A 70,827-nucleotide genomic window follows, 5' to 3' on the forward strand; every position below is an offset into this window, starting at 1 on the left:
CTTAATTAGCTTACTCCCAAACTTAGACAAATGGCTTTGTTACGAAGCAAGCTGTTGGAGCTTGCCACAACGGTAATAAAATCTGATGGCCTAAAGCGTTTTCAGAACACTGTTGCACGTACTTTCTAGCTTAGAAATGCGTCTCTCCTTCATAATAAATTATCTGTATTATTCGCTTCTTTTTTTTTTAGATTTTTGTCGCCGCAGATATCGAAGGTATAGGAATCCTCAAGAAATAAAGCATTCGCACCTCAGTTTCTATACGTAGGGTGTATTGCTTCACAAAGACTCCTTAACGCGCATAACATGCATATGCGTATGGTCCAGAGAATTTGCTCGCCCTTCTAAAGCTAATTGAACACGGGAAAAACTTAACTGAACACGTAGCAAACTAAGCAGTAATCGGCATATGGTTTTTCGAGTGAACTTATTTCGCCACGGCACGAGCGATTGGCCCGCTCAAAAAAATTACCTTCTCTATTACGTTGTTCAAGTATGCGTCTATATATATTCACGCCCGACCGGAGAGTTGATAAATGCACGAAATCGGCTTCTAATTTTGATCAGAGACAACAAAGGCTGTGGTCCCTATCTTAATTTAAACGCAAATCACCTCGAGAGATTTGTCAAAAATCCGCGTGCTGACACATGATACCTCGCATGGCGTTTTGTATTGCTAAAACGTTGGGACGGAGTAAAAAAATAGAAAAGCGAAAAGCTGGAATGCACCTAGTTCTGGCACGCATCGTAGTGTCTTTTTCACAGTGGAGCGGGTAGCGCAACACTGTATCGGCATTTTACTTTTCAAACGAAGCGCAGCCGTTTCAACCCAACGCTGGGCAGCGGTTTCGTTTTCTGTACCGTACCAACATGGAGGACTTAGTTCTCGGAGCGCCGAGAGATGGCGATGCGCATTTCGCATATCGTCTATTAAGTTGTCTGTAATCGTACACACGTCTTGCTGGAATTCTTTGCCTAAATCTATCGAAAAGCTGAAACAGCTGATGAGCTGCGCTCAAATTTCGCATTAGGAAGTAACGCAATCGTACCCATTTTTTTTTTTTCATTTTCGCATAGTACCGCGTGTTCCGTATTTATCTGTCCCTGTTACGAAAAATTCCGCTGCGCAATCTACTGAACTATATGGGCTCAAAACGCCGACTACAAGGTACCTTATGATGGTCTTCGTCTTTCGATAAGTGATTTAACATCTAAACTTGCCTGCTTTTTCGGGAATCGGCGAAAAACTGCATTCAGCTGCGGCAGAACTTTTCGTCCAAGCGAGCAAAGAAGCCACTTTGACAGGTTGCGCCATCTGGCGAGCGGTGAGGCAACCGATGTCACGGCTTGGGGCTGGAATGCGCACCTCGCGCGGTTTCTTGGGATGTGCGTGTCGTCTGCTCCTTGAAATTAACACCGCTCGCCAGATGGCGCAGTCTGTCAGACTGGCTTCTTTGCTCGCCTGGACGAAAAGTTCTGCCGCAGCCGAATGCAGTTTTTCGCCGATTCCTGAAAATGTAGGCAAGTTTAGATGTTAAATTACATATCGAAAGACGAAGACTATCATAAGCTACCTTGTAGTCGGCGTTTCAGCCCATACAGTCCAGTAGTTTGCGCAGGAGAATTTTTTCTAACACGGACAGATAAATACGGAACAGGCGGTAGAACTACATTTTTTTTCTGTTTTGATAACACGTCGTTGAAGCTGGCTCAGAGGCTCGTGCGAGTCTACATACGTTTGCTTTCCTACATCAGACTGCGGACTGCGTCTGTGGGGTGTAACGGAGACTCGAATGTCCCCAAATGACAGAATTTTTGAAAGGCTAGGAACTTGAAGTTTATCACAGATCTCTAGGAGCAAGTCTCAGCTAGAATAAAGTTTTTTCTAAATAAAGCTTTTCTCTCTCTCTCTCTCCGCTAGCTAGTTTGGTCACCATGCAACTGGGGCCCAAGGCTTCTTTCAAGCATTTCGCAACTATGAATGGGGATATTTTCCTTGATGCTTTTTCTGGATCTTCACTGTGGACAACAGGGTATTTGGGATAGACATCTTTTATTTTTTGAAGAAATTGTTTCCTTACATCGGTCCGCCCTCTCTAGAAAGGGTGTTCATTTGATGAGAGAGGGTTAGCCACAGAATATGCATGCTTTTCGGCTACGGTGCCAGCCACCCACCCTGGAGCCCAACAAGGGGACGGGGCACGAACTTGCAAGCAAGCCCTGCCCAAACCAGCTGCACACCTCAATTAAAACCAAATATGATGCAACTCGGTGCACTTGGCCACACAAGGTTAACCCTCGCTGCCAGGAAAAAAGGAAAAGCCTCGAAGGGAGGAGGAGACAGGAGAGTTGTAAGAAAGAAGATAGGGAAGTGAAAGATGGAGGGGAGGACAGGAAAGGCGACTGCCGATTTCCCCGGTCGGATCAGGCTGAAGGTGCCGTCTACGGGAAGCTCGGGCCAAAGTGATGTGTTGCCTCCGCTGTTATAGTTGACGGTACCTCCGCCGAGGTGCCTTAAAGATCCAAATGCTCGGCACCGGCTCAACCACCAGGATACCTTTTTCCCAGGACACGGCGATGCCACGCACGGCTAAGCGCGGGTGCTCGGGTCCGTGGTGACGCACTGCTCACTATCATCTCCTTGCGGGGATGTCCCTGCGGATGCTCGGGTTAACCCCGTGGTATCGCAACTCACCAACTTCTGCACGCAGCAGATGCCCCTGCGGGGAGTTTAAACAGTGAATCTGAGTTACACTTAAGATCTTTCGCAGCTATAGTGGGCAACACAGCCATGTACACAACAGCCCCTCATTGCTTGATCCCACACAGCAGAAGCTCACGTCAGGCAAAGTGGCATTGCCCAATGGGTGAAACTGACCACTTTCGCCCTAGTTAAATTTTGCGTGTTTCAACTGTTCCGCGCCACATTTCTTTTCCCGATTAGAGACGCCTCGTTACGCGTTGCAGCCTTTTTTTTTCCAATACAGCCACCTCGGTGCATATCGTACCTTCAGCATAATGCTGTCAGAGGTAGGATGTTTTGTCCACCCGACGAGAAGCATATGAACCGATGACGTAGGCCGGGAGAGCTGTAATCGTCCCGCTATTGATCACTCCAAAGGGAGTCGAATGTGCAAACCTGCCTGGCCACATCATAATAATTTGCTGAGGGCTTTCTTCAGAACGTACCGACGGCAAAGACGTTTCCCAGAAAGGCAGCCACATTATTTAGGCGCTCTACAGGCAAGCGAGTATGGCTTGGTTTATGGGTTTAACGTCCCAAAGCGACGCAGGCTATGAGGGACGCGGTAGTGAAGGGCCCCGGAAATTTCGACCTCTTTAGCGTGCACCGACATCGCGCAGTACGGGCCTCTAGAATTTTACCTTCATCGGTTACATGAATGCGACAGAAGTTTACCCCAGTCAACTTTTAGAGGTTTTGAGAAGGAAAGGCATGGCACGTCCTCTACTCTCGTCTTCGACGTTTATGCACTTTCACTCAAGAAGTGGATTGCTTCTGTCGCATTCATCAGGGAAGCCATTGAGGAAATATGACCACCTGGTTTCAGCCGTGTCCTCAGCTGTCCACCCCAGAGCAATCTGGCGACGGATCGTTTGGAAGAGAGATTTGCCGTTATTACTGCGTGGAGTTCCCTCCTTACGGTGCAGTAATAAGACAAAAGGGGCCCCAGAGAATGTTTGAAAAGCGGGTGTTAACTTCGCAAAAATAGTTATATTTTGCAGGTCATTCTCGCGCTACTGCCATACCCGAAAAACTTGGGGCCTTGTGCACAGTCCTTACACTTGAACAACAAATGCAGCTTAATTTTACGAAATTACGCAACCCTGGTACCCTATAAATTATGACTACGCCGTCCTTTTTCAGTGCAGTTAGCGGGGGACCAGAACAGCCCATCATAACTTTTCGAATTCCGTGTAGCCCGAGCGACTGCACCGCGCATAACACGCACTAAAATTGCCAGAATATTATTGCCACGAGGGGAACAACTATGCACTGCGTATTTCTAGCTCAGTCGCATTTCATCCCCCACGTAACCGCGTACGAACCACGCCACACGCATAGAGCGCACCCCGCAGGGGCGTCTGCTACATGTTGGTGAGTTGCAACATCACGGGTTCCTGGGTATACGCAGAGACATCCCCGCAGGGGGATGATGGTGAGCAGTGCGCCACCACGGACCCGAGCACCCATGCTTAGCTGTGTGTGGCATCGCCGTGTTCGGGGAAAAGGGGATCCTGGTAGATGAGCCGATGTCGAGCGTTAGGACCCTTAAGGCCCCTTAAGGGGACCCTTAAGGCAACGCATCACTTTGGCCCCAGCTTCACATAGACGGGACCTCCATCCTGACCCAACAGGGGGAAATCGGCAGTCGCCTTTTCCTCTCCTCCCCTTCATCTTTCGCTTTCCTATTTTCCTTCTCGCAACTTTCCTGTCTTCTCTTTTCTTACTTTTCCTTTTTTCCAGGCTGCGAGGGTTAACCTTGCCTGACGAACTACCCTGAACTTCATCATATTTGGTTATAGCTGGGGTGTACAGCTGGGGTGAGCAGGACTTGCGAGTTCCTGTCCCGTCCCCTCGTTGGACTCCATGGTGGGCAGCTGGCACCGTGGCCGAACAATACTGCCACCTAGTATTGCCAGGTGGCGCATACGAAGTAGGGCGACGACGACGAAGTAGGGCTCGCGCCGTGTGGAGTCTGTCGCTGTTGTTGCCCCAGCTTGCCTGGCCTTCCCTTTCGTGCCTACTAATAAACCCCCCTTCGTCAGCAAGTACGTTACAGTCTGGTGGAGGCGCTGGGTAAGATCCCTGTATATGTCTAATACTCCTCCGCATACCCTGGGCTCCAGTCCTTCGCTGGTGGACACCCCTGTGCACCGTGCTAGCCGGAGAAACCAAGGCCTACCTCCCGAACACGGGCTTTTGGAGTCTGCAAGAGCACCCACCCATCGACCTGTTATGCCAGCTGCAGCCTACTATACCTTGCAGAATCCGCGACTGCCCAAACCATTCCATGGCAGTCAGCTCGAAGACGTCGAAGACTGGCTGGTCGAGTTTGAACGCGTGGCCTCGTTCAACCAGTGGGACGACGCAGCCAAGCTTCGAAACGTCTTCTTTAGCCTGGAGGATGGGGCACGTACGTGGTACGAGAACCGAGAAGATGCGCTAACATCATGGCATGAGTTCCGCCGACGCCTGCTGGAGACCTGCACCAGCACGGATCGGCGAGAACGGGCTGAACGGGCTTTGCAGTCTCGCATTCAAATGCCGAATGAGTCTGTAGCCATGTACGTGGAGGATATGACTCGGCTCTTCCGGCGAGCTGACCCGGCCATGCCCGAAGAGAAAAAGGTGCGCCAACTCATGCGCGGCGTCAAAGAACAGCTATTTGCAGGCCTCGTGCGCAGCCCACCATCGACCGTCGCTGCATTCCTTGCCGAGGCCGCGACGATGGAAAAGGTTCTTCAACAACGTTCTGCGACTTACAACCGGCCCGTGCATGCTGCTGCAGTCACCGAATCGTTTGCCACCGCCGGGAGCCACCCTGACGATTTGCGCGAACTGATTCGCACCATCGTGCGTGAAGAGGTCCTCAAGTTTTGCAGCCCTTCGCAGTCTGCACTTGGTTCGCTTTCCGCTCTTGTTCGCGAGGAGGTGCAACAGGCGTTCAGGGGTCCTACCGTCGAAACACCACCTCTGCCGGGAGACTACAGCCGCCCCACCTATGCCGAAGTTGCGAGACGCCCGGCTGCAGCTTCGCCACCGCCGATTCCAGTAACGCCTCCTGCACCGCTGTCCCCAGTTCCACCAGTCCCGTATTTCGACGACCGCCGAGTGCACTTGCGGAAGGCCGATGTCTGGCGCACACCTGACAACCGGCCACTCTGCTTTCACTGCGGGGAACCAGGCCATCTCTACCGCAATTGCTCTTATCGACGACTCGGTCTGCAGGGCTTTCGCGCCGATTCGCCCAGACCCCGGTTTGGCCACCGGCCTCCAGCCATTGAAGACTTCCTCGCGGAACAGCGACTTTCAGCCCGTGCGCCGCATCAGCCGCGCTCATCTTCTCCGCGGCGCTCTTCCCCGAACCCGCACAGCTCCCCGCGAGCAGTACAGGGTCGCTCGCCGAGCCCTCGCCGGGAAAACTGAGACCAGCGACCTTCGGGGGCGAGGTCGCTGGGAGTCGCTGCGCTGAAGACCTCCCGCCGCCGCCGCTACGCTCCGACCGTGAACAGATAGTACCGTCATCTGACCAAGACAGCTGCGTTTCCTTGGACATACCTGTTCTTCTCGACGGTCACAGAGTCAGTGCATTAGTGGACACCGGGGCCGACTATTCAATTATCAGTGATAAATTGGCGACTCTTCTAAAAAAAGTCCTTACGCCTTGTTCTGTAGTGCATCTCCGTACTGCCGGTGGTCATCTCGTTACTCCAAAGGGTATTTGCACGGCTCGCGTTCAGATTCAGGGATCTACGTTCGTCGTCAGTTGTGTAGTTCTATGCAATTGCTCCCGCGATCTCATTATCGGCATTGACTTTCTGCGGGAGTATGGTGCTGTCATCGACCTCCGCCGACGAATCATCACCTTTTCGACCGGTAAAGCGACCCACCTCGCCGAATCTTGCCATCGCAGTGCCGCCCTTCGTGTTTCTGCAGACAGTGTCACGTTGCCGCCACGGAGCAGTGTTTTGGTTGAAGTCACTTGCAACGACTTGCATGACGCAGAAGCAGTCGCCGAGGCTAACCGTTCACTCCTGCTTAGTCAAGGCATCTGCGCCGCTCGCAGTCTACTGACGCTTCGTGGTGGCCGGTCTGCGGTCCTGGTCACTAATTTTTCTAATGAGTACCGGCACCTTTTTGCAGGAACGGCTATCGCTTCTGCCGAACCTGTTACCGATATTCCCGTTTGTTTTGCGTCCGCGGCAGCCGGCACTGACGAACCTTCCCTTGAAAACGTCGACATAAACTGCCACCTGTCTCGGGAGCAACGCCTGGCTTTGGAACAGCTGCTGAAGGAATACAAGTCGTGCTTCGCTTCCTCCTCGAAGGTTCGTCAAACACCCATCACGCAGCACCGCCTCATCACCTATGACGACGCTCGCCCTATACGACAGCAGCCTTATCGTGTTTCTGCTAAAGAACGGGCGGTTATCCAAACTCAGGTTCAGGAAATGCTTGACGATGGCGTTGTTCAACCTTCCCAAAGCCCGTGGTCTTCACCTGTAGTCCTTGTTAAGAAGAAGGACGGCACTCTCCGGTTTTGTGTCGACTATCGCAAACTGAACAGTGTGACCAAAAAGGACGTCTACCCGTTGCCGCGCATTGACGACTCGCTGGATAGATTACGGCGCGCTAAGTACTTCTCATCCATTGACTTAAAGAGCGGCTATTGGCAAATTGAAGTAGACGAACGGGACCGCGAAAAAACCGCCTTTGTGACTCCAGATGGCCTCTATGAATTCAAAGTGCTTCCTTTCGGTTTGTGCTCCGCCCCGGCTACGTTCCAACGGATGATGGACACCGTCCTCACAGGCCTCAAGTGGCAAAGCTGTCTTGTTTACTTGGACGACGTCGTAGTTTTTTCGGAAACGTTTGACCAACATCTCCAGCGCCTGCGGGCTGTCCTCGAAGCCCTCCGCTCGGCAGACCTTACCCTGAAGCCCCAGAAGTGTCATTTCGGTTACGAAGAGCTGAAATTTCTGGGTCACGTTGTGAGTGCTGAGGGAGTGCGGCCGGACCCCGAAAAGACTGCCGCCGTCGCTACATTCGTTTTCCCGTTCCGACCGACAAGAAAGCTGTCCAGCGCTTCCTGGGTCTCTGTGCGTATTATCGGCGCTTTATTGCGGACTTTTCCACGATTGCTGAGCCGTTGACGCGCCTCACCAGGAATACCACCTCCTTTGTCTGGACCACTGAGCAACAGACCGCTTTCTCTACGCTCCGCCAGCGCCTTCAAACACCTCCCGTTCTTGCGCACTTCGACGAAGATGCCGATACCGAGGTCCACACCGACGCCAGTAACATCGGTCTTGGCGCGGTCCTTGTTCAACACCAAGACGGCCTTGAGAGAGTTATCGCCTATGCTAGCCGTACTCTCTCCCGCGCCGAGAGCAATTACTCCACGTCTGAAAAAGAATGTCTTGCGGTCGTGTGGGCCACCATGAAGTTTCGCCCTTATCTTTACGGCCGCCCATTCAAAGTGGTCACCGATCACCACTGCCTATGCTGGCTGGCAAATTTGCGAGACCCATCTGGACGCCTGGCACGCTGGAGCTTACGGCTCCAGGAATTTGACATTACTATTGTTTACAAGTCCGGCCGCAGACACGAAGACGCCGACACACTGTCGCGTGCACCAGTTGATCCTGCCGACGCAGCGCCCGATGACGACAGCGGCTTCCTTGGTACTCTCACCGCCTCCGACCTACTGACTCGGCAGAGGGCGGACTCGGACCTTCGCCCTCTCATTGACGCCCTTGCAGGTAGTGATACGGCTATACCTCGCCACTTCTCTCGACGTCTTGGCTCCTTCTGTTTGCGGCAAGGTCTCTTGTACAAGAAGAACTCGAGAGGCAACGATAGACCTTACCTTCTCGTCATTCCAGCCGACCTCCGATCTGACGTTCTTTTCGCCTGCCACGATGAGCCCACGTCTGGCCACTTGGGCTTTTCACGTACGCTCGCCAGAGTGCGGAACATGTATTACTGGCCTGGACTTTCTGCTGATGTCAAACGATACGTTAAAAGCTGCCGAGAATGCCAGCGCCGGAAAACGCCCCCACTTAAGCCGGCGGGTTTTCTCAAGCCCGTTACTGCCCCTCGCGCTCCGTTCGACCAGATCGGCATGGACCTCCTCGGCCCTTTCCCCTTGTCGCAGGGCGGCAATAAGTGGATCATAGTTGCTACCGACTATTTGACTCGCTACGCCGAGACCAAGGCGATCCCTCGTGGCACAGCTTCAGAAGTCGCAGAGTTTTTCATGCACAACATCGTCCTGCGACATGGCGCTCCTTCGCACGTGATTACAGACAGAGGGACGGCGTTTACAGCGCAACTAATCGACCACATCTTTCGGCTGAGCTGCACAACACACCGCAAGACCACGGCCTACCATCCGCAGAGCAATGGCTTGACCGAACGATTAAACAGGACCCTTGCGGACATGTTGTCCATGTACGTAGATGTTCAACACAAAGCTTGGGATGAGGTCCTGCCGTATGTCACCTTTGCCTACAACACCGCCCTGCAGGAAACTACGCGCTTCTCCCCGTTTCGCCTTGTGTACGGACGCGAAGTCCAGAGCATGCTTGATGCCATGCTCCCATGCCCAGAGGATGACCAACTCGCCCCAGACGCCCAACAGTTTGCCCAACGTGCTGAAGAAGCCCGTCAGCTGGCCCGCGTGCACATCGGGCAACAGCAGAGCTCGGATGCGCGCCGTTACAACCTTCGCCACCGACAGGTTGACTACAAACCCGGTGACCAAGTCTGGGTGTGGACTCCTGTTCGTCGCCAAGGCTTGTGTGAGAAACTGCTCTCCCGCTATTTTGGCCCTTACAGAGTGGTACGGCGTGTGAGTGAGGTTAACTATGAAGTGGTTCCGGACGGTGCTGCGCAACCGCGACGCCGACAGCCCGACTCTGACACTGTGCACGTTGTGCGGCTTAAGCCGTACTATACACGGTGACGCAACCGTGCTGATGTTTTCGCCCGCTTCAGTTGCGGCAGTTTGCTTGTTTTTTTTATTTTTTGTTTCACCCTTACGTCGACAGCGACAGCGCTCTTTTTTTTTTCTTCATAAGGGGGGAATAATGCCACCTAGTATTGCCAGGTGGCGCATACGAAGTAGGGCGACGACGACGAAGTAGGGCTCGCGCCGTGTGGAGTCTGTCGCTGTTGTTGCCCCAGCTTGCCTGGCCTTCCCTTTCGTGCCTACTAATAAACCCCCCTTCGTCAGCAAGTACGTTACAATACAAATATTTCATGGCTACCGCTTCCCAACAAAGTGATCGGCCTCAATAAAGAGTGCGGACCAATGTGACAGCCTAGTACCTCCATAAATCCAAAGAAACTTAGCCGAAATTCCACAGTCTCCAAGGCGAAGAGAGATAAACCTGCCCGAACATTATCCCCATTCATGGTAGCTTTTTAAAAGTCTGACCGATGCCTTGGACACAGGTTACAAGTTAAAAAATATGCCCAGTGGCGACCTCCTACTGGAACAATTTCGAATTTTCCAAGCTCTCCACCATATTGTCAATTGGGGAAACCCCAGTCTTAATCACTGCATACCGATCCTTAAATACTGTCTGTGGTGCGATTTCTGCAACAGACTTCATCCACCTCACTGAGGAGGAGATCCTTGAGGGTCTCAGTGACCAGAATGTCATAAATGTGCATCGCATTAAAATAAGAAAAGAGGACAAAGAAATATCTACAAAGCATCTAGTACTCACTTTCAACTTGAGCACACTCTCGGAATCCATAGAAGCAGGTTACTTGAAAATAAATGTCTGTCATTACATACCAAATCCTTCAAGGTGTTTGAATTGTCAAAAGTATGGTCATGGGTCGCAAAGCTGTCGCGGCTACAAAACTTGCACTAAATGCGCCTCAAAACAGCATGCTTCTGAAAACTGTGAAGGAGCAGCACTTCGCTGCGCAAACTGTGAAGGTGGTCGACCCGCATATTCAAGGTCATGTCCCCCATAGAAAAATGAGTAAGAGATCATCACAATGAAGACAATTAAGACTTTCAAGGAAGTGAGAAGGCTCTTCCACGCGAAGAACACTTTCACCTTCTCCGAAAAAACAAACTTTGCTGATGTGGTGCGCAGGGTCGGTGCACTCCGGCATCTGCCCAGGCCACCTTCACTGGCTGCACTCGTTTTTCAGTCCCGGACTGTCCGGGACTACTTGCGGACTCGAGTCCGCTATTTGTTTTTCTCGGGTAGCCCGAAAGCTCCGCCCACCTGCCTGCGTCGCCATAGCAACGCGTTCCTTTTTTGCCTATGGCAGTCCGCGGGCTACTTCGGGCTGCGGGGAAGGCAGCACTCCGTGTGCATTTTGCGTACTTTTCGCGTTCCTGGAGGACGTTATCATGCGTTAAACCTTCACGTGAGCTCCGTAGCTGCTCTCTGAGCCGTCGCAAGACTTTTCGTTCTTGCATCTTCGTTCTATTTTCTTGAAATCCACCGCACACGGACGCGCGTTCGGAGCTGCGAGCGCGTATTGCTTGCTCGTGGCGTAAGGAGCTTCTTGTTCGCCTGTTTCGCGACATGCTGTCTGCGCGCTGTTAGGAACGGGGCTCAAGCCCACCGCTGGAACCAGTGTTAAAGATGGGGCTTCTATCCCACCGCTGGAACCAAAGTTGAAGACGGAGGGGTCCTGGAGATGACTAACTTGTTTAGCCTCGCAGGTACCGCGCCTCCGAATGACGATGTCGGACTGCGTTATCGAGGGAACTGTACAGAAGGGTTTATTCTACATATTTACAGATGAGAATCGACTCGAATGCAATGCGAATGCTCCGATCACACAACAACATCCCGTTAAATACGGTTCGCGTTCCCCAGATCCCTGACTGGGGAACTTAGTTCCAATAACGTTGTCCAATCGGATGGGCCATTGATGACGCTGGCGGTACCACCCACGGCACGGGGCGGTGCTGAAGCTCTCTCGCTCTCTCACAGCTCGGGGGATGAGAAGGGGAAGACAGTCATCAAACACAGATGCGTCACCTTGACCACTGCCGCAAGTTTTCTGTGCGTTGCCTCCGTGGGAAAGCAGAATCCCGCAGTCTTCTCGCAGGTGGTTGAACCTTCTCGAACTCCCCCGCCGGATGGCCGAAGCACGAGACCCCTTCGACACAGCGTCTTTCAATTAGCAGCCTCGCTCAGCGTGACCCTGCGTAGCATCATACAGTCCGGTGACCCGAAGGTCGACTCGGCCAACGTATACCGGTGCTTCCGCCGTGCTGCTGCTGTCGCAAGCTCCTCGCCGCAGCTTTGCCTAACGACGACACTCGTCTGACAGTAATTTCTCCCAGGCCCGTGGGAGACAGCCTCCTTCGATCGGTTCGGAGGTTCGGTGATTTGGAGTGCAACAGCCCCGGCCGTCGTCGTCTATGCTTCTGCCGCCGGCGCCAGGCCTCGTCATATCCCTGGCTTTGCGATGAGTCACACCCGGCTCCCAAGACCACGTTGTCCACTCTTAACAGCTCGTCCGCGGCCCGAAAAATCTCGAATGGCCAGCGTTCACGACCGCTGGGCAGGAAGAGATGAGGCCGGAGTCGGGTGGAAGGGCTGGTTTCCAGAAATGGCATCCAAGCTCGAACATTCAACAAAGAATGGCATCAGTGGACTGTTCCACGAGACAGGGCACTGACCCACAAGCAAGCGCTCGGAATTTGCCAAAGACCCACCAGGCTTCCCACAATGACAACAAATGTTTACTAAAACATGATTGGATTTTGGCGTAATTTTGGTGCCGAGAACGCGCAAAATATCCCGATTGAAATCGCCAAAGACGGACTGCTTGGACCAAGGTTAAAAACAAAAACCCACACACAGTAGGTGGTCCTACCAAGTACTCCTGTCTACAACAATCGGCTGAATCCATCAGCATTTCCGTGCGGTTTTCCGTTCCTGAAACGCATCGAGAAATTCTGTTTTTAGAGAGCAGGACTCCGTCTAAGCAAGCGACCATTTTTGGGGGGAACAAAACTGTCATAAGCATGTTTCAGACGATGATCAGTCTCAAATATGAACCTTGCGCCGTTCAAGTGACTGTGGTAACCCGACAGCATCTGTGCCGCCTAAACCAAACGCGCGCTGTTTGTCTGAAACGCTGAACTCTTCTCTACAAGTCAGCCCGCGGCTGACGTACAGAACATGGTGCTCTTCGTGGTCGTCGCCAACGTGACTTAAAATAGCACCTAGTCCTCCATCTATCACTGGCGTCACACTGGACTCAAACTCTTTACCATAGGCAGCGGTCCGAAGCAAAGGTCGGGACACGCGCGCATCCTTTCGGCTCCTTCAAGAGTTTTCTCTTAGGTCATCTCAGTGTACGTCAGTGAGGCTCCCTTTCGTAAGGTGTCAGTCAATCAAGGGATCAAATCTCCGTCTACGCGACTCTAAGCGTAGTTCTACGCGAGCTGCACTCCTGTGAGTGCCCTTATCTCTTGGTAGCATGGGAAATCGACACCTGTGATTTCTAACTCAGTGACGCCCTAGCCTTTCTAACTCAGTGATGCCATAGCCCTTGTCTAAGGTAAGCAAAAAAAAAACAGTAACCTCCGATCAACTTGTTTTAACTCAAAAGTAGCCTTTCCCTGCCTGATTTCATAAACACACACAGAAAAAAAGAAGAATAAAAAAAAAGAAACAGCTACTTCGAATCGCCACGCGGGGGGGAAAGCTGACTCCCCGCCGCCGAGTTGAAAGGATTAGTTTTTCAGACGCGCCCGCCGCGGTCGCGCTTTGACTGATTGTACTGCGGTCAACTCGTGACAAAAGACTGCAGAAAAAAACGATCCCCGACTCTCACTGTCGTTTCCGCGCCCCCTCGAGGCTCTCCGAAAACCTTGGTCGCTCCTACAATGTCGATAACCGACTCTGGCTCTGGACAACGAGCAGTGACCAGCGCGAGAAGGTGCCTCTTTCTCTCGCCCCAAGCAGGAAGCTCGGCTACCCATTCGCCATGCGCGCTTCCTAGAATGCGGTGCCAAATGTGAAGGACGATTCCTTTTCAAGTGCGCCCGCCGAACACGCCTGCATGTGTCGTCTCGGTTGTTCGACGCCTGCGTTCGCATGCGCTGAGTACCGCGCAACCTTGCGCTTTCTGATCTCTTGGGCCGCTTTGCTTTTTTTCTAACTGGCTTTTTGTCCCGTCTAGGCTTTCTTACAGGCCGATGCCCCTTGAAGCACTTCGCGCCTGTTCTGGTCGGAAAACGTGCTCTCCCCTTTTCATTACTACGGTCAGCCTTTGACTCGCGTGCCGCCTGACCAGTAACTGCAAGCGCAAGTTTACGAGGCGCAACGCGGGAAGGCTTCGCCTTTCCTTCTACCGCATTTCTTTCTTTCGCCCCTGTCTGCGCAACCAAATTTAGGGCTTTGAATTTGATCCGTTTCCTCTTGGTTCTTGCCCTTTTCCTTTTTCTGCGCCTAGACTGTGCCGCGTGCGTCTCCTGATCGCAACTAGCTCTCTCTAGTTTCTCAGTCGCACCTCGGAAATTGTCTTGAAATTCCAAACTGGCCTCTGTGCCTTCGCAGCACAGTGCCAGATCCACGCAGCTGACAGACGGGCATGAAACTGCCCCTGAGATCCCCAGCTCATTCCCTCGGGAGTTGTCCTCTCCAGCTTGCCTGTCGCTCTGCGCGCCATTCTCTGCATAGCAGTGCTCAGCTGCAACTGAGCCCGCCTGGCTGTCGCTCTGCGCGCCATTGTCTACAATGCAGTGCTCAGCTACAACTGAGCCCGCCTGGCTGTCGCTCTGCGCGCCATTCTCTCTACTGCAGTGCTCAGCTACAACTGAGCCCGCCTGGCTGTCGCTCTGCGCGCCATTCTCTCTACTGCAGTGCTCAGCTACAACTGAGCCCGCCTGGCTGTCGCTCTGCGCGCCATTGTCTACATTGCAGTGCTCAGCCACTACTGAGCCCGCCTGGCTGTCGCTCTGCGCGCCATTCTCTACTCTGCAGTGCTCAGCTACAACTGAGTCCGCCTGGCTGTCGCTCTGCGCGCCATTCTCTCTACTGCAGTGCTCAGCTACAACTGAGCCCGCCTGGCTGTCGCTCTGCGCGCCATTGTCTACATTGCAGTGCTCAGCCACTACTGAGCCCGCCTGGCTGTCGCTCTGCGCGCCATTCTCTACTCTGCAGTGCTCAGCTACAACTGAGCCCGCCTGGCTGTCGCTCTGCGCGCCATTCTCTCTACTGCAGTGCTCAGCTACAACTGAGCCCGCCTGGCTGTCGCTCTGCGCGCCATTGTCTACATTGCAGTGCTCAGCCACTACTGAGCCCGCCTGGCTGTCGCTCTGCGCGCCATTCTCTACTCTGCAGTGCTCAGCTACAACTGAGTCCGCCTGGCTGTCGCTCTGCGCGCCATTCTCTCTACTGCAGTGCTCAGCTACAACTGAGCCCGCCTGGCTGTCGCTCTGCGCGCCATTGTCTACATTGCAGTGCTCAGCCACTACTGAGCCCGCCTGGCTGTCGCTCTGCGCGCCATTCTCTACTCTGCAGTGCTCAGCTACAACTGAGCCCGCCTGGCTGTCGCTCTGCGCGCCATTCTCTACTCTGCAGTGCTCAGCTACAACTGAGCCCGCCTGGCTGTCGCTCTGCGCGCCATTCTCTCTTTGTCTAGAAGTCTGGCTCTTACTTCTATCTTTATGTTCGGCAGCCTCGCATTCTTCTTGCGCCAGCTTTGCCAAGGTAGCCTCTCCCGAGCCTTTGTCACTGAAGCCACTGTGACAACTCAACTCGATCTTACCGCGGTTGTTACTCTCAAAAGGGTTTCCGCTGTTTCAACTTCGAAACCTTTTCCGATATTAAAATCTCCCTTTTCGCGGTCCTGCCGGTTTGACGCCTGTATCGATTCTACTGAAAGTGTCGCGCTCGCAACTGTCCCGACAAAGTTGTCCGTTGCCACTCCTGCCTCACTTGGAGGAGAATCCTCGCACTCGTGTCGTTGAGACGCTCTCTCGGAATGCTCTTTCTTAGCATTACGTCCAACTACACTGGACACGGTCTCGGATTCTGCGGCTTCCCTTGGACCACCGTACCAGTTGCACACGTTCTCTGCCACTTCCCTCGTGGTGTCGCGATTTACCAACTCGGCTACGGTCACAGACTTTGCGGGTCTTGCCTGCGGACCTATTTCATAAGCATCGCTTGCTCTTTCAGGAGTTCCGGCTCTCACACTACCGCCCTTTCTTCGTATTTCGTTTTGAAGTTCTAATATTTTTAGTTTCCTTGTTTCAATTTCAACCTTCCACTGTTGCCGTTGCCGTTCCTTCTCTTTTTCCCACTCTCGATCAGCTTCCTCTTTACGCGCTTTTTCCTCTGTGCGCGCTTTTTCCTCCTGTTCGGCCTTTTCTTTACGGGCTTTTTCCTCCTGTTCGGCTTTTTCTTTACGGGCTTTTTCCTCCTGTTCGGCTTTTTCTTTCTACCAGCAGTTGATCGTTATTCTTGACCTGTTCATGAATGAATTCGCACAGTTTTATTTTGGTTATTTTGCTCGGCACTTCAAAAGACAGTTCCTCGCATATCAACAGCAAGTCCGACCTCCACAATTCCATTAGTTCCATGACAACGCCTTCTCCGCTTTGGCTCTGCTAACTCCACAATGCCTTGAGAATAACCCCTCTCAAACGACAAAGCCCTGATTCCCAGTCAAGATTATTCTCTGAATCTTAAAGCCTGGCGAATCCCATAGCAAAAGCCAAAACGCTCACCCGTGGAGAAAGTACGATGTCGCACGGTCCATCCCAGCTGCTGCCAACCAGTGTTAGGAACGGGGCTCAAGCCCACCGCTGGAACCAGTGTTAAAGATGGGGCTTCTATCCCACCGCTGGAACCAGAGTTGAAGACGGAGGGGTCCTGCAGGAGATGACTAACTTGTTTAGCCTCGCAGGTACCGGCTCCGAATGACGATGTCGGACTGCGTTATCGAGGAAACTGTACAGAAGGGTTTATTCTACATATTTACAGATGAGAATCGACTCGAATGCAATGCGAATGCTCCGATCACACAACAACATCCCGTTAAATACGGTTCGCGTTCCCCAGATCCCTGACTGGGGAACTTAGTTCCAATAACGTTGTCCAATCGGATGGGCCATTGATGACGCTGGCGGTACCACCCACGGCACGGGGCGGTGCTGAAGCTCTCTCGCTCTCTCACAGCTCGGGGGATGAGAAGGGGAAGACAGTCATCAAACACAGATGCGTCACCTTGACCACTGCCGCAAGTTTTCTGTGCGTTGCCTCCGTGGGAAAGCAGAATCCCGCAGTCTTCTCGCAGGTGGTTGAACCTTCTCGAACTCCCCCGCCGGATGGCCGAAGCACGAGACCCCTTCGACACAGCGTCTTTCAATTAGCAGCCTCGCTCAGCGTGACCCTGCGTAGCATCATCCAGTCCGGTGACCCGAAGGTCGACTCGGCCAACGTATACCGGTGCTTCCGCCGTGCTGCTGCTGTCGCAAGCTCCTCGCCGCAGCTTTGCCTAACGACGACACTCGTCTGACAGTAATTTCTCCCAGGCCCGTGGGAGACAGCCTCCTTCGATCGGTTCGGAGGTTCGGTGATTTGGAGTGCAACAGCCCCGGCCGTCGTCGTCTATGCTTCTGCCGCCGGCGCCAGGCCTCGTCATATCCCTGGCTTTGCGATGAGTCACACCTGGCTCCCAAGACCACGTTGTCCACTCTTAACAGCGCTTACCTGAAAGCATCGCAGGTGAACCACTCGTATACTGGAGAAGTTATAGCGCTTGTTGTCAACATTTTTGCGAAGGCTTTCGTCTATCTGCCTATCCGCAACGAGTTGGGCTACTTTGTGCGAACTTCGCCGCAAGCAGTAGCGGCGAGCATACCTCCGAAGCTGAGTTCTGTAATGCACCTAGCTGACAATACGGTATTCAAATCGACTCAGTATCATGATCGAGCGCAAGGCGTTGCTTCGACGTCGTGGTGGCCATGGCTTGCGTCGTCTGCTAGCAGATGACAGCTTCCTGGTATGGTAACCGGGGGGGAGCGAGGCTCTGGCGGAGAGTTCGAAAGCAGCCTATGGCAAGTAGGTCATGTGACCATGACGCTTTTCCTGTCCGAGCGGAAGCCGAGACCTGTCAGCAAGAGGTCAACAAATGAGGCCATCATGATCGAGCGCACCGCGTTGCTTCGGCGTCGTGGTGGCCATGGCTTGCGTCGTCTGCTAGCAGATGACAGATTCCTGGTACGGTAACCGAGGGGGAGCGCGGCGCTGGCGACGAGTTCGAAAGCAGCCTATGGCAAGTAGGTCATGTGAACATGACGCTTTTCCTGTCCGAGCGGAAGCCGAGACCTGTCAGCAAGAGGTCAACAAATGAGGCCATCATGATCGAGCGCACGGCGTTGCTTCGGCGTCGTGGTGGCCATGTCTTGCGTCGTCTGCTAGCAGATGACAGATTCCTGGTACGGTAACCGAGGGGGAGCGCGGCGCTGGCGACGAGTTCGAAAGCAGCCTATGGCAAGTAGGTCATGTGACCATGACGCTTTTCCTGTCCGAGCGGAAGCCGAGACCTGTCAGCAAGAGGTCAACAAATGAGGCCATCATGATCGAGCGCACCGCGTTGCTTCGGCGTCGTGGTGGCCATGGCTTGCGTCGTCTGCTAGCAGATGACAGATTCCTGGTATGGTAACCGAGGGGGAGCGCGGCGCTGGCGACGAGTTCGAAAGCAGCCTATGGCAAGTAGGTCATGTGAACATGACGCTTTTCCTGTCCGAGCGGAAGCCGAGACCTGTCAGCAAGAGGTCAACAAATGAGGCCATCATGATCGAGCGCACCGCGTTGCTTCGGCGTCGTGGTGGCCATGGCTTGCGTCGTCTGCTAGCAGATGACAGCTTCCTGGTACGGTAACCGATGGGGAGCGCGGCGCTGGCGACGAGTTCGAAAGCAGCCTATGGCAAGTAGGTCATGTGACCATGACGCTTTTCCTGTCCGAGCGGAAGCCGAGACCTGTCAGCAAGAGGTCAACAAATGAGGCCATCATGATCGAGCGCACGGCGTTGCTTCGGCGTCGTGGTGGCCATGTCTTGCGTCGTCTGCTAGCAGATGACAGATTCCTGGTACGGCAACCGAGGGGGAGCGCGGCGCTGGCGACGAGTTCGAAAGCAGCCTATGGCAAGTAGGTCATGTGACCATGACGCTTTTCCTGTCCGAGCGGAAGCCGAGACCTGTCAGCAAGAGGTCAACAAATGAGGCCATCATGATCGAGCGCACCGCGTTGCTTCGGCGTCGTGGTGGCCATGGCTTGCGTCGTCTGCTAGCAGATGACAGATTCCTGGTACGGTAACCGAGGGGGAGCGCGGCGCTGGCGACGAGTTCGAAAGCAGCCTATGGCAAGTAGGTCATGTGACCATGACGCTTTTCCTGTCCGAGCGGAAGCCGAGACCTGTCAGCAAGAGGTCTACAAATGAGGCCATCATGATCGAGCGCACCGCGTTGCTTCGGCGTCGTGGTGGCCATGGCTTGCGTCGTCTGCTAGCAGATGACAGATTCCTGGTACGGTAACCGAGGGGGAGCGCGGCGCTGGCGACGAGTTCGAAAGCAGCCTATGGCAAGTAGGTCATGTGACCATGACGCTTTTCCTGTCCGAGCGGAAGCCGAGACCTGTCAGCAAGAGGTCAACAAATGAGGCCATCATGATCGAGCGCACCGCGTTGCTTCGGCGTCGTGGTGGCCATGGCTTGCGTCGTCTGCTAGCAGATGACAGATTCCTGGTACGGTAACCGATGGGGAGCGCGGCGCTGGCGACGAGTTCGAAAGCAGCCTATGGCAAGTAGGTCATGTGACCATGACGCTTTTCCTGTCCGAGCGGAAGCCGAGACCTGTCAGCAAGAGGTCAACAAATGAGGCCATCATGATCGAGCGCACCGCGTTGCTTCGGCGTCGTGGTGGCCATGGCTTGCGTCGTCTGCTAGCAGATGACAGATTCCTGGTACGGTAACCGAGGGGGAGCGCGGCGCTGGCGACGAGTTCGAAAGCAGCCTATGGCAAGTAGGTCATGTGACCATGACGCTTTTCCTGTCCGAGCGGAAGCCGAGACCTGTCAGCAAGAGGTCAACAAATGAGGCCATCATGATCGAGCGCACCGCGTTGCTTCGGCGTCGTGGTGGCCATGGCTTGCGTCGTCTGCTAGCAGATGACAGATTCCTGCATGGTACGGCAACCGAGGGGAGCGCGGCGCTGGCGACGAGTTCGAAAGCAGCCTATGGCAAGTAGGTCATGTGAACATGACGCTTTTCCTGTCCGAGCGGAAGCCGAGACCTGTCAGCAAGAGGTCAAGAAATGAGGCCATCATGATCGAGCGCACCGCGTTGCTTCGGCGTCGTGGTGGCCATGGCTTGCGTCGTCTGCTAGCAGATGACAGATTCCTGGTACGGCAACCGAGGGGGAGCGCGGCGCTGGCGACGAGTTCGAAAGCAGCCTATGGCAAGTAGGTCATGTGAACATGACGCTTTTCCTGTCCGAGCGGAAGCCGAGACCTGTCAGCAAGAGGTCAACAAATGAGGCCATCATGATCGAGCGCACCGCGTTGCTTCGGCGTCGTGGTGGCCATGGCTTGCGTCGTCTGCTAGCAGATGACAGATTTCTGGTACGGTAACCGAGGGGGAGCGCGGCGCTGGCGACGAGTTCGAAAGCAGCCTATGGCAAGTAGGTCATGTGACCATGACGCTTTTCCTGTCCGAGCGGAAGCCGAGACCTGTCAGCAAGAGGTCAACAAATGAGGCCATCATGATCGAGCGCACGGCGTTGCTTCGGCGTCGTGGTGGCCATGGCTTGCGTCGTCTGCTAGCAGATGACAGCTTCCTGGTACGGTAACCGAGGGGGAGCGCGGCTCTGGCGGCGAGTTCGAAAGCAGCCTATGGCAAGTAGGTCACGTGACCATGACGCTTTTCCTGTCCGAGCGGAAGCCGAGACCTGTCAGCAAGTAGTCCGGGACTGGAAAAACAAATGCGGCAATCATAATCGAGCGCACGGCGTTGCTTCGGCGTCGTCTGCTAGCAGATGACAGATTCCTGGTACGGTAACCGAGAGGGAGCGTGGCTCTGGCGGCGAGTTCGAAAGCAGCCTATGGCAAGTAGGTCATGTGACCATGACGCTTTTCCTGTCCGAGCGGAAGCCAAGACCTGTCAGCAAGTAGTCCGGGACTGGAAAAAGAAATGCTGCCACTGAGTCTATGGCAGGGCCATCCACGCCCCAGGCAGGGGACAGCGAAGGCTGCTCTGCCATCACCAAGGCTGGGAGTGCTCGCCCATGGGTCGGCACCCCACGACTTCCTCCCGCCGGGGGAGGCCTCAAACTTAGACATCTGCTTACATACCGGTCCTTCAGCACCTCTGGTGAGATGATAGATGCAACTTCCACTCCACCCACTTTGCAGCGGCGGAACAGCTCTCTTGAGCAAAAAAAAAAGACAGAGCCCTGATAATGGGCCCAGAAAAGTAAATTCCTTCTGTTCCGTTCAGACCAAAAAACACAAACATGGCTTTTGTGGTTCAATGGAAGGGTAGAGGACTGGTGAGGTACTACAGTGACAGAACACATAATGTAGGGTCAATGCTGCCTCTAGATTTATGTCTTCAGGAGAGATATCTTGGTCCACACCATGCATAAAACTTTTCGAAGCAACCGTGAGCATGCAAATAGACTCTCGGGAGGTGTCGCAACTGTCATTCAAAGCGATGTCCCTGCTCAAGAAATCAAACTTAACACAAAACTTTAGGCGGTTGCGGTGAGTGTCGTCAGCTACAAAACCATAATATGTTGTCTATATGTTCCTCCACACGCCATCACAATAACAATACAAGATTTAGGAGGCCTGATCGATGAGCTGCCGGAGCCCTATCTGGTAGTTGGCGATTTCAATGCTCACTCCCCGTTTTGGGGAAGCAAACGATGCGACTAGGGGCCAAGTAATTGAAGAATTTCTCGAAGAAGCTTGACTTTTGGCAATGTGTAGGCTCTAGACAGGAGAGGGAACGAGACGGGCTTTGTCCACATGGGGTGTTTGTGTATGACACCACATCTTCAGTGTACTACTTCATATCTTCCCCCTTTCACCCCTGGGGACCCAGCCCAAACAATAACACCACAATACTACCCCCCCCCCCAATAAAGCCGTAAAGGACTGAAGCCTTTGTCTTCTTCCCTTTCCCCCTTCCCTTCCTGTCTTCTTCCCTTTCCTGCCTAGCCTTTGCAGCATTTCTAGGAAAAGTTGTTCCCATCAGGGGCTAGGTCACAGACTGGATTAGCCATTCCTTTTTTTTGTAGGCTGCAACCAACTACAATGAAGCATTTCTTGACTGGTCTTTGCAAGTCTGGTGGGACAGAGAATTAGGAAACAGTCCTTTCACAATTTATTACATTAAAAAAAGGCATGAGTGGGGCAGCAGAGGTGCAATTTACAAATGAGGACGTCCAGCGTTCCTCTGAAGGGAGGTCGTCCTGCTCATTGCCGAAAGATCAGCATGGTGACGAGGCCTGCACAGAGAGAAACACACACTGTGTTGGTACAATGCTCAAACCAAGTTGCAATGCTGAAGCACTGCTATGGGTCACTCTCACAGTGGCTGAAAAAGCTTGGAACGCTCCTACTCTGCAGCAATGTTGTCAAAAAAATAATACTATTGGCACTACCAAAAATGCAGCTTTCACAAGGCTGAAATGCCATTTTCGCCCTGCAACATGCAGTAGATGTGGAGCACTTTTTGCAACAAATCATTAAGGGCGTGTTCAGATAAGAACGCTAATTGAGGTCCCATGACCATTTTTGTTTTCAATTAAATTTTTATATGTGATGGCTTTTGTCCACACAAAGGAATGAACCTTAGTTTTGCAAGAATCTTCGTAGTTTTCTCTGAAAAAATTGCACGTCACAAGAGGTGGAGAATGTTGTTTTTGGAGCTATGCAAAGTTGAAAGTTTAGAGCCTCATTGCATGCACAATAAATTTTTTGCACACATCAGCATTTTTTCAAAAACTCGCTTTGCAACTTGTATTATATGAAAAAAATAATGTTTTCTTGCTGTGTTCATCTTCTGAGTAAAAATTTGCAAGCTTCTCTTTTCGATCTATGCGGTGCAAAAAAAAGGCACTTTTCAGGGCAACCTTAGGGCAATATGCCTCCCAACTGAATATTTTCACAGTATTTTTCAGCTACTTTTGCTCACCTCAGGCAAGTTCTGTAGCTGTAGACTTGACAGATATTTTTCGACATGGCCTCAAAATTGGCCGAAGTTCTAAAACGTCAAAAAAGTGACAACTTTAACTTGATTTTAAAAAAGAACGAATTTTGTTAAAATTTGTCTGAGTAATCCTCAATACTTGACAACTTTAAGGCACGAGAAGAGTGTTGCATTATATTGTTTTAAATTACAAAAATAAGCACAAAACTGAATTCATATTTTGTAATCAAGAATTGCTTATTACTGCCTCTTAGAAATAGTAGTTGTCAGAAATTTGATTTGCACTCACTGAACGTGGCTACATTTTATTTACCCCAATATCCGAACCATTCTCAATGCTTGTAGAGCTTCTATTCGCTTGTTAGCGGCGTTCTTAATGCGTCAAAATGGGAATAAATTTGCTATTATGCCTGATGTCTCAAGAACTGGCTGAAGGCGGTTAAATGTCTTTTGTATACTCTAGTTTATTCATCATAAGGTCAACTGGTATGTAATCGGTTCTTTAAAAACATTATATAATTTCTCGGTTCTTAGAAAAATGTTTATATATAAAATTTAACATTAATGTATTCTGAAGTTGACGTTTCTGAACCTGCATCTGTTTACCTCTGTGTTCAAGGGTTCCACAGGGCACTGTCAGGAGACAAAACGTCGTCTTCTGAGGGGAACAATTTATCTGCAAGGTTTTTAATCAGGAGGAGTTTGAATCGGGAAGCAATTTACAAATGGGATGCTGCCTCATGTGCAGACTGCAATTCAGAAAATTGCAACAAGAAAAAAACGGCGGCAGTTGATTTCGATTTGTGCACAGTATATTGTCCAGCACGAAGCACAATCACAGTCTCTTCTATTCCGAAGCAGCGGTGGAGGCCACGTAGGATGCACTGACTTCATTTGACTGAACGCACATACTTCCACATGTGGTGCGTCTGAACTCCAGGCACTTTCTTTGCCGTTTTCCATTCTTCCTTCTTCATTTCGCGAAAGTCTGCAAGCTCCCTCGGTGGGAGCTCCAGAATGGTGATGTTCTTTAGCGTTCCTTGAATGGCGTCTACGAAGCCGCTGGCTGTTTGTATGGCCTCACTTGCAGGCTTCCGCAAGTTGTGGTGTGATGCACAATGTTTCTCTAGCCCACCAATGCTGTCGCAAGCTTTTTTGCCATGTCCAGTGGCCGAAAACATCCATTTCGTCTCTTGACATCCACTGCGTTGTAGCTCATGAAACTGATATTTATTCGTGAAGTGAGCGGGAACCCCGTCGCTCACATATATTATCTTAGTGTAGGTTGGCGCGTTGTCTAGGTGTGAGTGTGCTTTGATTTTCGACAGAGCCAAGCATGCATGAGCTGGATCAGAAGAAATATTGTCGGAAATAATGGCGTAGTTCTGAGTCGATTTTATTGACATGACAATGCAGGTAAACACGGTTACCTGCTTTTTCTGCCAGGGTATGCTTGTATTGCGTCTGGAAGCACAACTGTCCAGTTTTCGGCGAAATCAAAATGCAAAAGAATTGCACCTCTCTTGCAGCTGTGTTTTTTTTTCATGTATTGCTCTTGCTTGCACAGATCTAATACAGTTGCGGGGAATCCATTTCATGGCCATTCTTAGAAATTCTCACATAAATAATGAAGCAGCCAGAGCTTTTTTTAACTAGCTCACCGTATTCTCCTGTAGCAATCAACACCTTGTCCTCGCTGCTCATTTCAAAATCTTTCAAAGTGAAAATGCCATCTTGTGGACAGTGCTCACAATTCCCGAGCAAACATGACGCAGTAGGTTCTTGGCATACATGGAGACTCTGCATATCTTCGGGAGAAAGCGACCTTCCGGACGCGTTCTGCAGTCCCAAGGGGCACAACTGAAAGTTTGCACAGCACACGCAAACACACACTTGCCCCTGTGGCAAGCATTTCACCTGCTTAGGATGTGAATTTTGTGAGGCCAACCTAGGCAGGAGGGTGAGCTAGCTTGTAGAGGCGGTATGCTTCTCGATTCTCACAACATCCTTTTTGTTTGCAGTCTGTCGAGTGCAATCGAGTTCATCCATGGTGTAATATTGTTATGTGACGGCCAGCCGAAGAATGGGCGCGATGGTAATGCCTTCCTGCAGTAGTCTGCATCTTGTAAATCTCTCTTGTGTTGACCATACGCCTTCTTCATCCACCATCTTCTTCGATTTTTGGATAATGTACCTCGTTGCCCCTGGAATAACTTCTTGCACATATTTCACAGTTGGGTTGCGTAGTAGCAGTATCAGCAGCTGGCAACGCTCTTGAAAGGACGTGTGCCTGTTGAAGGCTACATGTAGGTTGTCTTCCCAGCTGCTGCATTGCGCACACTTTTCTTCTGACACACTCAAAGTCTCTGGAATGCTATATACCGTATAAACGCGTGTAAGGGCCGCACTTTTTTTCCAGATTCGGGGGCCAATTTTCGGGGTGCGGCCCATACACGCGACGTACGAAAAAAAAATTTTTTTTTAAAGCAAAAACGCACCAATCAGGGAATGAGCGGCATTTATTCTACGTTCAGTCGTCACTCACGGAGTATTTCAACTCTGGGCTGGTGCTGTGCTCTGGTGCACGCTCATCCCAAAGAAGCCACGCAGCATGTCCGCTGTCAACGCGTAGCGGTTGTTCCGCATTTCCATCACATAGCAGAGCAGCTCTTCTTCCAGTTCAGGAAACTCGCACGGCTCGCCTCGGAAAGCGTGCTTTTTGCAGCTTGTTTTTCTCAATGCACCCTTTTGATTGCACGATCATCGGACGCACTTCTCGGCCACGTCGAATTCCCTGTCCGCCGCACACTTGCCGCATTGAGAGCTAACTCTCAGCCGTGTAACTGATAAGGTGCTTGCCCATCGTGCTAAAACTGCGTTACCCGGCGGCAGCACGCTAAAGCCACAACTACGGTGAATGCGCTAACACACCATAAAAGGCTGGAGCTGGCGATACTCATGCTAATGTAGATAACGCATGGAGGAAGGAAAGATAACGGGAAGTCGCGGGGGAGAAAAAATTGCAGATGATGATAGCTGCGGCCTCAGGCGGCGCCATCCATGGACGGTTTTTGGAAGCTCTTGTGCGCGTGCTTGGCCTCCGCGATCAAGCGCTCCGCGATCGAGCGAACCGTTGTCCACAGCCGGAGCCGATCGCGGAGGCCACGGTGCGTGCATTTAGAAGGCTATTCCCGCCTGGGTCATGGAAAGTTCGGGTGCGGCCCTTACACGGATTTATTTTTTTTAAAAGATTTCCTTCCGGAAAACGGGGTGCGGCCCATACACGGGTGCGGCCCTTACAGGCGTTTATACGGTATATGCTGCCTGAATCCCAGATTGGATTTTCGTCACCACAGCTCTTGCCACCTCTTCCTGCTTTTGCTTTGCAAGGAAAGTCTGAGGCGTTTTTTTAAAGTGCTCGGTGGCTTTAGCGGTGAGATTTCGGAGGTAAGGCTGACACTTTCTTCCCCAGGGCGGAATTCTTCGAATGTTTAGGTTGACTCTCCTTGCATATTATCTATCTCTCTATAACTGCGTTTGTGTTGGGAAGCAAATAAATTACACACGTTAGTTATTATTCGGCGTTTTGAAAATACGGCCATTCCCACTGGAATTAATGAAAAGTTCATAATTCTGAAAAAAAAAAATTGTTGATGTGAATGAAAAATTTCCACTTACTATGATTTTTTACATTGGTTAAGGGAAGATTCTACTGGAAATTTTTTTAAAAAATAATTGACCCAGAACAACAAAACTTTGTGTGCTTATACTATTTTTGCTGATATCTTCAGGAAACTAATTAGTTTTTTTGTATCATGCATACTTTTTGCTCAGTGTTGCTAACAAGCATAAAACAAAGGCCTTTTTGCGCACATGGTTTTGCATAGAAATTTTTCACTGAGAACGAAGAGCAATAGCTTATTTTGTAGCCTATTAACTGTAGAATCCAGACAACTAACCAGAATATGGCCATAGAATTTTCTAGCCTGGAAAAAAAATTGTGATCATTTGTATCATTATTTTTCTGGGGCTCATTACTGTTATATCAAATTTTTGTACACTTACATCAAAGATATTACAATTCTGAACAGATGCCTGCAAGCTACACATTCTAAAGAATATATGTGCCAAGTTTCATTGCGATATGAAAAGCAGAAGTACAAAAAAACGCTGCACGCAAACCTGAAAATCTGCTCAAAATTGCAAAAGGAGAAAAACGCATTTCAAAGTTTGAAAACTCTGTATTCGACCAAAAAATGTTGAAATTATATGAAATTTGGCAGGGAGAGGCATGGGCTATACAGCCATCATATCCATTTACTAGAACTCCCCAGCACCATAGGTCACTCCCTCGTGGGCCTTGCAAGTAGAGTCCTCAACCCGAGCCTTCTTCGCCATGTTGCGGCGATGAGCTCGTGCTTCTGCAGTCTGTCTTTTGGATGCACACCTTGTCTTTACGGTCATTGAGTGCAAGAAGTTGCTTAGGTGGAACAACTCCAAGCTCTTCCAGTACTTGTTCGAAGCTTGTGTGTCCGCTGTTGAACCACAAAACTGCAAGGGCTGTGGCTGTCTCGACAGCAGTCCGAGGTGCTAACCTTGTCTTCGGACAAAGCAACCAAATTTTGCTGTTCAGACTCTCTGCTGCATTCTGAGTTTTCCCTCGAATGCAGCGAGCCAGCAGCTTCTCCTCTGTGAGCCGCTTATATGTAGGCAGCAGGGCCTTCCCTTGAGCTTTCGTCAAGAGGGGTGTGTGGGCAGGTGGAGGCTGTCCAAGAGCTTCCGCTCGCTTGTGCTTGCACCATGATGACGCACCCTCCGGACAGAACTTGTGGCTACTAGCCCCAGCACTAGAGCAGGAATGCAGTGTATGATGCCCAAATACTGCAATACATAGCACGAAGATCACCCCTGTTCTGAGTAATCGCTATTTGATAGTACTAGGTCTGCAGCTTTTCTCCGCGTGGAAGTGGAGTCTTCAGTTGCCGAAGGGCTGTTCCTAGGCGCTTTGCAACGTGATTGGTGCAGTCCTCTTTCTCTATGGCTGTAGCACCATACACTTGAGCCTCGGAGACAGCTGTATATGCCTTACTGCCTCCATCACTCAAAAACTTGGTGAAACGCAGTGGCGTTTCATATGACAGCGTTCTCTGCCAAATATGAACTGCTGCCTCCTTTTCCATTCCATGTGATCAGCATTCCACATTTTTCTCACACACGGGGCGGTGGAACGCTTGCCAAATTTCTTCCTCTTCATTGCTTAGTACCTTGTGCCGACTGCATGCGAGGCAAAAATTGGACAGTACTTCAAAATGGAGGCACAGGCCACTGTCAAGGGCCACAACAGTGCTCACACCATTGTGACTCTTATGGCCCCTTTTCTGCCAAGTGCCATTGCACATAATAGCAGCGTCTGCGCCACCAGTTTGAGCCTCGATTTCTCGGGCCTTCTCGAGATTTTTTGCGGCAGCATCCAGGCAGCGAATGCACCTTTTTTGCTATTGCATGGAAGGACTTGTGATGCATCGGTTTTGGAAGGCCGATGATCGTGCACAACCGCACGAGTTGATCGTAGCCAGCACCGATTGCACGAGCGGCTACGACAGCCTTCACATTTACAGCAAAGCTGTCGCGCGAGCTCCTGCTCACGTAACTTTGCTGCACGCTTGCGTCTCTGCTTGCCGCCACGTTCACGCTGGCGTCTCCGCTTGCCGCTGCATGCCTCGAAGTGTACGACGATGACAGGATAGATTCGGGGCACTCATTGCTTCCGCAGCAGAGTTCTAGGTAAGATGAAAGTCCCTTGCGCTTTCAGGGCGACTCCAGCACAGTTGGCACTCTCGACAAGTGGGACACTCCGCGCCTTTCATGAGCACAGTTAGTGCATCAATGTCACAAATGACCGCACTGGCCGAGCTATCACTTCTTCTTTCTTCGTTTTTGAAGAGATCAATCTTCTCCTCAGATGCACTAACAAAGTGCACGGCGTCGACTTGCGCCTCCTCCCTTTGAATTTATATTTCGTATGGAAGTTTTGCACGCGAACATTGCACTTTTTCGGACTGACCATGATTACACCAAAAAAAACGCAGAAGTGATCGTGGCAGTCTCGCGAAGCTTGGTACAGAGAAAGAAACAGCAGAACCTGTGCATAGGCTTCGCCACACAAACCGGCCGCCCGGAGCCAATGGCGGCGTCGGAATCGCACCACGTGATTAAAGAGCGGCTCGAAAGCGGTGGCAGAACAAGCTTTTTTTTATTATTTGTAGTGAAAATACGAAACTGGCAGCCGTTTCACGGCCGGGAATAGGGCTCGGCCTATCTGCGCCAAGCAATCGCCATGGCGTGCAGCGAAGGTGCTTTGCACGACAGGTGCGCAAAAATGGGCAACTTTCATGGATATTTTCGGTTTCTCAGCAGACCATCGCTCATACAGACGCATTATTTACTAATTTCTGGTGCGAATATAGCATTCATTTTTCGAGACAAGGTAGCTGAATACCTAAAAATTTCAAAATAATAAAAAACAGAAAAATGAGATTTAAAAAAAAAATCGTTTTTTTTCACCCGCATCTCCCCTTAATATAAAATCAACTACTTTTAAGGCTTTTATTCAGTTTAGGCAGCAGTTTCATTTAACCGAAATCCATTTAGTATCAGTATTCTGCTGTAGGTTGTTGCAGTGCCAGAATGGAGATGCGAATTCCCTTTCTTTTTTCTCGCTTCACTTGGCTCTGCAGCCGAGTCCCTTCCCTTCTCAAGGTCGTTTTATTAAAGGGCCATTTATTTTTGTCGAAATAAACGGGATTGTTTTTTCCCTGATGCCGGCAGCTTCTCTCCTTGTCGTGCAGGCCACAGCTCATGAACCCTTGCCAAGCAGGTCCTGGCCTTCGGGGGTTCAACTAGCACAAAGTCAAGGAGGACTGATGGGAAGAGCACAAAAGACCACTGCCTCAGTGACTGCCTCACTGCATGAAAAGAACTCTACACAGCAGCTCCTCAAGAAGTTGCATGGCAGCCCTCTACACCTCTCAGCTTTTATAGCGTGCACCGTCCGCAACTTCATGCTTTACATGACTGCACTGAATTCCAGTGACCGCGCAGTCTTCTCTCGATGTAGTGCCTCCTTCTTCGACTGCATATAGCTTGCACTTCCGAAATCAAATTCAGTTGCTAGACAGCGGCTGTCAGTGTTTGTAATTTGAAGCGAAAAGGTTGGTTGGTTGGTTTATAGGGTTTAACGTCCCAAAGCGACTAATACCCGTGCCACACGCGCACAAAAAATGGCAGTAAATGCTTAAGGCCTTAAGTTTGTTAATGCCATTATTTTCGGACTTGGTGCTACACGTACACATTTAATGCCATTATCAAAAGTGACGATGACGATAACGCTTGCAAGGTAGTCAGAAGTTTCAACTGAATATAAACATTCCAAATGAGAACAATATATGGGAAATGTTGTTCAAATGTAATGCAAAAACGATTTTTTAGAAAGTGTGGCTGTTCCTGCTTTACAAGTCAAAAAAGTAGCCATAAACTCGCATGTCAGCACATAAGTCGAGAGTATCTGTCAATAAGGCTGGTTAAAATGGCGCTCTACACATCGAAAATGCGGTATGGAAGCCTCATCTGACTGAAAGTTAAGAATTAACCATTTCCTACTGGTTAGAAAGTTGTTACTAACAAAGCTGCGTGCTTTTCTGCGTGTGGAATGGGAACGAGAGTACGCATTGCACGGGCGAATGAGTTGTGGCGAACTCAGTAGGTCGCGAATGGCAGTAAGGCTAATGCCATTAAATTTACGCCTGTGGCATCGCACGAATGCCATTAAAACTTAAGGCAGTAAGCACTTAATGGCATTAAATCTGCCCGTGTGGCACGGGTATAAGGCTATGAGAGACGCCGTAGTGGAGGGCTCCGGAAATTTCAACCACCTGGGGTTCTTTAACGTGCACTGACATCGCACAGTACACGGGCCTCGAATTTCTCCTCAAAAGAAATTCAACCGCCGCGGCCGGGATCGAACCCACGTCTTTCGGGCCAGCAGCCGAGCACCATAGCCACGAAAAGCTTCACTAGGCTAGTCAACATCGTGCTTCGCATGAGCCACACTACAGATTTGACACTTCTGCTCATGCGTGAAACCGAGTGACGTCCCGCACGGCACAGGCACTCGCCATGGAAGGAGAAGAAGAAGCAACAGCCGGACGGTGCAGAAACAGGCAGAAGTGCCAGTGTGACCAAGGTCTTCACGGCAGACTTTGTGAACAATCCGTTCGGCTACGTGTGTGACGTTTGTGAAAGACTATGGCATTTGCGGGATCTTAAGCCGGTAATTGATGCCATGCGGCAGACATTCAGCTTAGCATCTGTTCAGTTGAGTGAAACCGTGAGTAGGGTGTGCGCCTCATGTAGGGCATTTTTAGTCAAAGAGAAAGACCCTCTGTACAGCGTTTGACCTTTTGCTGCAGCCGTGTGCACTGCGCATTTGAAAGGAGGGGTATATAAGGCGCGCTTGCCCATAAAACAGGGGCAGACACTCGCCATGGAAGGAGAGGAAGAAGCAACGGTCGGACGGCGCAGAAACACCGATCCAGAAGTGGTAGCTTGGGAGTTGGCTGAAAAGCAGCGAGAGCTTTTTCACTCCGAGATATCCAGGCTTGACCTTAGCTAAGCCACAGCCAATTTCTTTGTCGCTCTGCCTTGTGCACCGCATCCTCAAGACTGCCACATTCTTTAGAGCACTCAGTATGAACAAACAAGCTTTCACTCTCCACAAAGGCGGACGATGCAAGCAACATATGTCCTTTTGCACAGAGGAGCAGCCACTATGCTGGACGACACGCCCCTCCCACCCACCGAGGATGTAGGCAGCGACCAGCTTCTGCTGGTGGCTCAGCTGCAGGTAGGCCGGCAGCATCGAGTGGTGGCCCCCTTCCAGGGGCAGCAGCAGGGCCACCAGGCAGGCCAGGGCCACCACTAGCATCGGGGGGCTGGCTCCAGCACTTGCAGCAGAGGCAGCAGCACCACTCCCCGCTCGGCTGGACCGGCGCAGCGCCAACGAAGGAGGCTCCAGCGAGACCGAGCCTGCATACACAAGCAGGTGCAAAGAGACTCACAGGCTAAGGCTAGGCTGGGAAATACTTTTGTACTGCATACTTTTCTACTTTTGTAAATAATTTTGTAGTTCGAATTATCCAAAAATCCGCATTATCGAGGTTCAAATTAACAAGCTTTCACTAGGCTGGGAAATACTTTTGCACTGCATGCACATGACAAAAGTACCCACATATTTTTACATCAGATTTCCTGAGGTAAGGTCTGGTATAATCATACCGGTCGTGAACAGCAGAGTTTTTGCAGTGCCATGTGATCAAATGCAGAGCGATGTGACGCCACAGCCTGGTGCTGTGCACAAAAGCCACCAGCCAGATCACTCATGGCTCCTTTTGTACGTCCCAACATGCCGAAAAAATGTGCGGCTTGGCCGCCCTGTCTCTGCTTCATCCCCTGCAGCCACAACAGTTTAAAGCAAGACTTTTTTCACAACCTAGTTGGCTCACAATCCTTGAAATATAAGTGTCTGCTTAATAGAAGAAAGCACGAGTGCAAGGGTGATTCTGCCATCCGCCGCGAGTTTTTTTTTTTTTTGTATTCTGTTACCGTGTCTGCTACATCATGTCAAGTTCAGAGGCGCACACCGTTGCCTCTTTATAGAGTGTGACTAACTCTCCGTGGCCTCGCTCATGGCTGTCAGCTCCAAGCAAGGTTGTATACCTTTTCCATCTCTCTCTCTGTCACCTTGCTTACATAACTAGCCATTTCTTCTGCAGGCCACTGAAAGTGTTTCCTCCGTATGTGCAATTGCTTTTGGATTGCTGACAGCGTGGGACCATTGACTGCGGACTGGAGTGGTGGCTCTTCAGATTCCAAATTAGCAACACCTCCAGAGCATTAAAATGTGCAATTGCCGTTAACTATGCAGTCTGTATCATGTTCACGATCAAGAAATAAACTATATCATCCCGTGACATTTTTGAAACAAAGCCAATACAGGCGTGCGTCATGGCCAGAAACACCTGGCAGTGAAAGGGTTAATGGACACGTGGGAAATAGATGAAGTGGCTGCAGGAACGAGTCAGGCTCCAGAGTTCTGCATTTTAAGGCAAAGAGCATCAAGGATGGCAGTGCCATGCAGGTGTCAGTCCAAACACCCAAATGTGAGTTGCCAGAGCATTTGCCAAGGTACCATTTATGATGTAGTTAGCGCCAAAAAAGAGGACCAAGGTGGGAGAAAGGCACAAAGTGCCTTTTAGTGGGAGGAAAAGCAGCGGGAACGTACTTTGCTACTCGCTTAACTGCGACTTCTGTAATTTCCATGCTCGTAATTACTAATATACAGTCGAACCCGGATATATCGAATTCGAAGGGGATCCGAAAATAGTTCGATATAGCGAAAATTCGATATACAGATATAGGCCAAAACTGCACTCGCGATCATAACAAATTGTGGCTTACCGTTTGGAACAGCCGCGAATCACGTAGCATGGGCACGCAGTGTGAAAGCGCTTTATTTCGCGGAAAAAAAATCGCTAATTTTGGGCTGCTTTTTCTTCTGCGAAACGAAGTTCAAAACACTGGTCTCGATCTTCGCTAGACTGTCCAGGTGTGAAAGCCCAGTGCCTTCCATTTCGCCGCAACAGCGCCGAATCAGGCTAAACGCCGAAGCCAGTTCAGTGGCTGTGCATGGGCGCGTTTCTTCGATAACACAGTCGCCCTCGTCGTCGCTGGAATCGGCGTCTTGAACGCCAGCTATCCCGGCCACAATGTCCTCATCAGCGAGGTCGGCTACCGCCTGAAGTTCGCTATCGGCGTTAATAAAGTCCTCAGCAGTCACTTCGGACGGAACGGCGCCGGGAAAATTCGACAAGTCGCGAAACGCGTCGTCCAAGCACTCATCGTCCTCTAAATCTTCCGGAAATTCATCTCCGGCCACTTCAAGGCCTGCCTTGCCAAAACAGTTGGCTACTGTGGCCTGCTTCACGTCGCTCCAAGCGCCGGTGATCATCTGGATCGCGCCGAGCAGGTCAATCCTTAGATCGGTTCCAATGCGGAGGTTTACGAGGAGCCGTTGAATAAGTCGCTTCCTGTAGCCTACTTTAAATGCTTTTATAATACCCTGGTCGAGGGGCTGCAGTCTCGCTGTGGTGTTCGGCGGAAGAAACTTTAGTTCGATGTGCTGCAGCTTACAGGTGGTTTGATGGGCCGAGCAGTTGTCGACCAGAAGGCAAACTCGGCGGCCCGACTTGCCCAACTCTGCGTCCCAAGCCTGCAGCCATTCAACAAAAAGTTGACGTGTCATCCACGCCTTCCTGTTACAGCCGTAGCGGACAGGAAGCTGTTTGCAGTTCTTGAAGCAGCGTGGCGACTTGCTCTTTCCGATCACGAATGGCCGTAGCTTGCACGAACCGTCCATGTTGGCCGCAAGCAGCACCGACACACGCACTTTGCTCATTTTCCCGCCGTGACATGAGGTCCCACGAAGCGCGAGTGTCTTATTCGGCAACATTTGCCAAAAGAGTCCAGTTTCGTCTGCATTGAAGATTTCTGCAGGCGAAAACTTCGCAGTGATCTTCGGCCACTCCTCAGAGAGCCACTGCTGCATCTCCTGGCTGCTGACAGCCCCACTTTCACCAGAAATGGTCTTTCCTACTATGCCGTGGCGGTTCTTAAACCGTTGCAGCCACCCAGTGCCACCGCAAAAGTTCTCTACGCCAAGAGCCGTAGCAAACCATTTGGCCTTCTCCATTAACATCGGGCCATCCACGGGAATATTTTTCGCTCGGATTTCAAGGAACCAAGCATAGAGTGCCTTCTCCACTTTGTCAAAAGCAGCAGGGCGCACACGACACGCTCCCGAGCGACTTTCCTCACTTGCTTTAAGCTTTATCTCCTGCTTGTTTTTTAACAACGTACTCAAAGTACTCCGCGGAATCCCGAATGCGTCTGCCACGGAGGACTTCTTTTCTCCATTCTCAACCCGCCGGATTACTTCAAGCTTTGTTGCAAAGTCGAGATTCTTCCTCTTTTTGATGTCCGCGGATGCCATAGCTCACCAGATGACAGCAGTCGTACACGCTGCACGCGGCTCGTTGAAACAGGCGCACACGGAAAAACACACGAGGCGCAGATGGAGCGGACCGAGCGAAGAATTTGCGAGCGGCAGTCAACTCCGCAGCGAAGGAACGACAGAGGGAAAAGAAAGAAAGCAGGGAGAAAGATCGGCGGAATGTGCCGTCGAGAGTGCTCTGGGCTTCGCTTTTTTTTTTTTTAGCTCTCTTCTCCCCAGACCCACGAGAGATCGCTTTCTCTCTTCCCTTCCCCAGGAAGCGCGGCTTGGAAACATCGCCGCGCACTCCCTTCGCTAAGCTCCAATGACCTTGCCCAGGCACCCGCCGGCGGTACAGGAGGAGCGGGGAAGCTCGCGCCGGTGGGGCGCCAAAACGGGAGGGAGGGGGGGGGGGGGGGGGACAAAAAAAAAAAAAGGCCCTGCATCTCCGTCGCTAGTGCGACGGCCGCGTGTGCGCATAGGAGCAAGCTGACTGACTGCGGAAATGTTCACCGCTGAGGCGGCTGAGGACCGGACAGGAATGTCTTTGGGGAAAGCGCACCTTCCAGGGGCGCGGCGCGGCGCGGCGCGGCGTTCGATATATCCAATGTCCGGTGAAAATGGAATTCGATATACAACGCAACTGCCCTATACTTTTACATAGTATTTTCAAGGGGGTAATCTGTGTGTTCGATATAGCCAATAATTCGAAATATGCGGGTTCGATATATCCGGGTTCGACTGTACACCACAGTACATGTCTCTAAAGCACCCTTCTAAGGCAACATCGTATTCACTAGACGCGCCTTTGTTCATTCCGAGTCATCGAGCTGGAGTGGCGGAGTGGTTAGCGTGCTCGTCTCGCACTCCGGAGGCCCTGGTTCAATTCCCCAACTCGACCAATTTCCTACGCTGTTTTGTTTATTAATGCTTCTGCGATTTTTCGGTCACGACCAACGCCGCCGCTTCCGACACAGGGCCCTTAACACTATTGCGTTAATACAGCATCACAATTAAGAACGCTTTGCACACAAGAAACCTACTGCAATACTCACATGGATAAATGAGTGCCCTTTAAGCCTAATTTGTGGGGAGAGTTTTTTTATTTATCCATTTCTTCATAATACCTTATAGGGCCCAGAAGGGCATTGAATAAGGGGGACAAAAACAACGCATGTACAAGAGAAACTAATTAATACAACATATTTGCTCACAGGTCTCATGTTGACACATTACGTGAGGGAGTGGACATTTGTACTAGCCATACTGGCACAGCGTGAAAGACAGACACAAGGAAAAGTAGGACAACATGGTGCTGACTAACAAGTGAATTCAGTTGTTAGTCAGAGCCATGTTGTCCTGCCTTCCCTGTCTTTCGCGCTGTGCCAGTATGGCTAGTACAATTGAAAACCAACTTGCCCCGCTTTCCGTCCCACAGGAGTGGACATTTCAGGGCACACAAATATAATAAAAATTACACTGAAAGGTTTACAATGAGCTGTTCGAGTGCTAGTGGGTTGGTGTCTGAAAGAAATAGCATAAACGGGGTTGTGTGTCCCACCCAGTGCATGCAGGAGAGCAACCCACCCGTGGTGCTGGCGGGTAGTGGTCCTCCCCCTCCTCCGCCATCGGCCCCAGACTCCCCCCTCCGACTGGCGTGCAGGGTGGCGGGGACGTCCCGGTGGCCGTGCAGGTGGCCCCCTTCCTCACGCATGATGATGCGCAGGTGGTCCCGACGGCCCACATTGGCCTCCGACGCCTCCCGGTGACGCACCACTCTGCCGGGGAGAAGGAAGACACTCAGCTGGGACCACGAATGAGCACAGCCACGGTCCTCAAGAGAGCCCCACTGCTCTCAAGCTCGCTTATCCAGCCTCTTAGTCAGAGCAGACCGTTCTGCTCTTGGCACAGGTCACAACGGAGAGCACATGCGGTCCCAGTACCCTCCACAATAAACGCTTCTCACTCTCAGCCAGACATCTGAAGAATCACATTTCTTTACGTTTTCTTTGAACTCGCAACCAGGGTGTCAGATATGGTTTGGTTTGGTTTGGTTAAAGGGGTTTAACATCCCAAAGCAACACAGGCTATGAGGGACGCCGTAGTGAAGGGCTCCAGAAATTTCGACCACCTGGGGTTCTTTAACGTGCACTGACATCGCACAGTACACGGGCCTCTAGAATTTCGCCTCTATCAAAATTCAGCCGCCGCGGCCGGGATCGAACCCGCGTCTTTGTGTCTCGTCCTTGTCTTTTCGTGGTTTGCATGCTCTGGCGCTATTTTCTTCAAATCAAGTCTTTTAGGTCAGCAGCCGAGCGCCATAACCACTGAGCCACCGCAGCGGTTTGTCAGATATGGGATGCTGCCTTCTCTGAAGAGAGTTTAGTGAGACAGAAACCCTTTAACGAAAGCAGAGAATTTAGCAGGTGGCAGAAAGTTGCTGACAGGCTACGATGCATGGGGAAGAGAAATGAGGAAAGAACAAAGCAAGGAGAGGGGTGCAGAAAATTTCAAAGCGAAAGAATTAAAAAAAAACCATAAATGGGGCCATTGCATTTGAGCTGAGATGAATCAGTGAGTAACGCTAGAAGACAGTAATCGGTGCAGCGCAGGAACCGAGTTGGCCAAGGCAGCCCCTGAAGAGTTCTCCAGGCTTTGCACTGAAGCTGCTCGAGCCATCCAAACTCACATGGTAATTGGAACGGATGCCATGCATCCAGTATGAGCAACCAAGATCAGGACATGCAAGTGAAAATTTTACCCCTAGGAGTGGGCCACCAACCAAGGCAAATTTTCAACAGCGTGTAGCGATATCTAGGCTACACGATCATAATTAAAGAAAGCAAACTTCTTTTCGGGTAGGAAGAGCAAAGTCACACAGTGCACTTCTCATTGCCATGCTGTCCACTGAAGTAGGCTCCTAGTAGTACCTGAAGTTCACACTGGCTCTTTCTGGCCCTGACAACCGATACATTGACAAAGAGCGAGGTGCAACCACGGCTGCAGAAATGCTGAGGGAAGTGTACAACGTCAGCGGGAAGTAGAGAGCCGTAGTGTTCCCTCACCTTACCATAAATACATTGGCCAGTTTGGCCCACATACACTTTACCCCATGTAAACGGAATAGAGCAAGCTCTGTTCAACAGTGAGGATATGGCACACGACACAAACGTCGCAAGCTGGTTCCGACTCACACTGACTGGAAACCAGCGCAGACAGCAGTGCTAAACACACAAGATTAGGCGAAAAACTGCTCACCCTCTACTCGGTTAGCATGAATATGCTGCGCACAGCAAGTGAATGGTCCGTGAATCGAGCAGCGTAACTCACACGTCAGTGAAGGAGTGTGGCTTGAGCATTCCCTCAGGTTCGGCGACGGCATAGCGTCTGGGCGCATTGGACAGCACTGCGCACAAACACAGGCATCCCAGATAAGCACGCTACAATGAAGAATGCAATAAAGTTCAGACTGCGGCATTTAAACAACTGGTCCCAGCCACAATTTACAAAGAAAAAAAGATGAATGGTTTAATAAGTTAAACTAAATGCGACGAAGGTTCACTAGCATAATCGCACCTTCATTGACACATAACACCAGCTACATCCCAAGCATACGACTGTATGCAGCAATTTGAACACTCGAATAGAACTGCCATGATGCAAATGTTCTTTCTTTTTAGCATGAAGCATGTATCTTTCTTTCAACTGAGCTGTAGCTATCATGTAATCAGTTTCATCTTGGGAGCAACTAAGGTAGAACATCTATAATAAAAACTGTTTATATGAATTTCGCAATGATCTGAATTTGTAAAATTCCCTGGCCGGAGTGCATATTAAAAACCAACTCTCCTACCCCATTCAAATTATTCATTTTGCTTGTTTGCAACACAAGAAATGCTCCTAATAGTAATTCTAACCTTCCAGTCCAGAACAACAGACATACGGCGAGAATCACCAATATCATCAGGACGAGGGTCTGGATACACTGACAATAGGAATAAAGCTCACGAGAAATTTAAGAGCTTGTAGCGCCCGGCGACGCTATAAAGCGCAGGCGCTGAGATCGGCGTTCCCGCGACAAAAGAAAATAAAGAACGACAGCGCGTGCTCGGAGCGCACGCCCGGCACGCGCAGTCCGGAACTAGAAGCCTGCCACGCTGGTCGTCTCTGTCTGGTGCTCCGCTGCGACCCCGCAAAATCCTCAACAGTGGTGACCTGGCGAACCGTGCCTTCTATCTCAGCTGCGTTCCAGCATGGCGTACTGGCAGCACCCAAGTTTCGACCCGCCGCTCCCGGCGTTCTGGCCTGCAGGCGTCGGCGGGTGGTTCCCCCAACTGGAGGCTGCGATGTACCTGAACGGCATCACCATCCAGCCGTTCAAACACGAAGTCCTTTGTGACATCCTCCCGGCCGACCTCCTGCGTCGGCTCACCTACTCTGCTTTCGGCGGCCGGCCATACGATGAGCTGCGTGCGGCCGTCTTGGCGGACTTCGGCGCCTACTACGTTCCGCCGCCGCTCTACGACGCAGCGGACCCGTTTTCGCCGCCGCCAGCCTCTGGCCCTGCACCGGCCTCGCTCGCGCCCACGCAGCCTTCATCAGAACCCGGCCCGCCTCAGCAGCCCCTCGCCGCCTCGCCGCCACTCCCGTCCAGCGTCTCCAGCCCGGCTGTCTCTCTCGACGCCACACCAGGTGGGATCCGCACGAGCTTCGCCTCGCGTCCTTCTCCTACTACTATCCGACCCGCGTCTCTGGCTCTGCCTCCTTGCGCTTCAGTGGCGTTGTCACCAGAGCCTCCTGCAGCCAAGGACGACTCTGCGGCAGCAGCCGTGCCGAGGCTTCCGGCATCCCCATCTACCTCGTCACTACCGCCAACAGCTCTGCAGACCTCTGCTGTGAGGGTGCCGCCGCCACCGCAGCATATGCCACATACCAGCCCCACTACCCTGGCGACCACACCGCCTGCCCAAGAGGCCCCACCCCAAGCCCTCAGTACGATCAACTGCTTCTCGGATTCTGACCCTGGCAGCTCGACACCGCTGCAGCAAGCGTCTGCTTTGGTGCCTGACTTGAGCCACCCTCGGCACCGAATGGTCGAGCTACCCACACCGAGTAGTGCAGCAACTGTCCAACCACCAGCTGTGCCTGTTGCTGTCAGCCAGCCGTCTGATGTAGCAGTCTCAGCTCCACGGCATGTCACTGCCACAACCTCCTGGCAGCCACCTACAGCCAACCGTGCCCACACGCGCATCAGCACTGGCCAGTCGCTCCGGACTGTCACTCCCGCTTCGCCCAAGCACCTGGCATTGAGCCCAGCAACTTGCTCCGGCATCGTCACAGCTGTCGCCGCTATGTCGATGGTCAAAACACAGCTGCTGTCAGGCCACGGAGCCGTTTCGCCCACTCCAGCGCTTGTGCCGACGTACTCGGCGCGCCGGATTCCCACCGACACCAGCTCCAACGTCCCCACACCGACGACACTTGTGTCCGCGGGCAGCACTACAGTCGGTGACGGCCCGACCATGGCCTCCCTGCTCCCATGTCCGTTGTCAGCTCGGCACCCTGCATCATTCGCCCCTTGCGCAGCAGCCAGGCTTGTCCACCTGAGCCGGCGCACTCCACCCGACTGCTCTTCCCGGCCTCTGACCTGAACTTACCGGACCTTGCAGCGACCCCGTGGGGACACTGTTACTCTAGCTGCCGGCTTGCCTGCCGTGGCTACTCCCTCTCTGCCCCGTCGGCACGTACATTCCGACGTTCCGTCTAGGCGGGGGGCCCTGTAGCGCCCGGCGACGCTATAAAGCGCAGGCGCTGAGATCGGCGTTCCCGCGACAAAAGAAAATAAAGAACGACAGCGCGTGCTCGGAGTGCACGCCCGGCACGCGCAGTCCGGAACTAGAAGCCTGCCACGCTGGTCGTCTCTGTCTGGTGCTCCGCTGCGACCCCGCAAAATCCTCAACAAGCTCTTCAAAGTTATTTTTCTTGCACAATCAGGTTAAGAATTGATTTTGTTAATTCCATTTGATTTCAATATGTGCATTTTGTTCAAATGTTGGTTCGCACTTTCCCTATGTGGTTGTTTAAATGCTTTGTTTTATATTCAATCGAACACAGGATGATTCTGCTGCTTTATTTCGCTGTTTGAATTTTGTTGAAATCTTAGTTCCCACATTCCTTATTGCGGTTGCCCAAATGCCGTTTTCTATTGGACTGAATACCAGCCATATAGGCAATTGGTCCGAATATTTGTGCAAATTTTCCTTGAATGAGCAAATAAAGCTTCCTTTGATTGATCAAGTGTGAAGTTCTGAGTGTTCCAAACTCTCTCCCGCCCCACAACGCAAGACACGAACGGGCGAACCGTGACCGCACTGTCGGGCACTAAGTGCTGCCCGTATATATCACCAAACCAACGCCAAACCAACAATTCCCACTTTCGACAAGGAATTGGTCAACAAGGCAGATGATCGCATTGTAATGTATGGTCTGGCTTGGATGAGAAATGCTTGTTTTGACTGAGGCTGGCAATGAGAAGTGAGGTGTAAGATCACGCTTCTGTTCATTTTCAAGGTGCCTCTGATTGGTTTTAGCAGTTTGAGATTTACTCGAAGCTGCAAGGCTGGAAAATCAAGTAGCATGCACCCATCTCCCGACTACAACGTTTCGACCAAAACGGTTGCACAACCTCTGCATTTCGCAAGGATGAAAAATCAAGGAGCATGCGACTGCCCAGCACTTTTCAGCCGATGCAATCATCTGCGCTGTCACTTTTCAATCAATACAACCTCAGCGACTTGCAAGGCACGTGTGAGTGCGCCTGAAAGGGGCAGTGAAGAGAAATCTGAACTCGTCTGTTTGCCGCGGAAACTCGATCTACACGTTCCGAGAATTCTTAGAAACTGTGACTTATTGCCCTTTGTGGCCGACTTCCCTAATTAAATCTGATTAACGTCCGGCTCCAGCCTTTATATTTTGGATTCTCCCTGTACAGCGGTCGGAGTTGACCAACGCGTGGAGTGTCTTTCAGCCAGCTCCGTGGAGGCTTTGATTTCGCTTTATTTTGTTTTTTTAGGTTTCCGTGAATAAATAGTTTCATTCGCAGATAATATAGCCGCTAAATAAGCCCACGGAAATAAAAATACGCGAGGACTATTTGCTACTACGGATTACTACGAATTACTCCGCTGATGGCAGAGCGGCAAGCCGCCACGGGACTGGGTGAAAGGCACTCCACGTGTTGGTCGACTCTGCCCACCGTACGGGGAGAATAAAAAATAAAGGGCGGAAGCCGGACGTTAATTCGATTTAATTGGGGAAATCGACCACACAGGGCAGTAAATCGAAGTTTCTGAGAATGCTCGGAATGTGTAGATTGAGTTCCCGCGGCAAAAATACGAGTTCAGATTCCTCTTCACTGAACCTTTAACAGCAGCAGCAGAAAGGACCATTTCCCCAAATGTTAGCACTGCCATGCCAGCCTTATGAATAACCACACGGTGATGCTACAGGAGGGGGACTCACGCTGGAAGTACACGGGGAACTCATTGATGTTGTACAGGGTCAGCACCTGCTTGTGGCTGTCCTGGTTCTCCACGTAAAAGTCAATTTGTGATGGGCACACCACCACGGGCATGCGGCCCGCTGGGGCATGCCGGCCAATCTCGGTGGCCATCAGGGGAGGCCCCCTGAATGCCTCGAACAGATCACCTGCAGGAGCACCACCATTTAGGCGACTCAACACTGCACCGCGTTTGTTGCACATTATTTGCACACTTCATACACTTGCCATACAAAGGAAAAACTTCGCCAACACTGTTGTCGGGTGTGCACGGAAGCAAGCAAACAATAACGAAAGGAGTTTCTGGCGTAGTGTACAAGCCCAAGGATTGAAGCAGGCTCCAAGCCATCGTCCTTAGTTTCACTGGAATATAGCCAGCAACAGAGGTTCTTCAGCGACACCTTTTCCGCAGTGTTTTTTCGACTGTCAATGAGCCAAGCATTTTGCGAAAGTAAAAAGAATTATACAACATACATCCACACGACGTGCCAGACTCTGGGCAGCTTGTAATGACTGATGTCAGGTCGAATTTATAGGCTAGACTTGAAGGGAACGGTTGCTTCAAGTTTGGCGGGTGCGATCACAGTTGAAGCATGCATTTGTTGAACTTTCTTCTTTGAAAAAGTGCAGATATGTGCAAAAGTAGTTTTTCCAAACCGAATTGAATACAAATACTGTAGCTTTGCTACTGATGAGCTGAAGTTAGTAGACAGATTTAAGTCAATAATATGACGGTCATGATCTTAGGTATTAACGGGATGGAGAGTTGGGCTCTTTTATTTTGATCCATTTCGAATTAGCAGCATGAACAGGTGAAACAACACACTGCGAGAAGTGACGTGCTTCTAGCGCTGTATGAGTGTTGCTCCTCATGTTTTTGAAGCGAAAGCTTCACTATGGGACCTCGGGTTTTCTTCGCAGAGCTTGCGTTTCCATCTTTGTTTGACCTTCAGATAAAGCAAAGGAAAGTGCATAACTGGCCCTCTGGGACAGTGGACACCTTAGTCGCCCTTTCAGCTATGCACATAACTGGCACCCAGGAACAGTGGACACCTCAGTCGCCGTTTACGGGATGGAGCCCCTTCCAAAGCAAAAGAAAGACGCATAACTGGCCCCCTGGCACAGTGGACACTAGTGACAGTGGACACTAGTGACAGTGGACACTAGTGACAGATGTGTGCTGCATGTTTTGGCATTGACAATGTTGTGCCAGAAACGCGGCACTGAAGCCATAGGCCGTCAGCGTTCATTGTGTTCACTGGCGTTGACGTTGACAACGTTTTAGACTCCGATGATTTTAAGGAAAGGAAGTGCACATAACTGGATCCTGGGTCAGTGGACGCCTGGATCACACTTTGAGGTACTACGTGGGGTGATGAGAGAGAGATGTGGGCTGCATGCCTCAGCGCTGACGACGCTGTGGCAGATGCGCGGCACTGCAGCAATAGGTCGCAGAATTCATTGGGTGAGCAAAACTCTCGCAATTAACCACTTGCCAGGTTGACAGAGTGGGCGTGCTGCCTATCCAGTGTCCGGAATGCACTCAACGTTACAGATGCCAAGCCGTGTACAGTTGTCCGATACGCCTTAGCTTTCACTCACTCTCTATCAGGTTGAGCAGTAGTTAAACCATAGCTAATTTTTGTGCTTCCTGTTTTGTGCAGTGCTTTGCCATTCGAAATGACACTGAACAACACATGATGGCTGTTTTTGTTTGTATTGCAGTTGAGATTATGGTACTGCCACTAACTAGCGATTCCCGCCTATACCTGGCAAGTACGGCGTGACAAGTGAAGCGGCGTCATATGATTTATGAGCATCTATGCATGGGCGGTCGCTTTTTAAGTACAGGTTAATAAGCAGGTTTATTAAGTCAGCAATCTATTATATTATTGTTCAGCAGTGTTTTTGGCGAGTCTATGTTTTTTTTTAGTGTTGCCTTAGCACTCTGAATTTAAGTTTCATTATGCTAGTCTGTTACTTTACTACGCTATTATTCTTGTATTATGAATGATAGATGGCACATGCGAGGCACATTGATCAATTGCATTTCAAGTGGGCGCCGATTGACCTTGGCAATTAGGGCGGCACATTTGCTTTAACACCGAATAAATGTTTCTTATGCACTGCAATTTCTTTGTGCTCTCATTAACGTCGATAAGCATTGCTTTTCCATTACCACATGCAGCAAAACAGTGCAGTTTCTGAAGCCACAAAACAAATGTTACATCATAGCAAGAGAGGTGAAATCATGAAACAAGCTTTCATTTTCACGTGAGCACCGCATTGGAAGAAACAGACTTAGCCAAACATGCTCCCCCTTTAAAACATTCTCGCCAAAAAGGGTGCCGATTTGCACGCTTCCAAAGCGATGCCTGGCCGAATTTGGGACTTCTATAACTTGACTGTTGGTCAGAATGTTCAATGTAGAGTACCATTTCTGAAAAACAGCGCATCCCCTAGGTTGACAGACGTCTATATTTTATTCTATTAGCAATTATCTTATTAAATGCCTTGTAAGCAATGCATAGTAAACCAATCGACCAACAATTTTTCTCGCCTTTGACATCCCCTTTCTTGTGGAGAGCATTCTTCCATGCTTCCAGTAAGCTAGAGATAATGAGGTATAGCGTGTAAAGGGTCGTTAATTTTTTAACACAACATCCTCACCATCCTTCAACAGATCTGAGTTACTGCCACTTTTTCCCCCCGCAGTGCTCGTAAGATTTTTTTGTTACTACCCCTTTCGCTAGCCACAGGATGCTCATTTCCCTGGCACTACTCCTATGGACCACTGCTAGCGCAACTGTGAGTACTTTTGCCATCATGGCTGTTGTCGAGGCTGCTTGTGATGGAACCGGTGAAGTTACCCTGGTAACAGTTTTCCGAAACAGGCAGCAGGAGTGTCCCAGTTTAACATTTACTCTCAACATGCGTTCAAACATGAATTCTGTTCATGTCAACTTCATCTTCGACATGCTGAACTGCAGTACTGCTCATCTGTTCAAGGATCTGTCAAGGACTACCCATTCCTTTGCAGCTGGCACTTTTCCACTTTTGCCTGAGCATCAATGTCCAATATCTTGCGTTCCACAATAAGAAATTGCTACACAACCCATTTATACATCCATATTGAAGACTCTCTGTGTGCCACCCTTCATAATAAAATATTTCATGTTCTGATGGAGAGAGAACCCATGCGCACCTACAACAAAACGCACTCAGAGATCCAGATTCATGCCTGCAGGGAATAACTGCAAAGGTTGGCTTATTACTACTGCAGGAAATGTCTACTGTTTGCACCAGTAAATGTTTATGCAAAGTCTTTGTGTGCCGACCCTGGAACTGTGACCTTCACAGCAGCAAAACCCTGAAACTACGTGAACAAAAGAAGCCACATCTTTCAGTTTTGTGAAGCTAAAGCTACACAATGTGCAGCACTTTCCCATCAGGTTTAACCACACCCTTTGGTGGCCATTTATTATTGCTACTTTGTTGCTATGAAAATTTCTGCAAGAGCACATTATTTTTAACCCATCTTAATTTTGCTACGCAATCACATGCACAGCACAAGCATGACAGAGTTAACAAAGTGGCTTGTTGGCTAGTTCGTTATCCAAATCAGCACTTGAAGACATGGATAGAGAGAGTGTCCGTGTCTTCAAGTGCTGATTAGGATAAAAGGACATAATTAAAACGGCTTCCAGAAAGATATTTTCCGTCTTTCACTAGTATTATCTCAACACAGCAGGTGGGCTTAGCAACACCATTACTAAGTATTCTGCATGCTATCGGGCTCGAATAACGCCTCATTATAAATGTGTGCATGAGGATGGAAACAACATAAAAACAGAAAATTTAACAACAATATATCACCATAGCCACTAAAATTGAGATGTAAGAGTGACGTGTGATTATGCACATTTACAAAGTAATCTAATTTACATCCATAACAATTACTTAGCTGGGGTGACTTCACTGCAGGTGTTTTTTTTTTTGTGAAATGAACGAGCAAGTATAGCTACGAGTAGAATACAGTGCATGAAAAAACTGGACAGAGCAGGCAGTAATGATAAAATAACCTAATCACGGCTGCATTAGTATTTTAGAACTTTAAATATAAACGACACATTTCTCGCTATCTGACATGCATTCAATTTAACAATTCAGCATTTCACATCTCTATATATGCCTGTCTTGCGCGTTACGCCTGCCATTCTAACCTAAGACGCAGTAACAGCAGCATGACCTGTGGAATTGTAGAATTATATCAAGCTTGGTTCTGAGTGTGGTTCAGAGTAATTGTCAGCTTTACATTACTGCATAACAAACTGTTCTGCGGTAGTTACTGGTGTGTGGAACTCTGTGTTGAACTGCTGCTGCTGTCACGGTCACAAGAACTGCACCGACGTTCACTTGTTTTCATCTAACATGCTGTCTAGTAAGCTCTTCTGCCTTCAAAAGACATCATAGGCTGAGAAGAAACAACATTGTCGTCTTTTCTGCTCTATTATTCTTGGCCATTCAGGATCCATCACTTTTCAAAAGTCACCTTTTCCCAAAAAATTTCAAGCTCAATTTAATTACAAGATTTCCCATTACACATGAGTCGGTTTTGGCTGTCCCTCGCGGAATTATGCTACCTACTAGGAGGCATTAGTCCACAGGTAGCAGCAAAAATAGATATAAATACCACGAAAAGTTGTTCAGCACTGTATCGCAACATTACTAAAACAAAATAACGTGGCTAATCGACACAAATACAAATTCTTCCCTCACTCGGGAGACTGATCCCCCTTGTGAATACCAAGTGGCTGCCCATGCTCGAGAAGGAATGCCGAAGGCGACGCGTTTTACCTCCTCCTCCTGCTGCCTGGAAGCGCTGGACTGAACTTCAGCTACCTCAGTGTGCGATCCAAATGACAATGTGCGTTTAGTATGCGAGAACTTTTGTCTGAACCCGTACACCTCGATACAAACCGACTAACCAATGCTTGCACTGCATCGAGTTTGCGAGGGTCGCGCGATCGGAAGGGGGCACCAATGCAATGCTTACAGTGAACAAAGGCACCCTGGCGCCGAAACAACTCGCGAGCGCGGCAACTCCGCGCGGATGTGCGTCCACTCGTTTGTCACGCAGCGATTCCCCGCAAAACATTACCTCGCGCCAGCTACCAGGACGGCAAGTGCGAGAGAAAAGAAGCCCGCACAGTGGACACCCCGCCGCTGCGGCTCACCGATATTCGCGGAAGCACTTTTGTTCCCCTAGGCATGGTAACAGCTGTGCCAGAATCTTTCACAACGGGCCCCCCGACGCGTGGGGCCATGTCGAAATCGGCCGTCACGGCGACCACCACCGTGGTAACCGCACGAGCCCGCTGTCGGCGCGCGTGCGAAGGGAAAACCACTCACCATCGTCGACGGCAGCCGCCAGCCACACAGCGTACGCGCAGTCGCCAAGCCGAGCCCAAGGAGCAGCGCGTATTGTTCGCCCGGTGCGCCGTCACGGCCTAAACAGCTGACATCAAGCCCCCGTTGCCCCTGCATGCGAGAAATGTGTACACTCTACGAGTCACATGATGCTATGACGTCATTTTAGGTGGTCATTTAAGGGGTTATCTATTGATTTGCTACGTCGCATCTAGATAAACAAAAACAATAGTAACTATTATGATAGCAACTTAAGCCAAGACTCCTAACTAATACTGAAAAAACAAAGTCGAAAGTGCAACAATGCTGCTCAGTTGCTTTGTTTCATTGTGTAAACAGCAAACTAATTGATACTTGAATGCTTCTTTTCTTTTTCTCAACCTACATTTTATTAATTTGCTGAAAAGCAAGTCAAAAAGTTTGCGGACACATGGCCATCACCACCACCTATCCAGGTCAAGCCAATTCTCTAGACAAAACTATCCAAAACAACGAAGTGGCGTTCTAGCCAAGGTTCTAGCCTCTTTGGCAGCGTTCTTTCTCTATGCCGGCAACGTGTGCGAAGGTGTCACTGGTGTTGAACGCGTTGGACCCTCGGTAATGTCGTGAACTGCCTTCCACGGCCGGAGCACCTTCGCTGAAAACCAGTGAGCTTCCCGAGACAGTATTCGCTTCGCCATGAACAGCGATTCGGCTGCGAAGGCTACGGCATTGGCGTCGCTGACGGAGACTTACACCGACTCCGAAGGCGAGTTGGACTCCGACCCCGAGGACAGCGGTGAGGCTGCGGCGGCTCCTTTGTCCACTGAGCGCACGCAGCCGAGCGTCGAGAGCACGCCCAGCTCACAGAGCGGAGGGGCGCCGCTCGTCTCGTACCGCGCCGAGGACGAGGACGAGGAAGCGGCGGCCGGGGACGAGCCTGAGTCTGGTCGCGTTGTGTACGTGCGTCCCGAGTCGCCGGTCTCTTTCCACCGTTGCCTGCAGAGCCTGGGGCCCAACGGCGTCTTCTTGCCGCCAGAGCCGCCGGGCCGGTGCGCGCCGGCGCTGCAGGAGAAGATAGCGCGCCTGTACGAACGCAAGCTGCGCGACGGACGCGACATGAACGCGTCCATCCAGATGCGCAAGGACTTCCGCAACCCGAGCATCTACGAGAAGCTGATCGCGTACTGCGGCATCGACGAGCTGGGCACCAACTACCCGCCCGAGACGTACGACCCGCACAGCTGGGGGCCGGACTCGTACTACGAGGAGCTGTCGAGGCGCCAGAAAGAGGAGATGGACAAGCGCGAGCGCGAGAAGAAGACCAAGGTGGAGTTCCTCACGGGCACCGCCAAGAAGCCCGAGCCGCGGAAGAGCAAGTGGGACGTGGGCGCCGCGCAGCCCGTGCTGGGAGTCGCCAGGCCCGTGTTGCCCGCTCTGGCCACCCGGCCCACCGTCATCTCGGCCTTCGGAACGCTCAAGCCGCCTGCCAAGCCCTGAATTGCCCTCTTTGCACCGGAGCCACGGCAGCGCAGATTCTTGCCAATGGCGCGCTACTACCGAATGCAGGGGCCAGGTTGTTTTGGACAGAGCTTGTTTCATTCTCCGTGAACCCACCTCTATTCTCTACCATTTTGAAAAAATGTGCAAAAGGACGCAGCTGTAAATAAGTACACGAGTTCTAATGTGTGCTACTGCACTGAAGAAAAGAAACTGTACTCGCACATCAGAAATACTCTTCTTTTGTGACGACCATGTTCTTTTGGGCTACTTTTCAGTACAGTTGGGCTTACTGTCTATTCCAATTAGTTGTACTACTGCAAGAACCGATTGCTTTCAATGGCAAGAACATGAGATAAAAAAACATGAGAATTGTTGCCTGCCTGGGCACATCTTTTGCACAGTTGCCCTTTCATCCCTTTTACAGTAAGTGTTGCACCTAGCCACCCTGTTGACTTCATGAGAGAAGATGACCAAGTCCTTCTCCTCAGCGGAAGGCAGCAACTCCTCGTTTTGGTGGCTTCCTTGAGGCTACAGCGAGCAACTTCGCAGGACTGCTTAGTGGCATAGGAGTCGCTGGAGTGTTTAATGGACAGTGACATACATAGTGCTGCATGTGTCAAAGCCAGCTTGCCATTGCTGTCTCTCTTGTTCCTAGGTTCTCCTTTTTTTCTGCATTTAGTGAGGTTAGTGAAATATAGTTCATGCACGGTGTTGCGACCAATGTATGTACAGGGTCGTCCACTCTTAGAACGCGCTAGCGCGTGGCCGCACTCTTCAGAGGGTCACCGCGTGCGACACAGTCGCTTACCGCAGCAAAGTGGCGCAGGAGAAGGTTTACCTGGACATGGTGCTTCGCGTCATCTGCCACTTCGCTTCGACGTGCAGCCGTTTCGGACGCAGTGACCCTCCAAAGAGGACGGCCACGCGCTAGCGCATTCTAAGAGTGGACGACCCTGTACTTGTGCAACGTATGGAGCAGTCCTGGGGACCAAGAGCATTGATGTGTAGTCAGCAACTGGTGTTCAGGCTTCCTGTCAGCACTGCTTGCTCTAATTCGATTTGGAGCGCTGGTTTGTGGTGAGGTACAGTGGACGTCAACAATTCTAAAAAAAAAAAAACGGTGGGCCTTCAGTACAATTTTTTTTTACAAAAGAGAGTTAGTTTCAGCTTCTTCAGCAACAGTTATATTTCACAAGTGCAGTTTGCAGCAAGGCTAGACAGGCTGCCATAATCGCAGCATCCAGGACCCAAAGTGTGGTGCAGTTCATAGTTTGGTTTTCACATAATCCTCCTGTTGTGCCCTTGTGGGATTGTTCAGTTGTCAAATAAAAAAGTTTCCACATGTTCCTTTTCAGGTCAAGTTATTGAGCGAAGTTTTGATAATTTTCCCGCATACTGTGTGATGTCAGTGCACGAAGAACCTTGGTGGTTGAAATTTTCGGAGCCCTTCACTACGGCATCTCTATAGACTGAGTTGCTTTGGGATGTTAAACCCCCATAAACCATAAAACCATTTCTGAGTTAGAACAGTAAGTGATGCCATTAATATAAGCTTTCAGTTTGTGCCATCATATGCAGTACCTCAAGGTCCCCTTTTGTTAGCACTTTGCGTGAGGAGTGCGCAAGTCAAGAAATTTATTTAGTAATGGCCTTGCAATGGACTGCTTGCATAAGCAACAGGAGCTATGGGAAGATTGTTCCGGTCTGTGGCTGTGATTCCAAAAAATTTGCAGCCACCTACGCGAAGGGCACGAATGGTCGGCGATATATAGGTGCTTCGCGAAACATAGTGCTGACGCCATGCATGGCGGCACAACTTTTGCGTTTATGTTAACGGAGGCTTACATCATCATCATCATCAGCCTGACTACACCTACCACAGGGCAAAGGCCTATCCCATGTCTCTCCAATTAACCCTGTCCTTTGTCGGTTGCCGCCACTGTATCCCCGCAAACTTCTTAATCTCATCCGCCCACCTAACTTTCTGCCGTCCCCTGCTGCGTTTGTTTTCTCTTGGAATCCACTTCGTTACCCTTAAGAACCAGCGGTTATCTTGCCTTCGCATTACATGCCCTGCCCAAGCCCATTTCTTCCTCTTGATTTCAACTAAGATGTCATTAACACGCGTTTGTTCCCTCACCCACTCTGCCCTCTTCCGATCTCTTAACGTTACACCTATCATTTTCCTTTCCATAGCTCGCTGCGTTGTTCTTAACTTAAGCTGAACCCTCTTTGTTAGCCTCCACGTTTCTGCCCCATAGGTGAGTACCGGTAGGATACAGCTGTTGTATACTTTTCTTTTCAGGGATATTGGTAAGCTACCATTCATGATCTGAGAGAACCTGCCATATGCGCTCCACCCCATTCTTATTCTTCTAGTTATTTCCCTCTCATGATCCGAATCTGCGGTCACTACCTGCCCTAAGAAGACATATTCTATTACTACTTCCAGCACCTTGCTACCAATTGCGAACTGCTGTTCGTTTGCTAGGCTGTTGAACATTACTTTGGTTTTCTGCATGTTAATTATTAGCCCCACCGTTCTGCTCTGCCTGTCTAACTGATTGATCATGCTTTGCAGTTCTTGTCCTGAGTGGCTTAGCAAGGCAATGTCATCAGCGAATCGCAAATTACTCAGGTATTCTCCATTAACTCTTATCCCCAACTGTTCCCATTCCAGTCCCCGGAATACCTCCTGTAAGCAGGCAGTGAAGAGCATTGGCGAGATCGTGTCTCCCTGCCTGACACCTTTCCGTATTGGAATTTTATTGCTGACTTTATGGAGAACTATAGTAGCTGTGCAATCGTTATAGATATCTTCCAATATTTTCACATAACACTCTTCTACACCCTGATTCCGCAATGCCTGTCAGCTGTCATGTCAGCTGTCATGCAGGCAGGCATTGCGGAGGCTTACAATGAGCTCTTTATGGCCATGAGCCAGCATTCCTACGGTACCCTAGACATAAACTGACCCGCATACGTTCAGCATTCGGAGCACGACGCTCTGTATCGGCCGCGACTAACGTGCAATGCGTTCGTCATGGGGGGGGGGGGACTTTATTTAGCAAGCGAATTCGAGGCCCGCTGGCCTCCTGGGCCTCTGACCGCAGTGAGGTCTTTAGGGTTAGGAGAGGCACAGTCCACGCTGGAGGAGGGGACGCCAGGCATGACAGGAGGATGTGGGTAAGGGTGGCCTTGGGGCGGGAGCACAAGATTGGTATGGGTGGTACCGCCATAAATTTAGAAAGATTGGCTGGTGTAGGCAGGGTTCGCGCTTGCAGGCGACGCCAGATTGACTGTTCTCGGGTAGTGAGGGATGGTTGAGGTGGCCGGTAGATTAGGCGCTCGGCACGGGAGTTTGCGGTGAGCTCAGCAAACGAGTGCGTATTTATTTATTTATTTATTTATTGTCAATACTCTCAAGGCCCGGAGGCATTACAGAGAGGAGGGGCATACAAAATCTAAAGTAATTTTCTTGAAATGTTCGACATCGGTGATTGCAGCGATGAAGGCAGGGAGGTGGTTCCAGTCATTTGCAGTTCGAGGAATATATATGAATTCAAGCAAAGGGTGGTTCCGCATTGTAGGATTCTTACCTTCCCAAGCAACCACAGATATCCGTCGGACGTACGAGCTAGATCCGAACGTCCTTTGCCGAGATCGGACGTCCATCGAACGTACGAACACAATCCGATTTCGGATATCCGTATTCGTACATCCGCCGGACGTACGGACAGTGTCCACTTTTGCATGGAGACGAGGTGTACGTCCGCAGGATGTAAGGCCGAGTACTTTCCCAGGCCATGAGTATGGGCGTTTTTTATTTCACAGAAAATTCGCGTCTTTCGTGTATGTATACTGTTTTATTTGCATCGGTTGGGGGGGTTTGAAGCGAAGATGTTTGTAAATTGGTGCGATTCCTCTCGTTCCTGCAGTGCAAGAGCCGCCAACGAACTAAATTTTTCTAAGAGGAGAAGCAGGTGTTGCAGAATTTTGCAAGAACTCAATGACTAGTTTTATATTTATAAAACTTCTCCAAATTAGTGCGAGACATGTCCACCGTTTTGCTAGCTAAACTTGCCATTGAAACCATTCGTAAGCATCAAAACTCCCGTGCATTCTGCTATCACCATCATCGTAGATGTCAGTTCGCGGTCAGTCCAATCCAGTCCATCAGTACGGCTCCGTTGCGCTACAATAGTTGCGCTGTTGTTGATTGTCGCGTAGTGTTGTCGCGCAGAGCTTTATAGCTCTGTTATATAGTGTACTAGTTCACTATACTCTGTTTTTAGAGAGTTTTAGTATTGCGGGCTTTGCGTAATTGCGTGCATGGCGGCGTCCTTTCAAGCGACAGCCGCCCGCTTCAGCCGATTCAGCAGCTCTTGCGATTCCGGTCGGCATGTTAACCGGCAACTACTGGTGTTTTTGCTTTTCGCTATGACTTACCTTGCTTCGACGATAAAGTTTAAGCTGCAATTCATCCCAGTTTTTGAGATACGATCTCGATTCTGGAGCGCGCAAGCCTAATGGAACCTCAAGCTGCACTGCTACCGTCTGCAACGGCCCGAAACTCAGCAGAAACCTAGCAAAACGTTTGGAACGAAATAAAAATAGATTTGGAGGTTTTTCGGGGTGTTTTATGGACATAAATTATGTAAAGAGACAAGTTTTTTTAACATTATACGTCATGTGATGGCAAATGTTCTTGCTCCAACGGCTTGTAGTTAACATTGCTTTTACGAGATGACGCCACTGTTTTACGTTTTTATTTCATTTTATTTTAATTTCGGGGTCATTTTGCAGACGAAAATGAACGCTGTACTGATAATTCGTTTAAAAAACTCGGTAATATTATACTTTGGCAAGTTAGCGGCAATGTCGGCCATTTTAGAAGGACCGTTGGCACCCATGTCAAGCTTGGTCAAGCAGGTGGCGTTTAGCGTTTTCAAAACGCTACACTAAAACGGTCTGTGGGGATAAGTTGCTTGCGGTACGCTAACGTACCGCTGTTTGCGGATGTTCAGCGGACGTACAGAACATCCGAAACAGACCTCTGTCGGCCGTCCGAAGTATATCGGCGGTTGCTTGGGTTAAAACTGTGATCAGTGCGTGAGGATATATAAGATGGAGGAAGCAGTAACTGATTTTTGAGAATAGGGTTAACATAATAAATCCGTTGGAAAAGACATAAGCGAAAGTATTTACGGCGCAAAGAAAGAACTGAAAGACCAAGGGTTGACTTTAGTGCAGATACACTTGCTCCCAACAAACACAAAACCTCCTCAGAATCTCCCAAAAATGACCCATCGGGACATCTGGAATCTCCCCAGGAGGTGCTCATTTTTCCCGAACACATCTAAAAAACGTCCCCACAACTAGCAATGTCCAAAAAGTTCGGCGTCCCATGGAAAGCCCCAAAAGGTTAATGCTCGATTTCTCGGCTCTGGTTCAATAAAATTATTCCTCCTTTTTCATGCAGCCTGCAGGCATTCAAGCGCAGATATGTGCCAAATTTCAGGTGCATACTTACGTTACAGGTGGTGTAATCCACCTTTCCACTCGTCTGAATGCGTGCTGGCTCGGCCGTTCTGCACTTATCCGTTTACGTGAAATGTCCTAGCATTTTGCACACAAAGGAAATATGAACTCAAAAAGTAACCCGATTTGGCCCATATAAGAGCAAATAGCAGCGCCATACAGAAGTAATTTCAGTTTACTAGCTGTGCTCTTACCACGAATTGCATCCTGTCGTCCATGCCGGCGACCGCACCATACACCACCACAATCAAAATGCATTCATATTTCAGTCAAAGAAAAACAATACAGACCGAATTTAAAGTCCGTGCCGAACAAAACCTACGTTCAACGGCGCAAATCTGAATGAATATAAACAGCAGACGCAAACGTATGCACCATTTAATACACAGTGCACATAACACTACGGCGCCATGCATATAATGATGGCCACTTTTTTCTCCAGCCCTGAGAAATCTGCAATATGAAGCAAGTAAAACAGAATACAGGCTGAAAGTTGATGCACCTTAAACGAGCATTCTAAGGGCTACAAAAGCAGATATGCACACGCAAAAGCAAACGTATGTAAAGAGCAACTTGGGTGACAAAAGAAAAGACGAGATGGGCGTACGCTGCAGACACGCAGTTTCAGGTCACGGATTTTCTTCAAGTTGAAACCCCTCTCACGCTTAGAGACTCGGAGCAAGCTTCAGCGACGTGTTATCAAAACAGAAAAAAAAATATTAGTTCTACTAGGCGAAAATAAAAAAAGTGCGAAAAGGGCCTGCAGTATGCTCAAATAAATAAATAAAATAAATAATTAAAATAAAAAAACATACCTTGACGACGTTGCCTACGGAAACCCAGGGATGAAATACAATGGCTGCAACAGCTGAAGCCATAAATTAAACGCAGGCTTCTGTCCTGCGCCTTCTCACAGCACAGCGAGCGCTCAAACATACGCGTTACACCCTCGTAACGATCGTGGGAGTTTTATTTTCTTGTGACTAAGTGTGGGGATAAGACTGCTTGGAGCCAGGCGGGAAGGTGAACGTGCTCAGGTACGTGCGGTGGCGCGCTGCATCCATGGTGCGGCAGACCGCGCATGCGGCACAGTCCAGCTTGGGAGTCTAGATCAAATCACGATTAATCCAGTGGGAGAGAGTCAATATAACCACGCGAACACTGCACAAACTATACCGCTGTGGCAGGATGGCTGCGCGGTGGCGAAGTAGGTAGAGCAGGCTAATCCATGGGCACTCGCAGAAAGAGAGTGGTGGGTCTCCGAAGGTCCTTCCCGCCTCAGACCGTAGTAGACGGCCACGCTGCCACCACCAACGTGCTGCAGTCGTCGGAGGCGCTGAGGAATGCAGGGTGCGTGCGAGGAGTCACCTATTGCCACGAACTCCGCTGCCGCGAACGCCGCCTCGAACAGCGGCATCAACAGTAGGGCCGTGGAGCTGCGCAAAGGACTTGCGATGCGCCGCCGCGGCATCAGTTCCAAAAGGAATGGTGTGGGCACGCCGAGGTGCGCGGGAAAACTTCCGTGAATCCGTAGCTACGAAGTCCACGACAGCCCAGTTGGCGCAGTGACGACAGCAAGAACTGCCGCGCGCTGGGGCTTGTGCTCGAACGTCTCGGGCAGCGCGAATAAGCGCGCGCAAAATGGCGTCCGTCCAGCGAGGAAGCCGGGCGAGCCAACGTTAATGGAACATTAACGTTGGGGCGAGCGACGGGAGGCCATTACTGCACTTCTGCTAGACAGCGGCGCAGCGAGGAGTGCCGATAGTCGGAGACGCCTGGAGGGACCACCACATAATGTTGAAGTTGGGCGCAAGCTGGGAAAACGCTAGAAGACGTGAAAGCTGGTGACCGCCGCTGCCGGCGGCGCGATGAAAATGCAGACCGCCGCCGCCTGCCTGCAGCATGGAGCCGACGGCCCACGTGCGAGAAACGCATGCGCCGAGAGAGATGCGGGGTTTACCGTTTCCTTCGGCTGTTCGGATGAAACTGCTGTTTCATCTCTCAAAGCGACGAGTGCAAGAGCAAAACCTTCTCTCCCCGCAGCTTGTGGCGCCAGGGAGAGAGAAAAGAGAGCGAGCTGTCAATTTTTATTTCTTGTTGAAAACCATTGGTCCCGAAAACGTTATACCCAGTTACCTTTCTGGGACCGAAATACATTAATTCTTTTTTGTTGCTGCTTAAAACTCTCGAAAGAACGTTTCTAGACCTTTAGTGGGAGCACTGCCTTTTTTCTTGTGTTTCTATGTCTTGCCTCTATGGTCTGGAAACGTTTGATAAATGCTGTACTGGGACTGGGACATTCCATCCTTTTTTGGAGTTTCTGAGGAGGTTTTGTGTTTGTTGGGCTGTTCATGAGTAATTTGAAGCAATAAATTGGGCGGCGCGGTTCTGAACGGACTCTAAAGTGTTAATTAGAGATATTTGATTAGGATCCCAAATAGAACAAGCGTATTCTAGTTTCGGTCTTATTAAAGGGATATTGAGGCGGTTTTCGAATCAGCTAATTTTTTAGGGTTTTGAAGTAGTGTCATTGCTGATCACGTCTGTGAAATTATTTTTTCGATTTTGGCTAAAACAGTGGCGCAATCCCCAATTAAAAACGCGATGTTCAAATCTCCCGCGCCCCGCGTGAGCGTAGGAGAGGAGAACAGCGGAGAGGGAAACCTCGTTCATGTCGGCCAACGTGACGTCACGTTGAGGAGCCGGGGATACTTCGGCGCACCCGAACGAGCTTTCAGCGCGCGTTGTTTCTCGTGCGGCGTGCGTTGTTTCTCGTGCTGCGTGCGTTGTGACGCACAAAGCGTGTCAGCCGACCTTGAGAATCAGATTCAACACGAGGTACTACTCTGCGTTCGCGTCCATGAACAAATACGGCCGAGGCTGTGTCGTCTTCCACTGTTTTTCGCAAGATCAAAAGCTCGCAGCGCAAGCGCTCGCTGCTGTGACGAAGAATTCAAGCTGACCAAAGCAAGCCTACTCTGCTCGAAGCACTTTCGTAAGAGCGGCTACATGCAGAGCTGGTCCTTAATTCACGTGACCTCTGGAGATTTCTGTCGAAAAGACGCGGCTGAACCATGACACAGTTCCATCGATTTTGTCGCGCATGAGAGGCGTGTCAACATTCCGAAGAAGCGCCTCTTTTAAAAGTAGAAACATGCTCACTTAGCCCCTGCAGAAACTTTATAGAGGCTTAAGCATGTGTCGCTCTCCTCAGCTTAGGTGCGGCCAGACCACCTGAGACGTGCTCAGCAAGGCTCGGTTAGTGATTTTATACTCAGTTCGATGTGTCCAAGCTAGCAAGCAAGCAAGCAGAGCAAAGCACAATAAAGCAAAGCAAGCAAGCATCGAAGCTCTTCATATGCGGCATCTCGTTTAATCGTAGCTAAGCGATTAAAATGAAAGCGTTCGACATTGATTTCGGATGCAAATTTATGAGAGAAATAAATGCCAACCGAGTTTTTGCAAAAAAAACAACGCAACCTTACTCGGTTTCTTCATCAAGTTGTGGCAGCGGGCGAGTTGCAGCTAGCTTGGCTTTTAAACACACATATAGTTGGCAACTACTTCACTGAACCCGAACTGCAAATCTAGGAAGGGCGAACGTTTCCAAGGCAGCGATTAATATTTTCTGGCATCTGCTGAACGCGCCACGAGTGAAGCAACAGCCTTGAGAGCGTATTTGGCTTGGTTTCCAGTGCACAGTGATTGCGTCACTATCTTGTGGTCACATGCCTCGCAGTGCTTGGCCACTCCGCTTCGCTAATTTTGACATCAACTTTGTGCTCCTTCATCGTTTCCTTGAAATGCTTTCTTGCCCCAACCTGCAACGCCGGGTACTGAGAACAGGATTTTTTGTACACAGTGCTTTGGGCATTTTCTTTAGGATGACGCTCTTCCGGGCGACCCAGGAGGCGTCCGGTGGTGGTAATTGACTTGAGTATTGTTCGCACCCCTTCCTTTCCGAGAATACGAGCCAAAGTCGTGCTGGCACCTTTTACGCATGGTCTGCATTGCGTCTTTGACGCTGGCGTATGCTTGTGCTAGGCGTAGAATTTTTTGCTTGTGTCTTTTTTGGTTTCAGACGACACGTGGAATGAGCAAACTGTAGTATCCCTTTCTTCGGAGGTCAGTAAAAAAAATAGTCGCCGTATTCACTTTTACAACGACACGGAAAGCTGCGATCTGCACTCAACGCAGCGCCGGATCCGCATCGGCAGCTTCTCCAGTCCTCAAAGTGACGTCACGACCTCTCTTGACCAATCACGGGCGGCGGTGCGCCGCGCGGCGTGCCCCGCGGCACAGGCCGCATATTTCGGCTAAAAAAGGCAATTCGCGCTTGTTTTTGCCTTATTTGGATGCTATATTCCAGTATACAGCATGAAAAACTATAGGACGCCGCTGCCAGCCCGATTTTCAAAAAAAGTGCTTCAGTCTCCCTTTAACGTCCTGTACAAATGAAGCTTAATGAAACTGTCTGCAGCTGTGAAAAGACGGCGTAAGAAACCAAGTGTGCGGTTAGCCTGGTTAGATACATAGTTCACGTGCATTTTCCAGGAGAGATTGTGAGTTATGTGAACACCGAGATATTTGTATGATGAAACAGGTGATAACGGAGTGTTATTAAGAAGATAGAGAGCGGTGTTATCATAAGTTCTACTAGAAATACGCATGTGCTTGCACTTAGTAGTGTTAAGTTTTATAAGCCAGTCACTGCACCATGAAGAATTTGTATCCAGGTCTGTCTGCAAACACGCCTCACCACAGGGATTAGTAATTATACGATACAGCACACAATCATCTGCAAAAAGTTTAATGTGGGAAGAAACATTGTTAGGAAGATCATTAATATAAATTATAAACAAGAGTGGACCTAACACAGAACCTCGAGGTACTCCATAAGCTGCGGAAATAAGAGGCAAGTCATAACCATTAACTGAGACACATTGGCTTCGGTTAGAAAGAAAACATTTGATCCAGCCTAATACCTGATCGTCCATACTTAGAGCCTTGAGTTTAATTAGTAGCAGTTCATGCGAAACAGTGTCAAATGCCTTGGCAAAATCTAAAAAATTAGCCCACAACAAGGTTAGCATCCAGAGCTCGAAATAAATCGTTAGTGAAAGAGAAGAGTTGCGTTTCTCATGAAAAAGATATTCGAAAAGCGTGTTGACAAGAATTGAAGAAGTTGTTAGATTCAAGGAATGTAACAAGGCGAGAGTAAATAATGTGCTCAAGAAGTTTGCAGAGTACGCTGGTTAATGAAACGGGCCTATAATTAAATGCTGAAACACTGCTACCTGATTTATGTAACGGAACCACCTTCCACTCATTTGGCATGGAGCAACTCTGCAATGACTGCATAAAGATCTCGCTAAGAATCAAAGATGAACAAGTAGCTGTGCTTTTCAGGAACTTTGTTGTTATGCCGTCGACGCCTGAGGAAGCTGAAATTTTCTGCCTTTCAATTAAACATGATACACCAACGGAATCCATGGTTATCGGATCCATGGGTAGATAGTCAGATGTACAAAGATCAGGGTAACAGTCCGGAAAAGTAGACGAGAAACATGAGGCAAAATATTCATTCAACACTTTGCAGCAGTCACACTCAGATATTGGTGCGTTGCTGTCATCGGAACGATCTATTGTATTCGGCTTATTCCCGTTGACCACATTCCAAATTTTTTCAGGATTGTCTTTCAGGAGAGACGGGAGGGTGTGCTGATAGAATTGTTTGTTTGTTTCACATGCAACATTTTTGTATTCTTTATTAGCGGTAGCGTAAGCGTGCCAGCGTTCGGTCGTTTGAACTGCCTTAGCCCACCGAAATAGCCTTTTCTTCTTATTCAGGCGTCGCAAGCACGCGTTAAAGGGATGCTGAAGAGTTTTTAGAATTCATTAAAATTCTCACGTGTGGATGTGGGAACTCTATAAATCATATGGGTGAAATTTTTTTACAGATTCATAACAGAGGAGCGACGTAATCGCCGTTTAAAATTACGCTGTAGCTCCGCCCCCCGCGGTCCGCCGAGCGCTGCTGATGACCCTGACGATGCGAGCCAAAACGGAAACCGCGGAGTTGTGACGTAAACACTGGTGATCCGTCGCTTCAGAGCCTCCGTGGCCGGGCTTGTTTCTGCGTGCGTGCCATCATAAGCTGCTTCGAGCTGCCTTGTGTTTCTTTATTTGTGCGTATTTATGTTTGTGGTGACGTACAGAAAGGTGTGCAGCATCGAATGAAGCGGTGGACCCATCACGCCGGCGTTCTGCGCAGCCCTCGGCTGCACAAACATCCGCGGCCGCGACTATGTGGTCTTTCATTATTCCCCTTAAAAAAAGAAGCTCTCCGCGAAGTGAGTCGCTGCTGTGAAGCGAAGGGATTTCAAGCCGTCAAGACAGTGCTATGCTCTGGCCACTTTCGTGATTTGAATTATCACCAGAGCCTGTCGGCAATGCATTCACTGGGCCTGTCAACAGTCAGCTCGACTGAAACCCGGTGCAATACCGTCTGTTTTCTGATAATTTCATCAATTTCTTGGCAGCACCAGCAGTCTTCTTCATTCCCCTCTGAAATGCAGCAAACGGAGGAACACCTGTTTTGGAAGTAGAGTGCTTACAATGACATCACTCAACTGCCAGGAATACATTTCTAATAACGCATGTAGTCGTAAAGAATTGCCGACTGCCGCATGGCTTCATACATTAATACTAATATTATATAATTGTGCGCCAAGTGTGCTAAAGCCAGCCTTGCGATTCGTCCTGCTCGGCTGCAGCACGAGTCCATCTAGTTAGTGAAAAAATCCCTTGCCGCTAGATCTGAACAACAAGCACGATAAAGGCGGCGCAAACGGATGAAAGTATTCTTACAAGGACTTGTAGCATGAACCAACTCGCCTAAACAAGGATTTTAATTTACTGCTAGCTCCCATCTTGGCACGAAAAACGGAAGGCGCATGTTTGTCACCTAGACGAGTTTTGTCGCAAAGTGCTGCGCACTTGTATGTTATGAATCGAGCCGGCATGCAGCGACCATGAAGTGGTGCAAGCATAAAATTTGCGTGCAAAAAGAGCCTGATAACTTACTGCGCATGCCAATGATCTTTGTGGATTACAAGCAGATTTGCGGCAGCAGTGACAATCGGCAAGACAAAAAATGCCGACGATCGCATCCCGCTTACATTGTATTAGGAAAATTACGTCGGGCAGTGCTATACTGGATTTGCTCCCCTCAAAATTCATCCGTTGTATCTCTGAATGTAGTTTGGCAAGAAAAGTATACTTACCAAAGCCATTTCCAACACGTGGAGATGCTGACACTTCGCTTTCGTTCGAGTCAAAATCACGGCTTGCGCCAGCATCGTTTCTTTCTTGGAGAGGTTTGCTCTTTGCAATCGGTTCTAACATGTAGGGGATGACGCCAAGATACTACGGGTAATCTTCGATGTGTTCCATCGTCGCATAAGAAGCAAAATAACAACCTCGAACCGCCGAGCGCCGCGGTTCATGTGCAGCGGCGGCGGCCGAGCCGACCGAGCCAGCGCCATTGTTGACGTCACAAGCGCCCAACCAATCACAGGCGGCAACGAGGCGCGCGAGCTCACCCGAGGCTGCTGCTGCACTTCTCGCCCAAATAAAATAGGTTTGCGCTTTCCTTTGCCTAATTTCGACGAGAAATTCGAATTCCGAGGGTGGAAAACTGTAAAGTGCATCTCTCCACTCAATTTTTCTGGGAAACCTTTCAGCATCCCTTTAAACCACGGAACATGGGAGGTAGATGTAATGTGTTTTCGAGGGATGTATTTATCAATTAAAAATTTCGTTTTTTCTTTGTACAAGGCCCAATTTTCCTCAACACAACGAGTTTGAAAACTTGGAATGTAGTCAGCAATGAAATTCATTAGTTCATGGTTTATGGAGTCAAAATTAGCGTTTTTGTAGTCAAAAATAACTTTTGGCGTTTTGGTAGTGGGAACAGAAATTCGCAGTTCGAAATAAATGAGGCAATGATCACTTAAACCAGGCATATATTTTAAACAGGAGATAAGCTGAGGTGTGGTAGTAAGGATGAGATCGAGGATGTTAGCAGCCTGCGCTGTGGCTCGCGTAGGCTGAAGAACAAGCTGCTTAAAATTGGAATCCAGGCAAAGGTTGACGAAGAGAGAGCACTCGGATGAACCATCAGATGTAGGAGGGGATTCATGCCAGTTAATTGCTTGAAAATTAAAATCGCCAAGAAGAAAGATTGGACTTGAAGGGAACTGGACAACTAACTCATTTAATACATCATGTAGATCAGAACTAAACACACACACACAATAAAATCACGATACCCGAGAGTGACACGTGCACACACAATTTCTAATGATGAAAATGTCTAAAACACATGATCTCAAACCGTCACGTACGGCGATCAGTACCCCGCCATCAGTAAGCAAAATATTGCTACGGACGCTGGGAGGACGACGAAGTGGTTTTGTGACGAAGACGACGCTGAGGTGCGAGCTTGTGTGCTGTGAGACTACTCCAAGCCGTCGGTCCCTTGCGTAGCAGATTACCTCTGCTGTTTCTATTGCTGCTTCTAGCCGCCACGTATCATTTGGTGGAGGTTGCTAAATTCGATCCCCGACCTCAAGCTGGCTGTCCGCCGTGGCCGCCGTCTCGCCACCATGTCTAACGAGTCCGAGCCATCTCCCTCTCCGTCTACACCGCCAGCGGTCGTCGTCGCCCACCACCGCGAACCGGGCACGTTCTGCGGTACAGACGACGTTGATGTGGACGACTGGCTGGCCCTTTACGAACGCGTCAGCACGCACAACAGGTGGGATCCAACGCTGATGCTCGCTAATGTGATATTTTATCTGACCGGCACCGCGAGAGTGTGGTTCGAAACCCACGAAGAGGACTTGACCTCATGGGACATCTGTAAACAGAAGCTCCGCGACCTCTTCGGAAAACCCATCGGCCGCCAACTCGCCGCCAAGAAGGCCCTCGCGTCACGCGCCCAAACTTCCTCCGAGCCATACATAGCCTACATACAAGACGTCCTCGCCTTGTGCCGAAAGTGGATAAAGACATGTCCGAGGCAGATCGAGTTGGCCACATACTGAAAGGCATTGCCTACGATGCCTTTAACCTGCTTCTATGTAAAGACTGTTCCACGGTCGCCTCTGTTCTTGAGGTGTGCCGGCGTTTCGAGCAAGCCAAACACCGGCGCATTTCTCACCGTTTTGACCGGCTGCCGAACACTGCTGCTAGCTCCTCGTGTGAAGATCTGCCAACATTGCGGCAGCCTTCCGACCCGGCTAACTTAACCCGTATCGTGCGCCGCGAACTGGAGGCGATGACGCCCGCTGTTTCTTCCTTGCCACTGCCGGACAACACCTTGGCCCTCATCCAAGCCGTCGTTCGACAGGAGGTTGCGAACATGCGTTGCGAGGTTGCGTGGATGGTGTCCCGGTCCTTGCCCTCATTGATACTGGCGCCCAAGTGTCTGTCCTGAGCTTTTCTTTGCGCCGCCGTCTGAAGAAAGTTTTAACGCCTGCCGCCATGTCCACGGTTCGCGTCGCCGATGGCAGCCCCGCTGCCGTGATTGGGATGTGCACTGCGAGAGTCAGCATTGCCGGACGTCATATACCCGTTCTGTTCACCGTCCTGACCAGGTGCCCTCAGGACATAATCCTTGGCCTTGACTTTTTAACCGCCCATTCAGCTCTTATTGACTGTTCCTCAGGCCTTCTCTGATTGGATCTGCCCCTGTGCAATGACGACTCCACCAGCTCACCTCGCCTTCAATCCACCGAGTTTGCTCGTCTCCCGCCACAAGCTGCTGTCTACATCCCTATGTCGCCTTCTCCTCCCGTCCCTGATGGAGACTACGTCGCCTGCCCTATCACCGCTGTGATTCTGAATCATAACGTCCTCTTTCCCCACACCATTGTCCACATCACCAACAACTGCACCTGCCTCCCTGTCCTCAACTTCAGCCTGTCCCCTCAGGTACTTCCGACCGGCATTTCTCTTGCTGATCTGTCCCCATTGACCGATTGCACAGTCTCTGTCCTGGCTCCTGACCCAACGACTGCCGTCTCCAATGTCCCTACATCGCAGCCCTCCCGTGAGGATTCTATTTCCCGGATGATAGCGGCCGATCTACCCTCTGCTGATTCTACAGCTCTTCACAGCCTCTTGTCCTCCTACAGTGATATTTTTGACTTTGGGGACCGTCCCTTGGGTCAAACCTCTGTTATCGCCCACCACATTGACACCGGCGAGGCCCGCCCTATTCACAGACGGCCCTCGCAGAGCGCCGTGTTATTCAGGCAGAAGTGGACAAGATGCTGGCCCGCAACATCATCGAGCCTTCGAGTAGTCCTTGGGCGTCCCCTGTCGTGCTTGTTAAAAAGAAAGATCAAACTTGGCTATTCTGCGTCGATTACCGCCATCTGAATGCCGTCACAAAGAAAGACGTCTACCCTTTGCCCCGAATTGACGACGCTCTCGACTGCTTGCACGGCGCCAGTTACTTTTCCTCCATCGATCTTCGCTCAGGGTACTGGCAGATCGCTGTCGATGAACGGGATCGGGAGAAAACCGCCTTTGTCACCCCGGACGGCCTGTACCAGTTTAAAGTCATGCCTTTTGGCCTGTGCAATGCCCCTGCAACCTTCGAGCGCATGATGGACTCCCTCCTGCGCGGTTTTAAGTGGACGACATGCCTCTGCTACTTAGATGACGTGATTGTTTTTTCGTCCACATTCCCAAGCCATCTTCATCGCCTTTCAGCCATCCTTGCCGTCTTCCGCCGCGCTGGTCTTCAGCTGAACTCGAAGAAAGGTACCTTCGGCCGCCGACAGCTCAAGGTCCTTGGCCACTCGGTCGATTCTGCTGGGATCCAACCCGACCCCGACAAGGTCCGCGCCGTGCGTTCATTTCCTACTCCGCGCTCCTCCGGTGATGTGCGCAGCTTTCTCGGCCTATGTTCCTATTTCCGCCGGTTCATCCAGAACTTTGCGGAAATAGCCCGACCTCTTACCACGCTCCTCAAGAAGGACATCCCGTTCTCTTGGGGACCCCCCCAAGCTGACGCCTTCAGAGCCCTTATCAATGCCCTCACTGCTCCGCCTGTGTTGGCTCACTTTGATCCTTCAGCCCCAACAGAACTTCGGACCGATGCGAGCCGCCATGGCATTGGTGCCCTACTTGCTCAGCGGCAACGCAACAAGCTTCGCGTTACGGCGTACGCGAGCCGTCTCCTTTCTGTGTCAGAGCGCAACTATTCTATCACCGAGCGGGAATGCCTCGCCCTGGTTTGGGCTGTTGCAAAATTCCGCCCTTACTTGTTTGGGCACCCTTTCTCTGTTATCACGGATCACCACGCTTTATGCTGGCTTTCTTCGCTCAAAGACCCTACAGGCCGGCTGGGGCGCTGGGCTCTTCGCCTTCAAGAGTACACATTTTGTGTCGTCCACAAGTCCGGCCGCTTGCACCAGGACGCGGATTGCTTGTCCCGTTACCCTGTCGATGCGCCTTCCTCCAACGAATGCGAGGCTGACGCCTGCGTCTTATCCATCTCGGCCTTCCGCAACATTGCGCAAGAACAGCGCTTGGATTCTTCGCTACGTTCCCTCATCGACCGCCTCACTGCCAACCGCTGTGATGCGTCCCTCGCCCCGTTTGTGCTCCATGAGAACGTCCTCTACCGGCGCAATATGCGGCCTGACGGCGCTGACCTCTTGCTCGTGGTCCCGCAACACCTGCGCTGCAGCGTCCTTGAGCAGCTTCATGACGTTCCCACGGCCGGTCATCTTGGAGTCTCCCGCACCTACGACAGCGTGCGCCGCCGCTTCTTTTGGCCCGGTCTATACCGTTCTGTCCGCCGTTATGTGGCCGCTTGCGAGCTGTGCCAACGACGGAAGACGCCCTCGGTTCTCCCTCCCGGACACCTTCAGCCGATTCCCATCCCCGTAGACCCGTTTTCCCGTGTCGGCCTCGACCTGCTCGGCCCTTTTCCGGTGTCTGCTATGGGAAACAAATGGATCGCGGTCGCGACGGACTACTCCACGCGCTACGCTATTACGCGAGCGATCCCAACCAGCTGCGCAACTGATGTCGCTGACTTTCTCCTGCACGACGTCATACTTCACCACGGTGCTCCCCGTCACCTGCTCACCGATCGCGGCCGCTGCTTTCTTTCCAAAGTGGTCGCCGAACTGCTCCGCTTCTGCTCCGTCCATCATCAATTCGCCACGGCCTACCATCCGCAGACGAACGGGCTCACTGAACGTCTGAACCGTACCCTCACCAACATGATTTCCATGTACGTCTCCGACCATCACCGCGACTGGGATATTAGCCTCCCATTTGTTACATTCGCCTACAATTCTACGCGTCACGATACAGCCGGTTTCTCCCCTTTTTACCTTCTCTTTGGCCGCGATCCTTTGCTGCCCTTCGACAGTGTACTGCCCGCCACCGCCTCCACGAGTCCTTACGCTCGGGACGCCATCGCTCGCGCCGACGCTGCCCGTCTTGTCGCCCGCCAGCGGCTGTCGGCCTCCCAAGTCAATCAGAAACGACGTCATGACTGTCGCCGTCGTGAAGTCACCTACTCTCCTGGCTCTCTTGTTTTACTCTGGGTCCCTTCCCGCCGTGTGGGCCTTTGTGAAAAACTGCTCCCCCGATATACAGGCCCTTATCGGGTCGTACGTCCGGTGACCGCGGTGACTTACGAGATCACCCCGCTACAACCGCCATCCCCGGCCGCTGCACCCCGCACCGACATCGTCCATGTGTCCCGCCTCAAACCTTACAACTCGCCGTCTAGCTGGCCTGTGTAGTGCGCACCGGGACGGTGCTTTTGCCGCGAGGGGGGTCATGCTACGGACGCTGGGAGGACGACGAAGTGGTTTTGTGACGAAGACGACGCTGAGGTGCGAGCTTGTGTGCAGTGAGACTACTCCAAGCCGTCGGTCCCTTGCGTAGCAGATTACCTCTGCTGTTTCTATTGCTGCTTCTAGCCGCCACGTATCAATATGTTCACACGGAAAAATTTTGAAAGCACTTTCACATTCAAAGATTGCGTGATCTGCAATATCGCTCGAGAGCCATGTTTCAGTAAAGATAACGTCTGCTGAACATGCGTCAATAACTGAAGACAATTATTCGTCACGTTTGTTACGGACACTGCTCCTTCGAGAAATCCCCACGAGGTCCGCCTGTGCCCGGTTTCAAGACTCTCGGGCTAAGGAGTCGGCGGCCTCGTTGCCGGGATTTCCAGGGAACACAGGCACCCAGATGAGCTCAGCGCGTCGGGGGAGGTGGGCATGTGCAGCAGGCATTGTGCAGGGGGATGAACCCTGCCCCTGGTAAAATTTAGAATGGCGGTTTTAGAGTTACTATATTGATGCAACGGGCGTCTGTGTACGCCAGAGCGATGGCTGTAGCGGTCTCCTCGGCTTCATCAGAGGTGGTATGCCTAAAGGAAGCTCCAAGGTTAGGGGTTATGTGTGGGTTGTGGGCAACCACCGTGGCTGTGTGCTCATCGAACGTTACAATGAAGGCTTCATGATGCCTACAGGAAATGAATGGGCATTGACTTCAGTCTTGTTACGCAGCGCGTTTTGGAGTATAGCGTCCAGGCAGCGTTCGTCCTCTGTTCGATCCGTCGCACGTTTGTGGCTCTGGCGTCCGGCAGCAGCGTTCACATTCAGAACTAACGTTCCCCAAACCGGGTCCCAGCACAACGCTCTGCGTCTGTTGCACCCATGGCCCTTACCGGAAGTAGACCTACGGTGACCAGCAGTGTTGGAATACTGCGCCGGTTGGGCCAAACTGCGTCATTGCATTAAACAGCTGCTGCATGCTGATACAAACGGGTGCTTTTTCTGCCAATGCAGTGACGCAGCCTTGCGGCATCCTAATAGAAATGGGAAAATTGCGCCAAACTGCTCCGATGAGCACTGCTTTCGAATTTGGCGGTGGCGTTTGATAGCTATCGAGACAGACATACCCTTAGTTATCGTCGCCGTTTTAAATATCGAGGTCTGTTGAAGCCCCCATGTAACGAACATAACGGTCTCGTGGCATTCGTTCTGTGTTCCCAAAGGTAGCATAAATGATCTAATGCCGAGTCAAATGGTGCACTTTTTGTGCCATAGGCGCGAGCCACCTTCGGTTCGGGAAAGTGTTGGCTCAAGTTTCGAGCCCCCAACCCGTTTTCCCATCGGTTAGAAAGCACGAGCTTTATAAATTTTATTTTTATTTCCTTATCTTATTTTTATTGTTTTTGTTTATTTTATTATTCTTTATTTTTCCTTTTATTTTATTTATGAAACCCGTGCATTCATTAGATGCGCCTTTATCCATGCTCGAACCTTGAGCCTTCGTGGCGGAGTGGTAGCGTCTCCGCGTCAAATGCCGAAGGCCCTGGTTCGATTCCCACCCTCGGCGCAGTTTCTTTTTAAGCAGTGACGCCGAAAGGCGGGCAGATCTGCCGACGCGTCTGTCGACACGCCTGCCGACGCGTCTGCTAACGACAGTATGAGCATTAAAGGCTTTCGCCTTAAAAACATAATCTACAGCTTGTATGACGTCACAGCGGCAGTAGCGCCACAGGTGCGCAGCGCGGCAAACACACACCGTAACTGCAGCCGGGCTCTCTGAAGGAGCAAGCTGGTGGCCCATAATCTACAGCTGGTATGACGTCACAGCGGCACAGGTGCGCGGCGCGGCGTAACTGCAGCCGGGCTATCTGAAGGAGCGAGGAATGTGACGCTGTGACTCGGGGCACGCCACCGCAACGATGCAGGTCACAAGAATGCCCTTTTTCATGCAGGCCTTACTGATATGGATTACCACGTCAACGCCGCCGGGCTGTCAAGGCAGCTGTTACAACCTGGACATGGATTCCGACGTTCGGCACCAAGCTGACTTCATGGACAACGAAAGCGACGCCATGCAGTACCCGCTTGTTTCAACCTTTCCCCATCTGGCGAACCGTTTCCACATCTGGCAACCAGGAACTACGCTCAGCGCCACCGCGTTGATTGGACTACAAATACCGCCAACACTGCGATCACTCGAGGCACGCCACCGCAACGATGCAGGTCACAAGAATGCCCTTTTTCATGCAGGTTGGTTACTTACCAAATTCAATTTGCATTCGCTCTGATAACGCGTTTTTGGTTGCGGTGTCGTGCCCCATCGACGCTGACTGCAGTTTGCGAAGGTTCTTGTGCACTTCATGCTACCAGTGTATCAACGCCTATGTCGTTTGTCTTATGCTTGTGCTAGCCGGGGATGTGGAATTGAATCCAGGACCCCCAGAGAATAACGCCCCTCAACCGTCCCTTGAATCAATTGCCTTGGCTATATCCCGCATTGAATGGTCTCAAAATACTATGCTTAGTGAACTAGCGTTGATTCGTGCTGCTCAGTCGAAGGTCGAGGATTCAATATCCAGTCTTTCAGCACGAGTTGACGCCCTGGAACAAATCACGAGCTGAAACCAGTTAAGTAGCCCGAGTTTATCAGCTGATCCTGATATTTCATTAACACTTCTTTTTGGGCAAGTTGGTTCATATTTGAAAACTTTAAAAGGGCGCAAACACACACGACCACAAAGTGTGTCTCGTCTCTTGTACTTTGTGGTCGTGTGTTTTTGCGCCCTTTTAAAGTTTTCAAATATGATCCTGATATGGCTAAACTTTCATCCGACATTAAGCTACTTTCTGATAAATGTGATG

At 50.5% G+C, this 70,827-nt stretch overlaps 3 protein-coding genes and 2 pseudogenes across 5 annotated transcripts in view; 2 read left to right on the forward strand and 3 right to left on the reverse strand.

Annotated features, from left to right (window-relative positions):
- Window positions 1-22,123: 22,123 nt before the first annotated feature.
- On the reverse strand, window positions 22,124-49,093 carry LOC149344751 (motile sperm domain-containing protein 1). Of its 3 annotated transcripts, XM_089546361.1 has the most exons (8): window positions 48,794-49,093; window positions 48,041-48,169; window positions 43,950-44,064; window positions 42,592-42,777; window positions 38,401-38,476; window positions 36,658-36,848; window positions 31,821-32,048; window positions 22,124-22,260 (listed from the first exon to the last, which is right to left on the reverse strand). In XM_089546361.1, the coding sequence occupies exons 2-8, from the start codon at window positions 48,041-48,043 to the stop codon at window positions 22,229-22,231; spliced, it is 831 nt and encodes a 276-aa protein (XP_089402487.1). In that variant the 5' UTR covers window positions 48,044-48,169; window positions 48,794-49,093; the 3' UTR covers window positions 22,124-22,228. The 3 variants fall into 3 exon arrangements, with proteins under 3 accessions (XP_089402487.1, XP_089402488.1, XP_089402489.1); XM_089546362.1 differs by lacking the exon at window positions 43,950-44,064 and having other exon boundaries at window positions 48,794-49,086; XM_089546363.1 differs by lacking the exons at window positions 43,950-44,064; window positions 48,041-48,169; window positions 48,794-49,093 and adding an exon at window positions 47,866-48,000.
- On the reverse strand, window positions 23,805-25,782 carry LOC149344752 (uncharacterized; annotated as a pseudogene).
- On the reverse strand, window positions 27,068-28,333 carry LOC149344753 (uncharacterized; annotated as a pseudogene).
- On the forward strand, window positions 48,548-50,884 carry LOC149344754 (SAP30-binding protein-like). The gene has a single exon (XM_089546364.1). It carries the CDS (start codon window positions 48,737-48,739, stop codon window positions 49,535-49,537), a length of 801 nt encoding a protein of 266 aa, XP_089402490.1. The 5' UTR covers window positions 48,548-48,736; the 3' UTR covers window positions 49,538-50,884.
- A 19,894-nt stretch (window positions 50,885-70,778) lies between these two features.
- The window catches only part of LOC149344755 (uncharacterized), a 489-nt gene continuing 440 nt past the window's right edge, over window positions 70,779-70,827 (forward strand). The window contains exon 1 of the mRNA XM_089547295.1: window positions 70,779-70,827. This exon is cut by the window's right edge and continues 440 nt beyond it. Within this exon, the coding sequence (XP_089403421.1) occupies window positions 70,779-70,827 (49 nt within the window).

Source organism: Amblyomma mixtum, chromosome 5, assembly GCF_055824585.1.
Source record: "Amblyomma mixtum isolate Tamu chromosome 5, ASM5582458v1, whole genome shotgun sequence".
Lineage (NCBI taxonomy): Eukaryota > Metazoa > Arthropoda > Arachnida > Ixodida > Ixodidae > Amblyomma > Amblyomma mixtum.

What these genes read in the sequence shown, in the direction of transcription:
- LOC149344751 (XM_089546361.1), bottom strand. An exon ending in GTTCCCCGTGTACTTCCAGC is followed by an intron (nt 38,477 to 42,591) that starts GTGAGTCCCCCT and finishes GTTTGTGCGCAG; the next exon opens with TGCTGTCCAATGCGCCCAGA. An exon ending in ACTACCCGCCAGCACCACGG is followed by an intron (nt 32,049 to 36,657) that starts GTGGGTTGCTCT and finishes TTGTGTATGCAG; the next exon opens with GCTCGGTCTCGCTGGAGCCT.
- LOC149344754 (XM_089546364.1), top strand. Translation starts at nt 48,737, where the DNA reads ATGAACAGCGATTCGGCTGCGAAGGCTACGGCATTGGCGTCGCTGACG.